Below are 72089 nucleotides of genomic sequence, written 5' to 3' on the forward strand. Positions count from 1 at the left end.
TATGTGCGTGTATGTGAGTAATAGAAAACACTTGTGAATATTAACATACAATGATTAAAATATGTTTTTTAATTTCTGAAATATTCCAATAGCTATTTAATAAAAGTAAAGGTAATGAAAGAGTGAATTTAGAAACTACAATGGATAGTGGAAGAATTTCTTACACTGTACAGTATGGCAGCAGTCAGAAAACTCAAGCGAGATATAGAATCTATCTTTATGGATTTAATCTGTTTTGTTTTTTTCTTTCACAGTAAAGAAGAGTCTCTGCTGTTGATGTTGTTCTTCTCCACACTAAATACTACTGAAGCGTTCTTTAAAATATCAAGCAAAAACTTAGGTCTGTAGTTCAGTTGTCTAGATCTATATTTTGCTTCCAAACCTTACCACAATGACTATTAAATCTATGAGAAAGCTGACAGAATCACAGAGAAGTTAAAGTTGGAATGGAGACCTCCATGGAGGAGGTCATCTTGTCCAACTTCCCTGGTCAAGCTGGGACACCCAGAGACAGTTGCCCAGGACCTTGTCCTGATGGCTTTTGAATATCTCCAAGGACAGAGACTCCACAGCCTCTCTGGGCAGCCTGTGCCAGTGCTTAGTCACCTTCACAATAAAAAAAGTGTTTCCTGCTGTTCAGGCAGAACCTCCTGTGTTTTGGTTTGTGCCCATTGCCTCTTGTCCTGTCACTGGGCACTACTGAAAAGATCTTGGCTCCATCTTCTTTACACCTTCCCTTCACATACTTATCTACATCGATGAGATCCCCCTGAGCCTTCTCTTCTCCAGGCTGAACAGTCCCAGCTCTCAGCCTTTTCTCATAAAAGAGGTGCTCCAGTCCCTGCTTTTGCTGAGAGTTGTCTTCAGCAGCAGCAAAGGTGTGCTGTTTGAGCCTTTGTGATTTGTTGCTCAAGATCCTTAATCATCTTAATAGCCCTTTGCTAGACTCTCTCCATTGTGTCCATGTCTCTTATACTGAGGAGGCCTGAACTGGACAAAGTACTCTAGGTGTGGCCTCTGCTGAATGGAGGAGAAGGATCACCTCCCTTGTCTTGCTGGCAACACACCTCCAAATGCAGCCCAGGATACCATTAGCCTTTTTTGCCACAAGGGCAGATTCGTGGCTCATGTTCTGTTTGATGTCTACCAGGACCCCCAGGTGCTTTTCTGAAAAGCTGCCTTCCAGCTGGCCAGCCTCTAGTATCTACTGGTGCCTGAGATTGTTATTCCCCAGGTGCAGGACTTTGCACTTCTCCTTGTTGAACTTCATGAGGTTCCTTCCTGTCAGCCCATTTCTCCAGCCTGTCAAGGTCCCTCTGGATGGCAGCACAACCCTCTGGTGTATCAGCTGCTCCTCCCAGGTTGGTGTCATGTGTAAACTTGCTGAGGGTACAGTGCCCCATCATCCAGCTCATTAATGAATTTGTTGACCAGTATTGGACCCAGTATCACACAGTTATAGCACAAGTTAGTGTCAACTTTACTAGTAGTATTCAATACTTATTTTACTATGACATCATGTACATGTTGTACTCCACCTGTTTTATCAAACATATTACATTTACATCTCTCTCTTTATCTGCCAAATCTGTTCTTTCAGTGCCCAAAAAACATGTTTGCTTGATAGGCCATTTTCCATAAAATCTTCTCCTATGCTGTAATTGAATATCATACTAACTCTTTCATTGTTTTGCATTGAAGTTAAGAATTTCAGTCTTCAGGGAAGCAAAATGTGATATTCCACATCCTCCATATAACTTACACATCAATAAACCAGAACAGATTTGGGATTTCAAATAGTGAATACTCAGAATAAACTATTTGTGAACAGTCTACAGCCTAGTAATTATTCATGTAAATTGAAGAATAGGAAAGATTCATTATGAATTATTCAGCCAGCTCTCTTGGATGAGTGTGTGTGTAATCATTTATTAAAATCTGTATAGTATATTGAACAAGTAAAATGCTATATTTACTTACTTGGTCTAAAAGATGATAGTATGCTAGGAGTGGAAAATGTTCAAATGAATGAAATGAGAAAATGTATGAATTTAAAATAATCAGAAAGTGCTTTGGGACACAAAGGGAATGATGGAATGATAAGAACATGTGGATATACACATTCAAATGTTATAAATGATATTTTTATGATGTGGTTCAAGAATAATGAGTTAGTTACATTTTTGCAGAGTATTGAGGTGATTAAATACAAAAATAAGACATTTGAACTGTCCTCAATTTTTATTAAGTTCAATGAATTAATATCAGAAAATAAATCATGACATTTTTATTTGACAATTGAAATGAACAAAATATGTAGCCTGGATAGTTAAACCAAAGCTTGAGAAACAAGATATTTGTCATCATTTTCCTAAATATTGTGTGGAAGTATTAAAAACAGAGTGTTTCTGGAACTTATGAAGTATAGTGTATTGCACAAGAAATAACCTAATAAATTCAAACTCTATTTGAAGAAATAAAAATGAAGATTTCCTTGCTTTTTTCTGGTGTGTATTTCCAAATTACTAAATGCATGCTGTTAGAAGGAGAAATGAATTATATTTTTATCAGGTACATTTTTTTATTCCTGTGCTGAATGAAAACAAACAAACCAACAACAACAACTCCCTCCCTCAATCCATAAACCAAATAATTGAAGCCACAAAGCTTATCAGCCATTTCTTCAGGTAAGGGAATTCCACCCCCGCCTTCGCTTCCAGTTGACAGGTTCAGAAAGTGTTGCCTTGTGCCCTGGAACGTAGATGTGTGAGATGTGAGGTACTAAGGGAGTTTGATTATTCTGAGATATTATTAAACAAGCAGATTCAATTAATTTGAAAGAAGAGACACTTTCAGAGAGAAGCTGGAACTCCATGCCAGGTGGGCTGAGCACAGAAGAGTGCAGGACTTCAGATTCTTCTCCAAAAATTATCTGTATTTAACAGACCGCCTTAATATTAAAAGTCTAAAAAAAATGTAAGTTTTCTCTGGAGAAGATTAGTAAAAAAAAAAAAAAAGTAAAACATTGTAGAACTGAGATTAAAAATCGCTTAAATTTACTAAGTGGCTACTGAGTCTTGAAAAACGATAAAATTCCTGGGCATGCCTCTGTTTTGTTGAAACTTTTCCATGTGTGCCTGGCTAGTCAACTCCAGCCAAATTCTCTCCAGCTTACAGAAATTAAGGAGACAAGCCAAAACTTACAGATAAAACCAACCCTCTCACCAGCGCAGCTGTGGAAGGTTTATTTAGAAAGAAAAAACTAAGTTGTTAATCATGTTCAGCTATTATGTGAAAGCGTATAAAAAATATCCACACCTACACCTATATAATCTATATAATTTATATATTTTTTATATTTTATATGCATCTATATGCATATGTCAGTACGTACGTACATTCTGGCTAGGCTGAAGTGTCAATAAACCTTGTTCTCGCATCCTGGAGGTACTATGTACATGTGTCCTGTTCTAGTATTTCTCCCTAATTGTCTGCTTTGGCTGCTGTAGGAGACAAGATATAAGGCTAGGTTGATTTTTGGACTAAACCAGTGTGACCACTCTTATGTTCTCATAGTCAGTGCCTGCTCCCAGCTCCATGGTAGACCATGCTTCTCTTTGAAGTTACTCACCTACCACTAGTGCTCCATACACCTCAGTTTCAAAGTGATTTTCCAAGTGACTATTTTGCAGGCAGCTACCTGGTGGGATCTGGATGCAAAGAGTTATCTCCTGAGGTGATTCAAACTGCAAGAACATACTCTGATCTCAAGTATATTAAAAAAGTGAAAGTTGTCCTGATATTTGGAGAAAGAAACATATTTTTTAAAAAAATAATGCAAAGGCATGAATAAAGAAATGCAAAAAAAAATCCATAGTTGTCATGGTTTAACCCTAGCCAGCAGCTAAGCACCACGCAGCCGCTCACTCACTTCCCCCACACCCAGCGGGATGGGGGAGAGAATCGCAGAAAAAAGAAGGTAAAACACATGGGTTGAGATAAGAACAGTTTAATAGGACAGTAGTCAAGACTTATTTTTTCCATATATTTCCTACAGTGGTTGTAGTTCAGAGTTTACACAGATGTGAAGAAGATAAAGAAAGTATAAGCAGGCAACTACTTTGAATTATTTTACATTAATCCTTCTTATTGCTTCAACAGAGTTTGCACTACTGATAAAATGGTAAATTTATTTTTGGTGTCTTTCTTCTGGGGGGCCAAGACTTTTAAAAATATGTTTTCTCCTTTTTTGTAAAATTTCTCAATCAAGTGCTTAGGTATAACTTCAGTGTTCAAGAATGAAGTATTTTGACTGAAATAAGTTATAAATCACAAACCTTATTAAGATCTGTATTTTCTCTGCCTTAGGTTATAGTTTAATTATCTTAATAATTGAGCTTTATTATCATAATTACTATAATAATTTAATATGTATATTCTCCCAACACACAGTTTGTCCTTAGGAGGATATGGGTGTGCTGTTATCTCCATGTCATGAAGGGTGAACTGAGGCACACAAAAGCTAAATGATTTGATTAATGGCACAGAAAGCATTTGTGTGAGAACAGGGAATTAAAGACAACTTTTTTTTTCTAAATCCTAGTGCTCCTTCTACTAAACTTTACCTCAATCAAAATATTTTAAATATATGAATCTGCTTTGTTGCAAATGTATTTTTATAGTTGTAAGTTTTTTGGCTTTTTCTCCAGTAGAGAAGCAGACATAAAAATTGCCAGAAGCTGTGAGAAAGACATCGGTGTACCAGCAGAAGACAAGTCTGAACTCCAGGCAGTTATACACATTTTGGCCAGTATTTAAGTGCACTTTTAATCCAGATCCTGTCAACACTTAGTAATACTGCTTAACTTGAGTCCTGCAGGCCAGAACAGTTCCAGCAGCTCTAGACATATACGTGCTTACACACACAGGGGAAATTAAAACTCACAGAAAGAGAGTGAACTCAGAGGAACAGGTATTGATTCTTCATAGAAATGTTTTATTAGTAGAGATGGTTCTAACCAAATTGTTTTATAAACCCATATTAAGATGACAGTAGTAGCTCAAAATGTTATAGTATATACCCAGAAGAGTAACTATTCCACATATAACAGCACTGGGGGAAAGGAGGGCCAGTCAAATGCCTGGCTCTTTAGAACAAATGCTACCAGTGTCAGCTGAAAGGCTGAATAGAGATCTAAAGGCAGCCAGGAGCATTTTGGTGTTTCCCACCATACCTCTCCTGACAAAAATGCAGCTCTAGCACGTATCTGCCTCTGTCTGCAGGTGTGGGAGTGGACTGCTACAGCAGTGAGTGCAGCTGGTTTTTCATGGGCAGAGTGCTTCCACTCCCTCCAGTTCTTACTTCTCCTCATCCACCAGAGGATGTAAATCTTACTCTGTAGCTATAACAAGATCTTGAACTGAGCTGTGACTCGGTTTCTTACCTGGACCAAAGCTCTGCTTAGCCCAGCTGAGAGAAAGGAGAGAGAATAAAGTGGTTTTTTAAATCTAGTTAATGCCAATATTTATTATTATTTTTCTTAGAAAATAAGAACTGGCAGTGAAGTGTTTGAAACCCCCTAGGGTAATAACTTTCTCAAACTTCAGAAATACCATGCAGTTGCTATGAATCAAAATGCTGTGTGTTTTCATTTCCTTTCCTGTAATTAAAAGTTTGCTTTGATGTTTAAAAAGCACAAGTATACCCAAGAGTAGAGTAGCTAGAAATTGTTCATATTTGATGCTTCTGTAAACCAATGCAATTTACCTCTTATTAATAACAGAAATTAAAAACCCCCTTGTGCTAAAAATTTTCCCTGTAAAAGGTCTGATATAATGAGTCCTTCCTTACAGACAACAAAAAAACATAAGAAGTGAAAACTGGGAGCAGAAAACCCTCTGGTTTACAAGACATTGAAGTTGTTGGATAGTGCATAGGTTGTAAGAGATTGACAAGCTAAGAAAAGGACACACTATTTGAATTAAACCTATAGGACTAGGAAAGAATCTGGGAGGACTTGCATAAGACTACAGTGAAACACTGCTGGGTAATTATGCTATTCTGTATGTCATGTGGTGAATTGGTTTGATTTAGTAGGGTGCTACTAAACAGCAGGATCTGAGAGTGCCTCTTGGTTCTAGACTCTGGCTGCATCCCACCTCCATGTCCACATGAGGCATAGTCCCCATCCTTCTTTCTTGATTTCCTACGGGGTGAAACCCTGACACACAGGCCACAAGGCAGCAATGATGAGCTCTGGCTGGTTCACCTACCTATGGGACTGAGGTATTAGTAATTCAGTGTACACACATCGTGATGCAAACATACAGAAAAGAGATGGTCTTGAGTTAAATAAAGACAATTTCAAATATTGCATACCTTGGAATTTGTAATATGAAGAGAGGCTGAGAGCTAGGACTGTTTAGCCTTGAGAAGGCTTGAGGGGATCTGATCAATGTGTATAAATATCTGATGAGAGGGAGTAAAGAAGACAGAACCAGACTTTTCTCAAACGTCTCCAATGAAAGGACAAACTGTAATGGGCAGAAACTGAAATAATGGAAATACCTTTTAAACATAAATAAAAATTTTTCTTTTTTGTTTTTTTTTTCCCGTGAGAACATTGGAACACTGACACAGGTTGCCCAGAGAGGTGGTAGAGTCTCCATCCTTGGAGATATTCAAAACCTGACTGGACACATCCCTAAACAATCTGCTCTAGTTGATCCTACAGTGCTGTACGAGATGATCTCCTTTCCAACCTCAACCATTCTCTGATTCTGCAGTTCTGTGATATTAATACATATAAGCATATATAATCATAAACACACTAATATATCATATATATGTCTAAATATATACATATATATAAGTATAAACTTGAATATAGATTAGTCATCTTTAATTTACACATAAAGTTGCTGTTATATACAGGAAAATTCACCCAGAAGAGACTTGCATTTGTTAGCATATTTTCTACTTCTGTCCTACTTTTCAGTAAAAGCTCTTGGTTCAAAGTGACTGGGTCAAGAGATGGTGAGTAGTGTTAGCAAGAAACTACTTCTCTGTGTGATCGTGTCTGTGAGTGAACCTCACAGATCTAATTCACAGGATGACTGGAAATAATTAAACAGTTACAGACAGAAAAGTTGGACTAAAATAAATAAGGGAATGTTGGGAGAAATCTTAAGAAATGTTGTACTTGTTCTGGCTAGGATGGAGTTAATCTTTTTCAAAGCAGCCCTTATGGTGCTATGTTTTATATTTGTGACCAAAACAGCGTTGATAACACACCAGTGTTTTAGCTATTGCTGAAAAGCACTTGAACAGTGCCAGGGCTTTCTCTGTTTCTCGCTCTGTCCCCCTCAGCAAGTAGGCTGTGGGTGGGCAAGAGGCTGGGAGGGATCACAGGCGGGACAGCTGACCCCAACTCACCAAGGAGGTATTCTATACCTCGTAACATCATGCTCAGCAATAAAACTGGGGGGAGGAGTCTTTCCAAAGTAGCTGGTGCTCAGAGACTGGCTGGGCATTGGTCTGCTGGTGAGACATGATGGGTGATTGTCTGTGCATCACTTTTTTTTATTTCCTTTCCTTATTTTTCCTTCACTTATTTAACTGTCTTTATTTTGACACAGGAGTTTTTCTTGCTCCCATTGGGAGGTTGGAGTGAGTGAGCATCTGGTGGGTGCTTAGTAGCTGGACAGGGGCAACCCTTCACAGATGTGTATGAACAACATATACTCATCACCAGCAATTTTCCTCCACATATGTACCCTTACTGATCTTTATTATCTGCTGATGTGGACGTGCCCATCATTCTCAGGCTGTGATTCCAAGTTTGAATTTAGTCTGGTTATATTATTTCTGACTGAACTTCAAAGAAAAAGTACCATGCTAAAAATACAATGAAAGTAATATTCAAAAAGGATTTTATTTAAAAAATAAAACATAAGAACTTTAGTTATCTCCAATGTGATTTTGTACAATTAGAGTCCAGAAGATCAGATGATGTCAAAGTTTAACCAAACTAATAATAGTTGCTGTTTATTTTCATTCCTCTCCCAGTTAATTGTTTTGTGGCATGACAAGAATTTGTTAATGAAATATATTGGTTTCCTCATATTCTTGTTGAACTCAAATACCACTGGAGCTGGAACTAATTGGCAGTTTCAGCAGGGATGGAAAGGGTTAAAGAGAAATGGAAAATGCCCATTTTTTCTCTCACCTCTAGAAACAGTCTCCTGAGCTTTTGAGGCCAGTAGCAGGACACTGTGAACACAATTACTTATGTGGCTCATACTACAACTGGTCTGTGGATAAGAAGTAGTTCTTTTTTTCTGTCGAGTCTATCCGTATTGGATAAATACAACTTAAGAGATGAAACAAAAAGGAAAAGCAGCTTTAGAGTTTTGATGAGCTATTAAAACACAGCATTTTGGCTCTTGCAGTTTCTAATATTCTAGTATGGATTTTATTCTTAGATCTGCTTCAGTTTGCCCCTAACAGATTCCAGTTCAGAAAGAAATTAAGTGTAGTTATAGTTTTCTAGATGTATCCTGTCTTATATCCTTTTGAAATATTTCAATTTCTTTCCTGGAATAAACATATTGTCCAAAGTCCCCATGAACAGATAGATTTCTTAATAAGCCTAACTCTAAGGTAAGATTAAACCTTTCCTAATTACTAGCTACAAAGAGAAGTGCATTGTTTGGGTGAGGTATTTGGAATGAGATTAAGTCCTTCCAATATAACCATCTGAACTGTAAGAACCCTATGCTAAACTAATTGTCTAGATGTTATCCATAACTATTGAATGGATTAAATGGATGAGCCACTGTCTGGAAGTCCTTTTCCCTTTTCATGAATCTGAGAGGACTTTGTGATAAAATAGTAGTTAGGAATAAAATTTCTACTTTGTGGGGGAATTTTATGTGTTTATATATGATGAGATACATATACAAGGCATGAGTGTCAGTAAGTATTTCAGCATTTTTTTAAATAAACGTGAGAAAATGAGAACTTTTATTATTTACAATCACAGCTGTTGCCTTAATGTGGTCAGTGTATGGTTACTAAGACTTTTGTCTGCAAATGTGACAATTTATTTATGTACTTTTTAAAAATCTTCCTTAGAAGCTTCTAGAATTGGTTTAATTGCAAGGGAGTCTGGAGTCCTGTTTGGGGGGCAGACCTTTCCATGTGTTTCTATGTACTGGAATGCTTTCACCATGCAATATATAGATATGTATTAGACACACAGATATCTATCTCGATAACAGTTGTATAGATGTATATAATATTTATATGTAATATAATATAACATAATATAATATATAAAATATGCATATATGACTTTCCTTTTGGAAGCATGCGAAATCCAGGAACAGAGTCTAAAGAAAAAAACATGGAGATGACGATTCTAAGTAATTTAAAGAAAGCTGGTGTTGGTATTTTGGACCCTCACAGGCTGCTGCTGACCATATCTATGTTGCATTCTAGTTCAGATATACGTTAGACTTTGCTATAAGTATCTGGAGAAACACAGGATTAGCCAAGGGAGATGAATCTGTGATAGAGTAGGGTAAAAAAAAATCCATATGCCTCTTGGACAGGAGGCAGAAATCAGCCATTTTTCACCAATAATATTTGCCATCTACATTAGTTTTTCATCTACCATGTTTTTATTTCTTTATCATTCGATTTTCCATAACCTTTTTCTCAATATTTGTTAGTCACGATTTGAGACTGTAACATGGAAAAGCTGGACTGAAAGCATTTCATCCAGGTTGGTAAAAACAATTTTTCTTTTTGCCAGATAAGTGATATGAAAACACAACATCAGAGATTCCTATTTTGAGTTTGGTTAGTGTTACCTGAAAGAGAAGATGCCGATTACTATTAACTGCTAGAGGTCTCAACTGAATTAGAGTCCTGTTGTATCACGCGACAGAGGTTTAAGTCCAGAAGGCTACCTAAATAACTAAAACTGTCAATCAATGCAAGGGAAGCTTCAGGTAGGTATTCCTATCCCAGGATCAAGCAGCAGTTGTCAGCCAAATTCAAAGTCTCTGGGTTTGCTAAACCTAAGCTTGTATCAAAAAACCATGTCATAGAAAATCAATTTCACTTCATCCTGATAGAGGCACATTGAAGTTCTGTGTGATCCCACTTTGGAATCTCATGGTAACCCAGCTTCCTTAACTAATCCCATGGCCCTCAGAAATAGGTGCTTACAGCAGCACTTGTGCAACCTGATAAATCAACATCGGTATGTTCCACAGCTGTGTGCTGAATATAGCCACAACAATGGCAAACAGCTCTCTATCATGATTGCATTTTTACTGCTTTAAATACACAAAGAATGGCTATATAACTGGTATTCGGAGCACCTGTGGTAGTTTGTCAGTTACCATCACTAAAAATGATATTTTTCAAGGCTGATGACCTTCTAACAAAAATTAAATTAGAATAATCCTGCCCCAAATGGGGAAAAAAATCAGAGCACTTTAAATTAAGACAAATAGCTTCTTGCTAAAACATCTAAATGCTAGCTTCAGTAATTTCTTTGCTTAAAAAACAGCTTAAGTTCCGTGCTATGCAAACAATAAATTTTAGCACAAATGTGGGGTTTGTAACATGAAATTTAGCCTTGATTTTAACTTGTAAATATTTCATTGATTAAATATTGCATAGCCAATGACATTACAGATATGACTTATAAAACTTCCTCAGTAAATCATACATAAACATTAAAGCTTAAAATTATGAACTGCATAAATCCAGCATTTGTCATTTGTATCTTAGTTTGCTTATGATTTAACTTAAACTGTGCCACATACAGAACTTCCTAGAAGTAAACTGAACACAGAAATTACAAGATGAAGGGTTATTATTTTTAGTAATTACTAACTATGCACTGATTTGTGGGGAAGAGGCTGGAAAAAAAGTGTTCATGTTCATGTGATTTAAATTTCTCAGATGTATCTGTTACTGTGGGCCACAGTAAAAATGCTGTACATATACCAAGGGTGGAGAAAATTATTCCTGAGTAGCTGTGTGAGCAGGTGCTGCAGCCACCTGGATCCAAACACATACATACAGGCTTGTAAGGTTAAACAGATTATTTTCTGGAATTCAGCCATATTTGTGAAGCGGTAGCAGAACGTATCTCAGCCAAGGATTCTTGTTACTTTGGAAGCACCTAGTGCATTTTGTAGGTCTTCCAAATCTCTTGCCTCTGAGCAGATGGGCACATTCTCCTCACCTATCCTGTTTTTTATGCAGAGCCCTGATTACTAATTGTGTGAAAAGACAGAAAAAGATTGCATTTTTATGTGGGTTAATAGGTTCTCCTACTTTCGTATAGTCTCTTAAGGACTTAGAAGGTAGTGCTGGGTGAACATTCCCTATAAGGTATGGAGTATTTCAGGCTATCTCCTGTCTCCCTTCAACATGTCCACAGTCTCACTGGATTAAACTATAGTTGTGAATGTACTGCCTACATTCACTTTATGTTGATTATGTAATTCAGACCAAAAAAGTACTCAAGTTAAGTCTTATTACCAATCTGGGCTATGCAGTTCTCCAACCTAAATGATCCCTTTTACTGATTGAAAATAAATAATGGATTTTCCTTCATGTGGTATAAAAATGCACTTCTTTTCCAACACTACTTCAGATAAAAAGCATCTTTCAGAGTGAAGGGCTTTATCATAATATACAAGTTTCACCTATGTTAAAAAAGGAATTTCCTTTTTAAGTCTGAATATGTGCACTTAAAAAGCATTTCACTCCTTGTGTGGCTGAGACATCGCAGAACTCGGAGCTAAGGCAACAACGTCTTGGAAATGTAAATAATAAGCCCTCACTGACATCAAGTTTGCAATGTCTTAACCTTTGATGTTTTTGGTACAAGGAAAAGTTAGCATTCATTGCCCATACTGTCCATAGATGGTGTAAGGAGTAGCAGGCATTTCAGAAAGGAAATCAAACTCCATTAGATGATCAGAAGATGTTCAAGTTTATTCATTAGGAAATGCTAAATCCTTTATGGTCCCAGGAACACAGTTTTATAGGGCAGAACAGCAAGTAGATAGCTCTACCCATGCTGCTCCAGAATTTCACAGTAGACAAGTGGTCTTTTAAATTTCTTTGATTTCTGTGCTAAATTGGAAGAAGAGGGTTTAGTAGCAAAAGCAGAGAAAAACAAGGCAATGGTAATGATTTTGTGGTGTCTCTCAGAAACAGGGAGGTCTTGAATGCTTGTCCTTGATACAAGAATTACTTAAGACTTCCAGGCAGTGATTACAAATGATTGGGAAAGGACTAGGTGGAATATACGTGCTTACTACTGTGAATGCATTGGGTTCAGTCCCACATAAAGAAGGAGTTTTCTGCTGCTAAGAAAGCTGAAATTCTCATTTTATTTTTCATTAGGCATGTGACTACAGCTTCTTCTTGACCAGGCTGTTGGTCCCTATCAGCGCAAGGAAGCATTGCAAGGTGGCTCCGACAGGATTTATGTTTTGCTGCTGTTCCCAGCTGTCGGTGTCCCTGTAGTTCTTGTTGCATTGAAGGAATAAGCACAGATTATTGCTCACAAGCTATAGTAGGGATAGCAAATGGCTCAGTGGAGAGGTGTCATGCATTTTGCCTCACTCATCCTCTTCAGGCCCAGAGGGATTTTTCTGCATGTATGGGGAAGTATTCTGCTGAAGCAACACTTCCCTACATTTATTTACATTTTTTCTCCCTACTCCCATCTAGCTTGGGCATATAAATATGTTATTTAACCTTTATTTATGGTAACTCTGAGGCATTATAATGCAAGGGTAATTTTTAACATAACAAGGCAGCGCAAATGCAGGACTATAATTTAGTGCATTAAGTGTCATTAGACCTCAGTACAAAATCAAACTATTGCTGCATATAAAATCATAAATGTTCATCTCTGAAGAAGGAAAAAAAAGACTTTGCAATAAGAACACTTTTCCTTTCAAACTCAATATACAACAGATCTGGATAAAACATGAGATGACTATCAGTTGAGTTTTGGAGCTTTTTTCTGTTCTACAAGTAACAGTAAGAATTCTTTACTTATATTAAGAAACTAAAGAATAAATAGTAGTACATGTAACAAACTTAATGGAAAGGGCTGAGACTCAAAGGATGCTGAAACATTCAGTTGTTATTGATTGAGAATCATTTGTAAGTAGGTTATTTTTGTCTCTGGTGGTGAGGAGTATACTCAAGGACTTCCTGTTTTATCAGAAATCTGTAGCTTTACACAACTTGGCATTTATTTTTTCTTTGAATTATGACTAGAAAAATTCAGTACTAAAGCCATTGGCTATTTATGAGTGTTTACAGTCATGAGAAGGTTTGTGGAGAGTTCACACTATACCTGTTAAAGCAGTTATATGTATTTACTTTTAGTGATGACTGGATTCTGGGCGGATTTCTGGAATTGTACAAAAATGTTTGTGTAGGTTTCTGTCTGCCATGGCTATAGAGGCTGCTTGTAATATGACTCAGCCCTTTTTCCTACTTTATGTTTATTATACTAAATCTTTGATAAAATTTCTAATGTGAAATAAAATCAAAGGAACACACATTATCAAATATTTATCAACTGGAAGTTTTAGCCAACGTTCTGCATTATTAAGACGAAGATTTAATTTATAAAATAGGAAATATAGTATGAAAGGAATAATTTTTTTTTCACTCTCTGAGCTTTGGCCTCAACAGTTGAAAAAAGTAGTTTTTACTTGTGTTATTGGATTTGTTTCTCTCCTGAAGTAACCGAACTACAAGTGTTTTTCCTTAGTATCTTTAATTTCAGATTCTGAAAAAAATGCTTAATCTGAGTTTTTTGTGGTTTTTTCTTTCTTTCTGTTCTTTCTCAAAATCTGTCTTGTTTACGGTCAGGAGTCCAGCTCCTGTCAGTTCAAGCTAGCTCTGAAGGTGGGGGTGGTTTGTTATTTGTTATTTTGTTTGGTCACTTTGTTTTTCAGCTTCTGTTTTTCTTTGGCTCCCAAGCACTGAAAATATACAAATACAACTCTATTATATTTAGTGCTACTTGTCCTTTAGAAACTTAGTCCTTCATTTTCTGACCCTTTCCTACCTTTCCTCAATCATATAAAGTTACACCTGTTGCGTCTACCTTTTCTCCCCCAAGGACTTTTATTTATCATGTGTTTATTTGCTGCTTTTCTGTTTTCTGTCTTTAGCAAGTTTTCTTGAGAAGGCACTTGCCTACTTTCATACTTCTAATTTTCTTTTGAAATTACCACTTTAGAATGATGGGGAAAAGCAGCTCCTGTGATGCTGAGCTCCATAACAGACAAGAGAAATACTAATCATCTAGCAAGATGGAGAATTTTAAATAATATGCCAATAATGCTTGGATATTAAAAAGAAATGGGATAGTCAATGCTTTCATGTGCACTGGAAAGCTGATGGTAAAAAGTGTCACCACAGCTAGGCAGAACTAATCCATAAGATAGTTCTTAAATTCCTGCTGTAACAGTGAGCTCACAGAGAAATAAAGTGTCCTCACAGTACCAGAACCTCTTTACACCACTAAAAGAAGAGTTTTGGGAAAGCCAAATAATAACTCTTAGGAAATTAGAGATTTGAATGTTGCTCTAATACCATTTCCAGATAGTAAATTTTAATAGCTAAAAAATTTCCATTGCGTACAAAAATACAATAATTTATAGCATTAATGTTTCAATTCCTTCCTCCACAATTCAATGGGAAAAAAACACACCAAAACAAGAAATATAGCAGTGCCCTTGCAGATACACATAATTTTTTATTGCATGACAGTATCAGTTAATTTAAACTGAATAAAGAATAATTTTCTTCTAGAATAGAACTACTTCAGGCCTTTTGTAAAAAACAGGTGAATTTTCTGTCAGGGTGTGTCAGCTCATTGAATCTGAATCTTTCCATGGGGTGGGATGGAAAAAGTAAACCTTTCAGAGGTGGGGGGGGAAATACAAAATGAAGAAACCAAACAAAAAGAAAGGCAGAAAGCTCTTAGCATAGAGGTGCCAATACTTCAAACTTCAGGGCATTCACCTGGAGTATTGATACTCCAGACTGACAATCCAGGTTCCTTGCTGTGCTCAGCTTAAAGCAAACAATTTCCTATGCATCAGGCAAGGGTTGTGATTAGTTGTTCATTCTGGGATGAATCTCTTCTCTCTTGCACTGTGTTTAAAATGTTTTCAAGAATACTTTACCATGTTCAGGGGAAGTTCCCCAGATATTGAATTAGTCTCTCATTTGACTTTTTGATGTAACTTTTTGAAAGGCCTTATGTAAGGGTATGTGGAAGGTGAATGTCTGCTCCTTTGAGGGTATCTGGTCAAGGAGCTTTTTCAGTGCAACAAGGGGTAACAAGATGCACTAGTTTTGGCTGGGATAGAGTTAAATTTCTTCATAGTAGCTTGTGTGGTACTATGTTTTGGATTTGTGGTGAAAAGAGTGCTGATAACAGCCTGAAGTTTTAGTTACTGCTGAGCAGTGCTTACCCAGAGCCAAGGCCTTTGCTGCTCCTCACCCCACCCCACCAGCGAGGAGGCTGGGGGGGCACAAGGAGTTGGGAGGGGACACAGCCGGGACAGCTGACCCCAACTGACCAAAGGGATATTCCAGACCATAGGACGTCATGTTCAGCAATAAAAGCTGGGGGAAGAAGAGGGAAGGGGAGGGACATTCAGAGTGATGGCATTTGTCTTCCCAAGTAACCGTTAGGCGTGCTGGAGCCCTGCTTTCCTGGAGATGGTTGAACACCTGCCTGCCCATGGGAAGTGGGGAATTAATTCATTTTGCTTTACTTGCATGTGCAGCTTTAGCTTTCTCTCTTAAACTCTCTTTATCTCAACCCACAAGTTTTCTCACTGTTTCCTTTCTGTTTCTCTCCCACATCCCACTGGGGGTAGGCAGTAAGCAAATGGCTGTGTGGGGCTGAGCTCCCTACCGGGGTTAAACCAGGACAGAGAAAAAGAAGGAAGTCATAAACAAGAACGTCCAGGGACACAAACCTGGCCAACGAAGGATGAGAACTGAATCTGGTCAGTCACACTAATTGATGAGGACATGTGAGAGTGTGAGAATGTTTATTCCAGCAAGGATATCTGAGTGGGATCTTGTCAATTGGGAAACCAAGGGAAAAGGGGGCAGCCAGAAATTAAAATATACCAAGACACAGACCTGACAAAGCAAACACGGAGACAATGACAAGAAACAAGCCACACCACTCACACTAATTGATAGGCTATCGAGAAACCACAGGTGCTATTTCCAGGAAGATCAACATAGACTTTGCAACTGATAAGATTGTAAACCAGGGAAGACCCTGGACTGGGACTGTATGGGAATCGTAGAGCTGTACAAACCCATGGGGCACCTGCAGGGGAAGGGGGAGCAGGGAGGAACAAAGGCAGAGTAGGCAGGAAAGGGTATAAAAGGGTCTCGTCCTGTGTAAAATGGGGCCAGCCAGCCAGTACACTTGTCTGGCTGAGCCCTATGCCTGATCACTGCTGTCGGTCCTATCCTCTTATATCTTCTTAATAAATCTTTTTTTAACTGTCTCTCTGCATAATCTCACTCTCTGCCCCATGTGTGTGTGTGCTGCAAGGAATAAGTGCCAGCTACTGGTAAGACCCATACTGGTGTGAGTGAAAACTGGTGCCAGCTACCGGAGTCAGACAGGAGGCGTGGGCACCCCTGGCCGGTGGTGCCAGCTACTGGAGCAAGTAGGTGTCTTTAATGCCCAGCCACTGGAGTGGGAACTGTGTGTGTCCCAAAAACCAACTACTGAGGCAGGGCTGGCATAAGTGAGGGGCTCTGCACCAGTGGCTGGAGCGGGACCACAGGTCACAGTCTGTGTGCCTGGTGCTGGCTGCTGAGGGGAGTGAGTGTCTGTATCTTCCCCAGTCCTGGCGTGTGTGGGGTGTGCATGTGTATTTGCTAGCAAACTTTAAGCTGGATTAGATGGCAAGCAGGGGGGCCTCGGGTTTGGGTTGGGGTATCAGGCGGGCAGGGGTTCTGTGACGGTACGCTCAGAGGGACTTGTGAATGTGGAGCACATGAAGAAGAATGTGTGAGTGCTGTGTGTTTGCTAGTGACCATCAAGCTGGACTAACCAGCAAGTAGGGGACCCATGAAATGGGTAAGGGGGCCTGCGATCCAGGCAGGGGTGCCAAGTAGACAGAGGGGCCATGCTGGTGCTTGAGGGATCTGCGAATGTGCATTTGTGAATCTGGAAAGTGTTTTGTGTGTGCATTCACTAGTGAACTTCTGACTCTACTAGCTGAAGAGGAGGAAGGGCACTTGGCTGTCTATATTATGTTTTATGTGAGTCCTATACATGGGTACAGTTGAAGGCACCACTTTGTCTGTGGCAATCTGTGGGGCAGGCCATATCAATGTCTTGTATGTGTCTGTGTGCATGTCTGTATAACCCTCTGTGTGTCTGTATGTGTCTCTGGGACACATGCTCAGCTTTGCTACTGGTTGAGCCTGCAAGCAGGAAAGCTCCCGCCATGTCCTTCAGCCGGGGCATAGACCACGGGTCCCTGGGGCAGTGAGCTGGGCTGCAGAAGCCAGGATGGAGAGGTCCTGGGCTGGATCAGATGGAGGAAGCGACCACACTCTCTTACACCACTTAACACTTACTTTCATCCCAATGCAGAATGAAATAAATTTTGGAGTTTCAAAACCAGTAACAGTGGAGTAGGAAAACCCCTTTTATCATCCCCTTAAATCAAGGATTTTTCATACGTGGACTGCATGCTTATTGGTCACCTAGCAAAAAGAAAACCAGTCCATAGCACTGGCTTTTGGGTGACTTCATAGTATAATATTGAAAATCCCCTCCTTTTGATGATGTGTCCTTATGATTAGGCACACTACTGAAAACAAAATACATTGAGAAATATATAAACTTCACATATAATGTTGTGCAAAGGCTTATATTAATGCAAGCATTATTTTAAGGGCAAAGGAAAAATGTTTAGAATTTACTTTGCATCGTTGTCATAAAAACTGAGGAGATTGTAAAGCTTATTGCTACAGCTCTTACAATGTTGTGTTTTACGTGAAAAAGGTTAGGAAGTTAAAAAACAGAACAAAGGCATTTCTATTTATTTCTCAAATAATACATATTGTTAATTTGTATTGTGATTACTTTTTCTATAGTTACCTTTTTCAGGTCAGAAGCATTTAACTGATAGCCATTTTTCTCCTAATTTGCACAGAAAACACTAGTTAATGAATCATCCCTGTTTTAGACCTTTGTGATAATTTTACTTCCTTCCCCAAGCCTTCTCATACAAATCTACTCTTGAAATTATATGTTTAACTGTAATAATGAGGGGGATACTTGCATATGTCTTTGACCTTTCTGTCTTGAGAGGCACAGTGATAGTACTGTTCCATGAACTAGCAAAGCCCCTCAAAGTATAGAATAGATATGGAACAGATTATGTTTGGTTTAGGCTTATTAATTTTTGGACAGATTCCATGAGACTTTATATATGGCATTTCTAATGAAATGAATGGAATCTCAGTAGGAGTTCTGTGAGTAGTTTAGCAAGAGGTGATTAAAAATGAGGAAAACATAAGGTACAGTGAAACAGAGTACTTAGATTAACAATACTATAAAATATGAAAATTTAGGCCCTTACAATGCCATATTTATTTGTGGTATATTATTCTGTCGCTAAACTACTTCTTTATAGCATTCAAGGGGGTAAGACAATATATTTCCCAATAATTGAAGGAGGCCAGGTGCGAACTCTAGTCACATGGGGTTCTCACTATTTTATACATTATAATAGTATTCCTTCAATAAACACATCTAATTTCAAGAAAAAAAAAAAAGGTTATATAATAGGAACGCTGTTCCTTTTTTCCTTACCTTTGAAGGTCTACTACTGTGCAGTCTAAAGATGATCACACTCTCTGGGAGTTTTTCTATAGAATCCTGTTTGGACAAACTTTAACTCATATTTCTTTATTGCTCAGTTCTCACGGAGAGCTTTTCCTCATAGGGCCCATAAAAATTCATTCTCATCTCTGAAGATCCTTCAAAGCTTAGTAATGTTCAGATCTGTCTTTCATTCCTGTCCTCTATTATTATTTTCTGGAGTATTGCCTGATGTAGAACATTCTCATCAGTGGAGAAATATAGTGAAATTAAATTATTTTTCTTAACAAGTCTTTTAAATACTTGCCTAAAGGTACTCCTACGCTTAGCACTGAAAGCATGTGTCTTGGTTTTACAGCATGTCTAAGTGGATTTACAAAAGAGGAACAAAACATATTCTGAGGTGGCTAGCCTGAGCCAGCTCCAGTGTGTGTGGGGTGTGCCAAAATATGGTTGTTTGCCCAACATTAGAAGTCCTAAAAAGATGCTAGGCTTCTAAACTCAAGTAGGGTGCTCCTAATGTGTATATGCAGCCATGTATAGACTCACTCTGATTCAGAGCGCCATGAGTGAAGTTTCTAGTTCTACAGCTGCCAGACTTGATACACCTGGGGTATTCCTTTTCTTGAGGATCTTTAAGAGGAACAATATAAAATCATTGTAATTTTCTCTATGTACAAGGAAGCAATCATAACTTAACAGTTGCAAATGCATCAGTAATTATATTATTTGTAATTCTGGTTCTGTATTTGATACTTTGCAACTGTGCCTTCATCTTGGTTGTATGGCAGATGTATGACATAGTGTGCCCAGGACTCTAGTTCTCTACAGCTACATCTATAGCAATAATTAAACAAAGCAGAAAATCACAGAATCACAGAATCAAAGCAGCACAAAATAGTTAATGTTGGAAGAAACTTCTGGAGATGATGTAGTCTTAGCCCCTTGCTTGAAGCACGTTCAGCTACAGCAGGTTGCTCAGGGCCATGTCCAACTGAGTTTTGAATACCTGCAAAGATAGAGACCCCACAACCTTTCTGTGTAACCTGTTCTAGTGTTTCACCACCCTCACAATAAAAAGATTTTTCTTATGTTTAAATGAAAATTCCTGTATTTCAGTTTGTGTCCTGTGCCTCTTTTGTTCTCACTGGGTGCCATTGAGAAAAGTCTGGCTCCATCTTCTTTACTCCCCTTACCAAGTATTTATACACATTGATCAGTTCCTCCTGAACCTTCTTGTCTTCAGGGAAAATGATCCCAGATGTCTATCTTTGTATGTTAGATGTTCCAGTCCCTTGATCATCTTCATGCCCCTTCACTGGACTTGCTCCAGTATGTCTGTGTCTCTTGTACTGGTGAGCCCAGAACGTGAACCAGCACTCCAGATATGTCTCACCAGGGCTGAGCAGAGGGGAAGGATCACCTTCCTCAATTTGCTGGCAATGCTCTCTGCCTAATGTCCTCCAGGATGCTATTGCCCTTCTTAGCTGCACAGGCACAGCACTGGCTCATGTTAGATTTACTGTCCACAGGGACCTTCATGTCCTTTTCTGTAAAACCACTTTGGTCCTCCAGCTGCTTGGCCCACAGCATGTACTGGTGCATGGATTTATTCCTACCCAGGTGCAGGACTTGGCATTTCCCTTTGTTTGAACTGTATGAAGTTCCTGTTGGCCCATTGCTCCAGCCCATTGAAGTCCCTCCGAACAGCAGCACAACCATCTGGTCTATCAGATCCTCCTCCCAATTTTATATCATTTGTAAACTTGCTGAGGGTGAACTCTGTCCTATCATCTTGATCACTGAAGAAGTTTGCCAGTGTGGGGTTGCAGTCATCTGCGCTGCTAGTTTGTTAGCTTTGTCTCTTACATTGCTCTGGTCCAAACCAGATGGCACTGTGTCAGTGCTAACCATTGCCTGCCAGTTGTCACTGGCCCTGAAATGGAGTCACACGGCACGGATGAGGCCGTATCACCTTAGCAGTGTCACTCAGTCACAGTCCTTCAGCAATATGGTGGAAGGCTACACGTCCGTCCCTTCCTGCTCTCCTCACTGTGCCTGAACTGCCCCAGAGCCACTCCTGCTATTGTACTACAAACACCCCCCTCTAAAGTGCTGGTTTTCAGCCCTCTCGTTAACCCACAGCTGGGGAAATAGTGAAGCGATGAAAGGTCCAAACAGGGTGGGTGACTACGAGGAAGAGGAACCAGAAGTCAAGGGGATTTCTTTGGATTTTTGTATCAGACATAACTGGCAGGTTTGGGGTGGTAGGGGGCTGCCAGGATGCCCTGTGTGGGAGGTGGCCATGACCTGCCCTGTGCTGAGCACAGCTGTCTCCAGTCGGACCTGACACCAATACAGACAGCCCATCACACCCCAAAACTGCTGCAGCTGGGGGACCTCACAGTGCCTCTGCTCGGGCAGTGCTGAGAGACTGCCAGACACTGTGGGAGAAGTAATCGGAGGAGCTGCCTAACTGAGCTGCCTACCAGGAGCTCACATTCATGATACCACTGAGAGGCTGCTAGGCCTAGTGAACCCTGCAGGTTATCATCTGCTCCTACTATTCCATGTAGGGTCTAACCATGCTGCAGCAAGGCAACTCAGAACCATCAAAACAGACTATGTGTCCCTTTGAGCAACGTTAAAAGGATCTGGCGCACAGGTGGTTTCTCCTCTGTCCTCCCAGTCAGAGGAAGGGGTTTAGGAAGGAGGAGACGAATTGAACTGGTGAATGCCTGACTGCATGGCTGGTGCCGTACTCAAGGTTCTGGCTTCTGTGATCATGGATCTACCTTTGAGAAGCCTGGTCTGTTGGGAGCTGATGGGATTCACCTGACCATGTGGGGCAAGAAGGTCTTGTCAACAAGCTGGTCAGACTTATACAGAGATCTTTAAACTGGAGTTTTGAGCACCAGAGAAGAACCAGGGGCTGCTGATGTATTAGGAACCAACAGGGAAACACCGGTGAAATGCCTCAAAGAAATTAGGGCATATTCCTCTAAAAAGGTGACAAGGTCAACAGCCCAGCTGAGGTGCCTCTATACCAATGCACGCAGCATGGGTTGCAAACAGGAGGCTAGCTGTGCAGCTAGAAAGTTATGATCTAATTGCTGTCATTGAAACTTGGGGGGATGAATTGCACGACTGGAGTGCTGCAATTGATGGCTATAAACTGTTCGGAAGGGACACGCAAGGAACAATGGGTGGAGGGTTGCCCTCTATGTAAAAACACGGATTGACTGCACTGAGCTGTCTTTGAAAACCAGTGGATAACTTATGGGTAAAAAATTCAGGGCCACAACAACAAAGGAAACCTTGTGGTTGGTGTTTACTACAGGCAGCCTGATCAAGGGAAGCCTGCTGATGAGTCATTCTTCAACTACAGGAAGCATCACACTTACAGGCTCTGATCCTGCTGGGGGAATTCAATCACGCTGACATCTGTTGTAAAAGTGGCACAGTAAGCTGTAAGCAGTCCAGGACACTTCTGGTGAGTGACAAGGATAATTTCTTAATCCAGGTGATAGACAGCTTGGCTAGAGGAGAAGTGTTACTGACCTATTGCATACCAACATGGATAAACTAATTAGAAATGTCAAGATTGGTGGCAGTGATTGGTGGCAGCTTGGACTGCAGTGATCATGCCCTGGTGGAGTTCACAATCATGAGGGATATGGGCCAGGTGAAGACTAGAGTCAAGATGCTGAATTTTAGTAGAGCAAACTTTAAGGAATTGATGGATGGGATCCCCTGGGAAACTGCACGTAGGGGCAAAGGAGCTGAACAGAGCTGGCAGCTCTTTAAGGACATTTTTCTTAGAATACAAGAGCTGTTGATTCCCATGTGTAAGAAAAAGGGCAAGCAAGGCAGGAGACCAGCATGTTTCAGTGTAAGAAGAAAATGCACAGGCAGTGGAACCAGGGGTGTGTACCCTTGGAAGAATATAGGGACGCTACCCAGATGTTTAAGGATGGGATCAGAAAACCCAAGGCACGGTTGGAGCTGAATTTGTCCAGGGATGCTAAGAATAATAGTGAGGGCTTCTACATGTACGCTGGCCAAAAAAGGAATTAAAGAGAATATATTCCCACAATAAATAAGGCAGGAGAACTGGTGACAACCAAAATAGAGAAAACTGAGGTATTCAACTATTTTTTTGCCTCATTTTTGAATGGTAATCTCTCTTCCCACATTTATCAAGCCTCTGAACCTCAAGGCAGGGACTGGGGGAGTGAAGTCCCTCACATCACCAGAGAAGATCAGCTTCAAGACTATCTGAGGAACCTGAATATACATAAGTCCATAAGACACAGTGAGATACAGCCCAAGGTCCTAAGGAAATTCACTGATGTAGTTGCAAGCCACTCTCAATCATATTTGAAAAGTTGTGGCAGTCAGGCAAAATCCCTAGTGACTGGAAAAAGGGAAATATCGTGCTGTCCTGGTTTCAGCTGGGATAGAGTTAACTGTCTTCCTAGTAGCTGGTACAGTGCTATGTTTTGAGTTCAGTATGCGAAGAATGTGGATAACACTGATGTTTTCAGTTGTTGCTCAGTAGTGTTTAGACTAAAGTCAAGGATTTTTCAGCTTCTCATGCCCAGCCAGCGAGAAAGCTGGAGGGGCACAAGAAGTTGGCACAGGACACAGCCAGGGCACCTGACCCAAACTGGCCAACGGTGTATTCCATACCATGGGACGTCCCATCTAGTATAGGAACGGGGAAGTGGGGGCAGGGAATCGCCGCTTGGGGGACTGGCTGGGTGTCGGTCGGCGGGTGGTGAGCAATTGCACTGCGCATCATTTGTACATTCCAATCCTTTCATTATTACTGTTGTCATTTTATTAGTGTTATCATTATCATTATTAGTTTCTTCTTTTCTGTTCTATTAAACCGTTCTTATCTCAACCCACGGGTTTTGCTTCTTTTCCCGATTTTCTCCCCCATCCCACTGGGTGGGGGGGAGTGAGTGAGCGGCTGCGTGGTGTTTAGTTGCTGGCTGGGGTTAAACCACGACACATGCCCATTTTTAAAATGGGTAAAAAGGAAGACCCTGGCAACTACCGACCAGTCAGCCTCACCTCCGTGCCTGGTAACATAATGGAACAGATCCTCCTGGAAGCTATGTCAAGGTGTATGGAAGACAGGGGGGTGATGCAAGACAGACAACAGGGTTTCACCAAAGGCAGGTTGTACCTGACTAATCTAGTGGCCTTCTGCAATGGAGTGACTGTCTTGGTGGACAAGGGAAGAGCAACTGATGTCATCTACCTTGGCTTCTGTAAGGGCTTTGAGCAACCTGATCTAGTGGAAGATGTCCCTGCCCATGGCAGGGGAGTTGGACTAGATGATCTTTAAAGGCCCCTTCCAACCCAAACCATTCTATGATTTTACAAGATGTGGAAGGGGTTGTTGTTGGGGACATAGGCACTCCGTGCCAGAGCGGGGACACCCCTGAGGGACTGTGGTTGTGGGTCACCCATGCTGGGGCAGTGGAAAACAAGGAAGAAACCTGGAGCAGTGGAGGAAAATGAGTAAGAAACAAGGAGTGGCAGAGAGAAACCATTATGCACCAGCCCCACCCTTCTGCACTGTCCATCACCTCACCAAAGGAACTGGGTTGACTGAGCATAATCTGCAGCAAAACCAAGGGACGTCAGGACTGAAAAGTGGAGAGGAAATATGATTTGCCTATGCTGAGCCAGGGGAAGGGAGAGGAAAGGTATTTCCTTAAATGCTTGCTTATTTGCTTATGTTTCCTTTTTCTTCTGAATACCCAAATTGGTAATCAAAAATTTGTGCTAAATGGCGATAAACTAAATTACAGAAGAAAATTCCCCTAGTCAAGTCTGCTTTGCCCGTGACAGTCTTCTGTTTGGTCGAGACTGAGGTGGCAAGATGGCCTGTGGCAGACCATGGTGCTTGGTAATGCAATGGCAAACAAAAATACCCTCCTGCATGCAGGCTGGGGACCTCGCACCACGTAGCTCCCCGTATTTTCTCCTGCTATACTCTGCAGTGAGCATTGAGATGCCAGGTCACTGCCTTTCCATACAAGGCAGGCATCTGAGGTCTGCAGCTGCAGCGCCCTCCCCTGTCCAAGGAGTAGCCCAGCATCCCACAGCAGGACTCCTTTCCTAAGTCTGTGCCAAGGGCAGACCCCTACCTACGCTGTCCTGCCACTGCTGCCATCGCTGTCAAGTCCAGGGGCAGAGGGAAGAAATGAGGAGAGATCTAGTGAGTGTAAATTGTATTTATGCTCTTGGCAGGGGAGGTAAGAAGGGCAATCTCAAGCTTAATGACACTGAGAATGGCACATACAGAGAGGAAACATGCCTGGGGTAGGGTGAACCTACCATCGCTGCAGCTTGACAGTCTCCCATGGCAACTCAGCAGAAGAGAAAGGCAAAAAATCATCAGCTGATGGATTATGTCTGCATAGCAACCAGCTATGCCTCAGAGCAGGGTGCCACCCCAAAGGATATTTGGTGTGGTAACAGCAGAAAGTGTCACACACTCTCGTGTTCTGAACAAGACAGATCCTGTCAGGACTCCACACATGGCCACACATGTGATTGTCTCTGATTGTTTGTCCTCCGCATGGGGAAAAAGAAGCCATGCTACTCACAAAAATGACACTGCACACACTGCTTGCCCCCAAAACCCCCATGCCTCCCACATTCCTGAAAGCAATAAATGAAGCTTTTATTACCAAATGTCATTTCATTTATGAAGCATTATCTGGAGGAACTTGCCACCATTGCTCTTTTCTTGCATATCCCATCTCCCATGACCGCAACTCAGCCTAGGCACATTCAAAAGAAATGCTAAGTGATATAACTTTCTCTGCCCTCCTCCTCCCCCTTCCTGACACAGGTCTATTTTATCTGCTGAATTTCTCTGAGGCCTTGTAGAAATCTGGAGCATGCCCCATTTCCAAGCCAGCACTATCAGAGTTTGGCAGAAACCATATTTAATCTGCTACGCTGTGGACACAAAATCTGTGCCTCATCTGACATTCAGGGTAAAATGAGCATCTTTTTGTTCCTTTCATAGGACAGGCTCTGGGTCCAGGGAATGTGGTTCTGACAGTGGTCCTTCTACAAAATGTCATCACAGCTCCTCTGGGACACTAGGTATCCTTTCTGTGCAACAGTTGGCGCTGCAGGTGTAAGTGTGCCAGCTGCGTAGCACACAGAAACCCTGCCTGACTACTTTCGTATCTGACAGGGCAACAGCATGGCACAAAGAACACATAGCAGACTAGCCAGCACCCCTCCCTTCTGCAGCACCACTGGTTATTTTTTTTCTTGCAGCATCACATACTTAATCCACTTCCCATAGAAAGCAGTCTACAAAGACACAGTGAGGAAGTCCAATGTGTACAGAATCCAATTCACAGCAAACATGACCCAAATCCACACCACCTCTCCTTGCCCACAGCTCCCTCCTGCTGCTATTCAGACGTTCTGGTTGTTATAGTTGAGTCCAGGAAACTGCCATCCCACCACTTTGAACATAGTCACTAGATTATTAAGGCCACCTTTTTGAGAACTCTTCCCTGTTTTTTTCCCAGCTTCTGCAAAGGCTCCAGCTCTGACCTTTTCAAACATGGCTGTGGATCTGGTCTTCTGATCATTGTGGTTATAGGAAAGATCCAGCTGCTAGGAAGGACGTCATAGAGACATCCGGTGATAAGGTCTGGAAAGCATCTAGGGAAGCACAGAGGCTGCCCCACACGAGGGCATCCATCAATACAGGTTTGAAGTCCTTTTATTTAGAACCATAGGCTGAGCTAATGCAACCCTCAGCTGGTCTTCTTGCAGAGGGCTATTGACCTCACCCACATGCAGGAGTGGCTCAGGTTAAAGAGGAACAGGGAGGACCTTCGGGTCTTCTTGACTGTTTAATCTACTTGAATCTAACCCTATCTTAGGGTGGGACTGTCTCCTGGGGCTCCATGAGCTACATCATTGCATCTACAATGCTGTGGTGGCAAGGACTTGTGAAGCAACACAGCACCTTTTAATTTATTTATTTATTTATTTTCCCTGCCCTGTTACTTTCCCTCTGCTTTTGTAACTACTTTTCTTTCCTTTTAAATACATCTTCTGAACACCAAAGTTTCATACAGTAACCTTTGTAATAGGTTTATGTTGTCTGCTAATGTTGTTGCTTGGTGACTAAAGGATATTTAAGTGCCTGGGTAAACCACATGAGTACAGAAAACAATACAATATTGGGAAAGAATAACCAATAAGACTAGAGGTAACAAAACCCTAAGTGTGATCTGACTATGACAGGGGAATGAAAAACATTTTATGAGAATTTCTGCCTGTGTAGAGCATGGAGAAGAAAAGAACAAAGACATATCTGAAAAAGAGCAAGGCAAAGAAAGAGCAAAGAAATAGAGGATAGCTGAAAACAAGACCTGAAGCCGCAGCTCCCAAGAAGAGAGAGGGGTTGTGGCTGTCACTGCACTGTGCAGCAAGACAGAGCTAACAGACCCAGGGATGGAGAGAAGAGGTTGGGGGTGAGTGCGGTTGATCAGCAAAGGAGAAGGAGGGAGGAAAACCAGATCTATTTTTAGCTGCTCTTATGGTAAAAGAAAGTGAGCCATAGTGTTTGTTGCTCTAACGCAGCTGGCCTCAAGGCAGACAGGCACAGATGGTCTCACACACTTCTCTGTCAGGAGGTCCTATGGGGTGAGGAAGGCCAGGCTGGGCACCAAGGCGCTGGAGGACTTGATCTGGCTCTGGCTGCTCCTGCTGGAGCGGATCACTGCTCTTTGTTCAAGCTGTATGAGGCATATAGGGCAGACGTGGCACTGAGGCTCTGGTGTCAAGCCTGCCTGTGCATGTTCACTGCCGAGCAGCCAGCTGGCTGAATATCTTCTGTGAGATCCTGCAGGAGGACGGCAGGGCCCAGCTGAAGGGAACATATGGCCCATAGCTGTTACCAAATGTCCACATCATCCAAGATAGCATCAAGTCAAATGTTATCTGCCAAGATGTAGCACTTCAATCTCCTCCAGGAGGCCTTTATTTGTAGACGGTATCTTTAAACTACATGAATGTCACAAGTCCTACCAAGGGTTTTACACAACGTAGTGCCCAGTTCTCCTTTGGAGATTTGTGCTAGAAAATACTTTAGCACTCTAGGTTTGTTTAGATCAGATCTGATGTCTCCTTTTTCAAAGAACTGACTGAAGCAATTAATTCTTTCAAACCTGACTGGCACTTTGCTGAGCTCTGGTTTCAGGTTGTACACTCTAAATTTCTCTATCCTTCTTACATATTTTCCATTGTGTTCCTCTTTGGTGCAACTGCATATTAAAAAAAAAAAATCACACTGACAAGACTTCAGCCCCAATCAGGTCTTTCAGTATATAGTACATCTTTTTCCTAGAACATTTCTTATGAAAAGTATTTACTAGAGTGATTTTTCCTCTAGAAAGAACCATGAAGCATGATTCTTTTATACTGCACTTAAAGTAATTAGCTTGCTGATTGTTTTGATCTATCTAATCTGTCTGTAGTCAGAGAGAGAATCTAATAAATTGAATAAATTTGCCAAGGAGATTTTTAGGTGATGCATCTTCTGTGAAAAGATTGAACTGTTTTTCCATCACTACTGTATTTTATGCTTTCTATTTAGTCATCTGCATATCCAAATCAATTATCTTCTCCTGCAATCATCAAATTAATTTATTTTGAAGGTTCTTCCATCTTTTCAATTTCAGCTATTTATGTCACATGCCGGAATTCTATCTTCATTTTTGAACTTACTTAATAGCACTTCTGTAGGAAACTTGTTTCACATCAATATCTTGCAAGAAATCTTTAATAGGATTCATCTTACCAAGTATTACAATTCAGAAGCTGATTGACTAAGATGAAGATACTTAGAATAACTATTGAAGATGATAGTTTATTTTTCCAATATTAGACACCCACTTTAGGTTGAAGTGAATCACCTTTATCCTTTCATTGACTTTAAAAAGACTTTAGAGTGGTCAGCTGAGATTTATGTAATTGATGTTCAGACACCCAAATTAGGTAAATTGAATACCAGTATCTTTTGCACTGAGATTTCCATAAATGAAAATCTTGTCCAGGATTTTTACTGAGTACACTGATTATATTTTTTTTTCAGTCCTGGAATTTTTGCTCCTAGAATATGTGACAATATAGACCAATCTTACAGCTAACCTTGCCCATACAATCAATTTTTGTATCATGGTATGGCCTAGATTTGTTACTATATTTGTTCTCAAAGATGCTTTTTACTTATATTCCAGTGTCAGTTCTGAATTTTATGGGATATCTGCTCAGGAGCTAATGAGATAATTAGATTTACCTCATTGCTTTCCTTTGCCTTATTCTGTGTTGTAGGAAAAAAAACCAACAATGCAACAAACAAAATAACCCAACTAAACCAAACAAAATCTCCAACTTTCTATGTGGGTTTCTATGGGAAAAGATGAAGTTGGCAGGTATTGCCTCCTATAAATCCAGAAGCCTATTTGAAATAGGACAGAAGTGCTCAAAACATGTCCTTACACCGTAGAACTATCCTTCATGTTCTTTCCTTTGCCTTGTGTGGGTTATTCTTAATAACTTTTGTTTTTTGGCACTTCATGTTTTCAGAATAGATATCCACTTCATATATTGAGATTCTCCTTATCCAGAATGTTGCTCTGTTTTGTATTACATGTTACAGTTTGTGTGTAGTAGAACTCCCTGTTCTACTTCTTTGCTACCCACTTATCTTTTGCAGGCTGCTTAAATGGCATAAATCCATGGCCTATAAAGAAGGCCAAGATAATTCAAAATAAATTACCATAAATATCAGAAACACATATAACTCAGTAGCATGGCAGTCTGTTCCAGGTTTGCCTGACTTTAGGTTTGCTTTATTACCTTTGTACTTCATTGCACTGGAGTAAATAGGCACCTTCTTAATGTTTTTTTGTAGCTAATGCCACAATTTTGTCTTTGTATAAAACTGCCTTTGGAAAACCATCAGTTTCAAATAAGTTAACAGCCCTTTGGTATCCTTTCCCACTGGCTTTGCCCAACTTGTCATTAGAGAATATGCTTTCAGATAACCCTGTCTTTTTTGCCAGCATCTATTAGACAAAGAGACAGATCAGTCATATCCACCAGGCCCTGCACAGATTTGATCCATTTATTTTTTTCTAAACCATGCAGATCTTTTAGAAATATTTCTGATTTCAAATTTCAGTGGCTGAATACTTCTGGCATTATTCTGTAGGAAAGCCATTCCTGAAAATTATTTTCCTTCTAATAACATGATTCAGCTGGTTTACCAAAGTTTTTCAGACACATTCTGTCATATATTCAGCTCAGCACATCTGAGTTGGCCTGACCAAGATGTTGCAGTGGAAAATTATTTAACTGTATCTGAGAATAAAACATGTTTTTCCATTACGTATTACAAATTGTGATAATAAACTGTAATTCTGGACTAGAGAATCTAATTAATTAGAGAACTCAGTAATAATTTCTGATATATAAAAGACATAAACCTGCTAATGTGCTTTAGGAGTCTTCCATGGGCTTTCATAAGTTCAGTGTCAGGTAAAATCTTCAGAGACCAATTTAGAGAAAAAAGGAGGTACCAAATTGTAAAGAACTTTCTCCATGGATACCATATAGTCACTGGAGCACCATGTGCCCTGAATAGTAGCGCTAGCAGCATGGAAAAGAGCTGTCCCCACAGAGCCTCTGGGCACCTCCAGGGTCTGTAGCAAGAACGGTTGAGGATCTCAAGCTAGGTGCTCTGGAAGGGGTTTTATCAGGCTACTTTCACTGTGTCTGTTAAGGGTTTACATATTCCTAGTGGAAGACGATTTGGGATTGTCAGAGCATGAGCCCTCTCACCAGACTGCCCAATGGTTAGACTACAGATCCTTATACTAGAGTTAAGAAACCTGAAATGTTGATTTATGTCTTATGCTTATTACAGTTGGTGCAGTATGAATTCTTTTTTTAGAATCTGCAGTGACTCTGCAGAATACACAGTTCCCTCAAATGATGATTCCCTTCTTAGTCATTATATTTTGTTTGCAGTTCTCAGTTATAATTTTATGTAAAGTCTCTACTCTCTTTTTATTATATCTCAATCCTCAGCCTGGGGATTGTATACACTTTATTAGGTAATATGATTTTGAAGACAATCTTTGCCTTACTCTAATAAAATCACTGTAACATTACTTCTCCCTGCTGTATGTTTTTAAAAAAGAGGGGAGAAAGGGGTTGAGAAAACTGCATCACACCATCCTTTTATTTGTTCTTTCTCATTCAAATACTTAAATAGAGTGACACGTCTTAAAAAACCCCACAAATCCCAAACCCCAACCAAAACCCAAGTGAACCATAGCAAAACACTGTCTTATACATATATGTATTATATCCCTAGAGTCAGCTTTCCCCTCCCCCAGAAGAAAAATCAGCACTTTACCATTTGCAGCAACCTGCAGTGACCTGCATTACATGATCAAAGGAATGGACCAAGACAATGATCTTTACTTTGGCATTCCAGGTGGCCATAAAAAATGCAAGATCGCATTTCTCAAGGTCACAGAAGTAGAGAAGTGGAGTCTATTAGACTAATAATGCCTTTATAGAAGTTGTTCTTTAATGGGTAAAGGGAGAAGAAAAAAAGGCATTTTGTATCTTCCCTGTTCCTAAAAGATAAAGTTAGGAAGGAATTTTTAGTGAGGGATGTGAACTTTGGATCTTAACCTCAAGTATATCCTGCCTTTTTTTCATATTAAACTGACAGGATTTTGAAAAAAGGCTTGGTCAGTATTTGCTTTCATTCCTGAAACAGCAAAAGGGAAATAGAGTCAAATTACACTGGTAGCATCCACAGTTCAGCAAAATGTGACTTCTTTCAACATCTTACCTTCCTCAGGAGCCTTTATGCTACCTCTGGAAAGACCTTTATGCTTCATCCTGCTCCAGACTTCGCCTCATCATATGATCACTTCAGCAGTGTCATGTGGTGGGTTGACCCTGGCTGGATGCCAGGTGCCCACCAAAGCTGCTCTATCACTGCCCTCCTCAGATGGACAGGGGAGAAAGAATATAATGAAAGGCTTGTGGGTTGAGATAAGGACAGGGAGATCACTCAGCAATTACCCTCATGGGAAAAACAGACTCGACTTAAGGAAATTAGTCTAATTTATTACCAATCAAATCAGAGTTGGTGTCATGGTTTAACCCCATCTGGCAACTAAGCACCACACAGCCGCTCATTCACTCCCCCCACAGTGGGATGGGGGAGAGAATCAGAAGAGTAAAAGTGATAAAACTTGTGGGATGAGATAAAGACAGGTTTATAGGTGAAGCAAAAGCCGTGGACGCAAGCAAAGCAAAACAAAGAATCCATTCACCACTTCCCATGGGCAGGCAGGTGTTCAACCATCTCCAGGAAAGCAGGGCTCCAGCACGCCTAACGGTTACTTGGGAAGACAAATGCCATCACTCCAAACATCCCCCCTTCCCTCTTCTTCCCCTAGCTTTTATTGCTGAACATGATGCCATATGGTCTGGAATATCCCTTTGGTCAGTTGGGGTCAGCTGTCCCAGCTGTGTCCCCTCCCAACTCCTTGTGCCCCCCCAGCCTGCTCGCTGGTGGGGTGGGGTGAGAAGCAACAAAGGCCTTGGCTCTGTGTAAGCACTGTTCAGCAGTAACAAAAACTGCCCTGTATTATCAACACTGTTTTCAGCACAAATCCAAAACATAGCCCCATACTAGCTACTATGAGGAAAATTAACTCTATCCCAGCCAAAACAAGGTCAGTAGGATAATGAGAAATAAAACTAAACCTTAAAAACACCTTCCCCCCACCCCTCCCTTCTTCCTGGGCTTAACTTTACTCCCGATATTCTCTGCCTCCTCCTCCTGCATGGCACTGGGGGACGGGAATGGGGATTGCAGTCAGTTCATCACATACTGTTTCTGCTGCTCCTTCCTCCTCCGGAAGGTTCTACCACCTTTGCTGATGGGCTCGGCCTTGGCTACTAGCAAGTCTGTCTTGGAGCTGGCTGGCATTGGCTTTACTGGATATAGGGGAAGCTTCTAGCAGCTTCTCACAGAAGCCACCCCTGTAGCCCCTCTGCTACCAAAACCTTGCCACGTGAACCCAATACAGGTCATTATAAGTGTTTCTGTTTGATTAAAAACTTTATCCGTCCACATTTTATCAGGTCTTTAAAAGGTCAGGTCTGTGCTTTAGAAACAGCTTGGTGAGTTCTTTTCATATTATCTGAACAGGAATGAGAGGACAACTAACTACCAATATTTTAAGAGCATTCTTTTCCTAGTTCATGTCTTTCATGAGAAAACTAGAAGCAAAACTTGAGATAGCCCTAGCCATGACTTCATGCTTTAGTGGTGGACTTTGCAGTGTTAGGTTAATGGTTGGACTTGATGATCTTAAAGGTCTTTTCCAACCTAAATGATTAGGAGCGACTAGAATTTTTTATCATGTGATCAGTGCCAAGCCTGTCTCTTCTTTTCCTTGATCAGTGCAGATTTCCATATTTCACTTGTGCCTTGTTTCCCCATTAAGAACCCTCACAAGAAAATGTCAGCTGAGTTGCTAGATTTCTCCTGAGCAAGTATGTATCACATGGGAGAAAGACTATATGGAAACAGCCAATGCATAGGTGGGCCAATTCATAGCAGAGATAGAACCTGCTATGTCACTAGGGCACAGCAGTAGGAAAGGACAAGGAGATGAGTACTAAATTGTCTGTACCCCTGGGGTAAGCATACCTCCTAGGAATAACCCAGAGGGCTCCGATGACAGTTTTTATCTTGTGTGGACATAGGTTAGGCTGGCCAATATCATGCCTAGCAGTGGAACGTCTCATATGTAAACAAGGAATGATGGGCTGTCTGGGAAAGATGAATGCTGGGAGCTTGTGGTGGTGCTGTGGCTGCCATTCCATGACCTCATTTATTTTTTGGTCCCCACAGAGCTAAGGCATTTTCTGTTTCTAGTGCTGGCAACTTATCTAATATCTTTTCATGAAAGATATAACAGGGCATTAATTTCTGTCTTGTACAAAGAAGGTGCCTTCTGTCAGGCACAGTATTGCTGAAACAACCATGCAGTTGGCACAGTCAGTGGAGGGGTAGGTGTTCCTGTTGTCTGTATTAGTAAATGAAATAGTGAGTGGAAATGGTCCTGAGTACTGTAACTGCATTCTCTCTACTGTTAAACATGGGACCCTATCACCCTCCCAACCATTCCTTTGTGTGGCTCAGGCTAGGGACCATTCCCAATAAGCAGGATCCATCACTGTATTGCACAGAGTAAGAACATAAGAAGGGTTTGGTAGTCAGCCTTTCAGGACTGAGCGTTGTTGGTAGTCACCACTGTTCTAAGAACAGCTGCTGCTGGCTTCTGATTTTCTAGACTGCCTGGGAGAAAATACTAGAAGCTAGGCTGGAAGTTTCCTGTTTCATGATGTCCTCAAGCATCTGCCAAATATTGCTAAAGGTGCAATGGCTTGTAATTGGACAGTGTAATACAGCCAGAGATTTACTACAAGCACATTATTATATTTAAATTTGCCAAATCCCAACCAGTTTCTAGACCATAGTTTTAACTACAATACAGCTTAAGCTACAACATTCTTAAAACACTAATTAGAAGATTGGGAAAAAAAAAACCAAACCAGAGATGCTGACTATAAAGGCACAAATGCAATTTCCAAGTTTTCTGACTGATTGTCTTTACAGAGGTCTGGAACCAGTGTCTCAATGTGCAGACACTAAGCCATGTCATGACAGGTAAGGAATGGGAAATTTTGAGGGCTGGGGAACACCAGAAATTTTCCCAGTGGCTCAGAACAAAGCTGTTTTTGTACAGTTCCTTTCCGAAATTAGGGAACTTTGGAAGAATTCACATAATTTGGTGGCTGTTAATCTCTAATTTTCTTCAGTAGCAAAGTGTTTCAGGTTAGAGATAGTTTGATGTGCTGAGATATGTCACAAATAAAATCACTCTTTAGATTTCACAGAGAATCTTTATAATTTGCCTGTACTTTAAAAGTTGTTTATGATAATTTTATTATTAGGTAACTAAAAAAGAGGGAAAGCTAGCTTTCATATAAACAAATAAAACCCTACTAAAATAAAAGTAGAATCATAGAATCATAGAATCATAGAATCATAGAATGGTTTGGGTTGGAAGGAACCTTAAAGATCATCTAGTTCAAATCCTCCTGCCATGGGCAGGGATATCTTCCAGTAGACCAGGTTGCTCAAAGCCCCATCCAACCTGGCCTTGAACACTTCCAGGGAGAGGGCATCCACAACTTCTCTGGGTGACCTGTTCCAGTGCCTCACCACCCTCACAGTGAAGAACTTCTTCCTTACATCTGATCTAAATCTACCCTCTTTCAGTTTAAAGCCATTACCCCTTGTCCTATCACCACTACACTCCCTGATAAAGAGTCCCTCCCCATCTTTCTTGTACGCCCCCTTTAGGTACTGAAAGGCTGCTCTAAGGTCTTCCCACAGACTTGTCTTCTCCAGGCTGAACAACCACAACTCTCAGGCTGTCCTCATAGGGGAGGTGCTCCAACACTCTAATCATCTTCATGGCCCTCATCTGGATACACTCCAACAGGTCCATGTCTTTCTTATGTTGGGGGCCCCAAAGCTGAACACAGTACTCCAGGTGAGGTCTCATGAGAGTGGAGTAGAGGGGAAGAATCATATCCCTCGATCTGCTGGTCACACTTCTTTTCATGCAGCCCAGGATACGGTTGGCTTTCTGGGCTGCAAACACACTTGCCGGATAAAGTTGAGCTTCTCATCAACCAACACCCCCAAGTCCTTCTCTGCGGAGCTTCTTTCATTCCACTCATCGCCCACCCTGTATTTGTGTTTGGGATTGCCCTGACCCAGGTGCAGGACCTTGCACTTGGCCTTGTTGGACTTCATGAGGCTCCCACGGGCCTACCTCTCCAGCCTGTCAAGGTCCCTCAGGATGGCATCCCTTCCCTCCAGCATGTCGACCACACCACACAGCTTGGCATTGTCAGTAAACTTGCTGAGGGTGCACTCAATCCCACTGTCCATGTCACCAACCAAGATGTTAAACAGTGCCGGTCCCAGTACCGAACCCTGAGGAATGCTGCTTGTCATTGGTCTCCACTTGGACATCGAGCCGTTGACTGCAACTCTTTGAGTGTGACCATCCAGCCAATTCCTTATCCACCGAGTGGTCCATCCATCACATCCACGTCTCTCCAATTTAGAGACAATGTTGTGTGGGACAGTGTCAAATGCTTTGCACAAGTCCAGGTACATAACACCTGTTGCTCTTCCATTATCCAGCAACACTGTAACCCCGTCATAGAAGGCCACCAAATTTGCCAGGAACAATTTGCCCTTAGTGAAGCCACTTTGGCTGTCACTAGTCATCTCCTTATTTTCCATGTGCCCTAGCATAGTTTCCAGGAGGATCCACTCCATGATCCTGCTGGGCACAAAGGTGAGACTGACTGCCCTGTAGCTCTCCGGGTCTTCCTTTATTTTCTTTTAAAAATGAGGAATATTTTTCCCCTTTTCCAGTCAGTGGGAACTTCCCCAGACTGCCACAGCTTCTCAAATATGATGGACAGTGGCTTAGCCCCTTCATCCACCAGTTTCCTTAGGACCTGCAGATGCATCTCATCAGGTCCCATGGACTTGTGCACCTTCAGGTGCCTTAGATGGTCTCAAACCTGATCTTCTCCTACAGTGGGCAGTTCATTCTCCTAGTCTCTGCCTTTGCCTTCTGCAAATTGGGTGGTGGGGCTGGAACACTTGCCGGTGAAGACTGAAGCAAAAAAGTCATTGAGTACTTCAGCTTCCTCCATATCCCAGATAACCAGGTCTCCCATTTTCTTCTGGAGAGGGCCCACATTTTCCCTAGTCTCCCTTTTATCGCTGATGTACCTACAGAAGCTTTTCTTGTTGCCCTTGATGTCCCTGGCCAGATTTTAATTCTATCAAGGCTTTGGCTTTCCTAACCTGATCTCTGGCTGCTCGGACAAGTTCTCTGTATACCTCCCAGGCTACCTGTCCTTGTTTCCACCCTCTGTAGGCTTCCTTTCTGTGTTTGAGTTTGTCCAGGAGCTCCTTGTTCATCCCTGCAGGCCTCCTGGCATTTTTGCCTGACTTCCTCTTTGCTGGGATGCATCAGTCCTGAGCTTGGAGGAGGTGATCCTTGAATATTAACCAGCTTTCCTGGGCCCCTCTTCCCTCCAGGGCTGTATCCCAATGGTACTCTGCCAAGCAGACCGCTGAAGAGGCCAAAGCCTGCTCTCCTGAAGTCCAGGGTCGCAAGCTTGCTGTGCAGTTGATAATATTTAGTGGACTGTATGAGGCTTGGTAGTCTCTCGGTGACACCCCTGATATTAGCCCCCCGATAAGCAGCACACCTCTATAGAGTGCATCAGGTCAGCAGATGGGTGCCTCTGTACCTCTCAGAAGAGAGTCGCCTACTACTATCACCCACCGCCTTTTCTTAGTTGTGCTGGTTGTTATATGGGGAGCAGATCAGTCTGCCTTACTCAGCTCCAGCACTTCTCCTGATGTGACGGGTCTTTCCTCTTCAGTCTGCGGGGCACGAAGCAGTTCTGCAAGGGCGCCTCAGGCTGCGGGGGAAGTCCCTTCCTCCTGCAGGTCCCTGCTGTTGCAAGCTTCCATTCTGCTGCATTATTGGCCCCCGTCCTCTCCGTGTGTGCCAGTGGAGGAGTTTTTGGCTGTTTGGCTGTGGGTCCGCTGCAGCCTGCGCTTGGAACCAGGTGTCTAACTCCTTCTCAGCCTCCCTGATGTTACGCAGCCTTCTCATGGCCTCCTGCAGCTCAGCCACGCGCTGCAGGAGGTCCTCCACCTGGGCACACCTTCTGCAGGCAGCTCTGCTGCCCGTCCCTGCCCCGGGAGAAAGGCCCCGGCCCTTCCTGCAGCCTGAGGCCTGCGCCGCAGCCTCTCCCCTCAGCAGCTCCGTCTGGGCGGAGGCATCGGCCACCGCTGGGGTAGATGGTGCGGCCCCCCCAGCCGGAGCCGCAGCCTTTGCTCTCGGGCGAGTGCCCGCCATTCTGCCTCGAGGCTCAGGTAGGATGAGTGCCCTTGGCCTGCGCGGGTGGTCACAGAACGGTGCCCGGTTGCTGGGTTAGGTGGACTTCCAGCCTCCCCATGCGGCCCGTGGAATGCCCTCCCTCAAAGAGGCGGCCTGTCTGCGTGCCCTCCCGCGCGAACTGCCTCGCCGGGCCTTGGCTGCCGTGCAGCGCCCTGTTTGCCCGCTCTGGTCGTGGCGATCGTGGTCGCTGGCGCTCCCGTGGGCTGCCCTTGGTGGGAGTGGGGGGCGGCCGCCATTACTCCTGGCCCTGCCCACGCCTCGTCAGCTGATCTCTCTCTGGCTGCCGGCTCCTGGCGGGTCTCCGCGCTCTCCTGGGCTTTCCCCGGCTCAGGAAACCCCCACTGCATGCCCCGATCCCCTGCTCCGCTGCGGAATGTGCCTGCACTGGAGCTGATCGCCTCGGCGAGATCTCTTAAACTAACTCATATATCGGAATAAAGAAGTACTATATAATCAAATTTTATTATAAGAACTTTTTTCTGGTGTAAAAACATGCAAAGCTAATTTTCCCTGAATATATGCTCTGTTACTCTACATCCAGAGAAACTGAAATACACACAATAAAGTACATCTATGGTGTAATTCTTTCTTTGATACATTTCTGTGAAAGTATGCCATTATTAACAATTTTGCAAGGATGGAATTTTTAAAGATTATGGGGACTGAAATAAAAATTGTTGTATTTGCTCATATAGTCAGTGTGATAGTTCAATAAAGTAAGTGTTAGCCATTCTTAAAATACATGTAGCTCTGAACACACCTATTTCAAATATATTGAACAAACACTCTGAAGATGCAGGAGTTGAGAAAGCAAATGCTTCCAAGACAAGCTGGGTTCTGAAGATGTGTTGCTTCCCTTTATCTCACTGAATATTATCTTTACCTGCTAGTGGTCATATTAAAGTGAGAATATTATTTCTTGTGACTAAGGGTCAGGGTGTAGCCCTAACAGTACATCTTCTATGCAAGTTCCATCAAAGAATGAGGTAAAAAAGAAAAAAAAATCGTCACTGTTCTTCATTCAAATCAAGCTGATAACTATGGTCTTATTTCAATGCGGCTAGAGGAAAACTGTTCTATGAAGTGCTTGTTTGGATTGCACTCTAAAAGGTAACTTCATGTCAAAGGGTAACAAAGTTTGGGGTACAACAACTAATAGTTAAAAATACAGAAGTTAATAACATGACATGAAGTGTATAAAACATAACTATTCCCATAAACTACTACTTTAATTTGCACATATTCTGACATTACATTACATTATTATATATTTTTTTTCCTCAGTTTTCAATAGCAATTGCTTTTCCCAAATCTTTTGAGTCCCTAAGTCTTAAGGCAGGGACTGGGGGAATGAAGTCCCTTCCATTCACCAGAGAAGATCAGGTTCAAGACCATCTGAGGAACCTGAACATACATAAGCCCATGCGACACAATGAGATTCATCCCAGGATACTGAGGGAATTTGCTGATGTAGTTGCAAGCCACTTTCAATCATATCTAAAAAATTGTGGCAGTCAGGCAAAATCCCTAATGACTGGAAAAAGGGAAACATCACACCTACTTTTAAAAAAGGTATAAAGGAAGACCCTGGCAACTACCAGTCCTTCAGCCTCTCACTTCTGTGCTTGGTAACATCATGGAACAGATCCCCCTAGAAGCTATATCAAGGCATGTGGAAGACAGGGAGGTGATGTGAGACAGCCAACAGGGCTTCACCAAAGGCAAGTTGTACCTGACTAATCTAGTGGCCTTCTACAACGGAGTGACTGTGTTGGTGTACAAAGGAAGACCAACTGATGTCATCTACCTTGGCTTCTATAAGGACTTTGACACCATTCCACAGAACATCCTTGTTGCTAAATTGAAGAGATATGGGTTGGATGGATAAGGAGCTGGTTGGATGGCCCCATCTACAGAGTTACAGTCAATAGCTCAATGTCCAAGTGGAAACCAGTTACAAGCGGTGTCCCTCAAAGACTCGTACTGAGACCAGTACTACTTACTATCTTCATCATCGACATAGTGGGATTGAGTGCACCCTCGACAAGTTTGTGGGTGGCACCTAGCTGAGTGGTACAATTGATTTGCTCAAGGAAAGGGATGCCATCCAGAGGGACCTTGACAGGCTTAAGGAGTGGGCCTCTGCAAACCTCATGAAGTTGAAAAAGGCCAAGTGCAAGGTCCTGCACCTTGGTCAGGGCAATCACCAGTATCAGTACAGGCTGTGGGATGAATAGTTTGAGAGCAGCCCTGTGCAGAAGGCCTTGGGGACACTGGTTGATGAAAATTTGACGTGAGCCAGCAACGTGTGCCTGCAGCCCAGAAAGCCAGTTGTATCCTGGGCTGCATAAGAAGCAGCATGGCTAGCCCATCAAGGGAGGTGATTCTCCCCCTCTAACTCCTCTCTTCGGAGACCCCACCTGGAATACTGTGTCCAGCTCTAGGGTCCCCAGTGCAAGAAAGATGTGGACCTGTTGGAGCAGGTCCAGAGGAAGTCCATGAAAAAGAGCAGGGGGCTGGAACACCTCTCCTATGAAGAAAGGCTGGGAGTTGGGGTTGTTCAGGCTCAAGAAGAGAAGGCTCCTGTGAGACCTTATCATGGCCTTTCGGTATATAAAGGAGGCTTACAAGAAACACAGAGAGAGACAATTTACCAGGGCCTGTAGCGACAGGACAAGCGGCAACGGTTTTAAACTGAAAGAGGGTAGGTTTATATTGGCCATAAGGAAGAAATTTTTGACACTGAGGGTGGTGAGACATTGGAACAGGTTGCCCGGAAGGGTTGTGGATGCCCCCTCCCTGGAAGCGTTTAAGGCCAGGTTGGATGGGGCTTTGAGCAACCTGGTCTAGTGAAAGATGTCCCTGCCCATGGCAGGGGGGTTGGATGAGATGACCTTCAAAGGTCCTTTCCAACCCAAACCATTTGAGGATTGTAGGATTCTATGATAATCAGGAGATGAGTAAATAACATGCAAACTCTTCATATTATTTTTCCAGCACAGACATTTTATCCTTAGTGTCTATCCACTTCATCTGACTCTACTCCATTCACAAACAGATTATTTGGAGATAAAAATGTCTTTTTTCAACAGAAATATAGTTATTGCTAATGAAACCAAGGAAGAATTTTGTATTGGCATCCATGAAACAGCCATATTAATGTGTAGAAAATCATATGTTTTCTCTTTCGACCTTATCTTTTAAAATACAGAGAACTAACTAAAATTTAGGGTTCTAATATTTTAATGAAATTCTTTGAAAACTTTTAAATCTCTAGTATTAGCATTTAAAAGCAAACTAACAGTTCCTTATTAATAATATTATTAGGTCTCAAAACATTAATTAGCTGCTGAGCTCCAAATAATGATCAAATTAAAGATTTAGCTGTGAGCTAAAATTAATGTAATAACTGCACTATAGCGTTCAGAAATGTAAATAACCATGTGCTATGCTATTCATAAGAGAATTATTTTGGCTTCTTCTGAACCCAGTGCTCTCTTCTGATACCAGCACTGTGCTTGTGAACAAGAATCAGTAAATCTGAGAATCCTGAAATCTCCACAGAAGAACAACCTATGGCACTATGTTTAGGTCTTCTCTAAGTATCACCTGCTTTATGTATCTCTATTTTACAGGGAACCTTTCACACACATCTAGCAACATAGAGATTTTTTTCAAGACTAAAAATTGTGCTTAATCACTGTGAAGAAAAATGTATGAGGATTATTTGTAACATCTGGTGATTTGCCACACAAGTACAATACTGACAGTTCCTAGAGTACTCTTTTTCATCTTGTCCCATAGGTATGAACTCTCAGCAGACAGTGCAATACATGCATCCTTAGCTGCTTGAACTCATGTTGAATTTCACCCAGTTTGAGTTTCACTCACATTTCAGCATTCATTCCCGGAGTATTGAAGATTCAGCACTGCAAGCTAAAGAAGAAATGTCAAGAGGTACAATCAGTAGGAAGAGAGTTCATTTTAGTGTTGTAGCTAAAACCACTCAATAAAATTTTCTTCTCTTAATTAATTTATTTAGGAAACCTATTTGAATTTGAATAAATATTCTAGTACTTAAAACACTTAATGTTTTGAAGACACTGTCGGAATGTTAATGCACTCTCCCAGCAACTGTTGTGGTAGTCTCCATGATAAAATATTTCCTAACACAGACAAAGAAGCAAGTATAAGAAATGGGATTTTCAAATATACTGACTTGATCAAGGAATATAGGGCCTGTCAAACATCAGTAGCAGCTATGTTCCTTAGTCAGTTAGCACTAGTCAGAGATTCCCTAACGACTCTCTGCAGATGTGGTATAAAATGATACTACTTAGGTGTTGTACTTCCTTTCACAAGATCCAAGTTTTGCCTGCTGGAAGGGTAAATGTCATGGTGTAGTTGTTTGCAGTGTTGAAGTAAAAGCTTTGAAACTTGTGGTGTAATCACCCCACTTCATACAGTCGCCTGTCTGTAAAAGGTGGAGGTTAACCTGTAGAAGGTGTAAGGTTAAGGTTAGAAAAGCACATGGGAGGCATATCTGGCTAGTAGTTAGCATTTTATTTAGTCTGGAGCTCTCTGCGCATAAGCATGAAAGTTATTCAAAGCTCCCAGTAGCTTTGGCTTGTTGCAGAAACTCTATAGATGCCTTGTTTTTAGTTATTGCATCGTGCTTTATATTATGTATCCCTTTTTTTTCTTTCAGATTTTGTCTTCCATTGGGAGATTTCACTTTCAATTGTGTTTTCACTTGAAAGATCTCAGTGGAAACAAGTTATTGCCCATAAAATGCTATCCACAAAAAACCTCCGTTGTTCACAACCCTGTAAAACTTGCACCAGTTAAGTGGGTTATTATGTCTCATTCTTGTTAATTTACTGTCTCAGAATTTGTACAAAACTTCTTCTGGTCCCTGGAGAGCTAGACTAAAGGATTCATACTCCTTACACAAAAGGTTTAATGCTCCTTAGATTTAACTGAAAATGGATGAGAATGTACTCTATTTCAAGCATTCTGGTGGGAACTAAACTAGCTAGCTTCTTCACTCTTGGTCTTGGAGTATTTGATCACTGCTTAATCTGTGTGCTTTAGCCCTTGGAGGGATTATGCTGCCCTTTCTAGCTGATATGGAAGATGGTGCTTGCAGGCCCCAGAAAGAGTCACTTGCAGGCTTCATCTCCCAGGAAGACGGATTGCTGTGATCAACCATCTTTGTAAAAGTGAAGCTGCTGAGTACCCAAGGGGCTATCAGTCTGTAAAGTTTTAAAACATTTTAAGTAAAATTCTGCTGTTCATTTTTCCTAGTATAATCCACCTTATAATTGATCCTGGAGATTAAAAGCATCACAAAAACATGGCTTGATGTTGCAAATAAAATGTGTCATCTCTTCTTTCATACTGGCTGTATCACATACACCAAGATGCAAGTGTTCTGCTTGATAGTTTTAGGATGCTGGGGGAAAACAAATAAAGAGATAGATACACCCTACATTAAAAAAAAAAAAAAAAAAGAAAGAAATTCTGATATTCACCTTTATAGCTTGTTTTATTTAATGAAATTGAAATAACTTCTGACAAGCATAATGTAGCTTTTGTCCTTAAAACCAAACAATATTAAGCTGCAGAAAAGGACAGATTACAGACCTGCATTATTAAAATGCAAGATGGGAGTTAGTACTAAGGTATTTCTGTTAATTATAATTGCATACATTCTTTAATGTTTTAATGTGATTGGTTACTATTAATAGAGTTGCTATTGGAACAAGCATACAAATAACAAATGACACGCCAAAGAGTAATATATGGTTGTAGCATTTATGTCCAATGGGATCTAAGTTCAAAGCAGTGTTGCATTACAGTATTATAGAACTACAACAGTACTTGCTGTATTGAGAGCAGCCCTGTGCAGAAGGCCTTGGGGACACTGGTTGATGAAAATTTGACATGAGCCAGCAACGTGTGCCTGCAGCCCAGAAAGCCAGTTGTATCCTGGGCTGCATAAGAAGCAGCATGGCTAGCCCATCAAGGGAGGTGATTCTCCCCCTCTAACTCCTCTCTTCGGAGACCCCACCTGGAATACTGTGTCCAGCTCTAGGGTCCCCAGTGCAAGAAAGATGTGGACCTGTTGGAGCAGGTCCAGAGGAAGTCCATGAAAAAGAGCAGGGGGCTGGAACACCTCTCCTATGAAGAAAGGCTGGGAGTTGGGGTTGTTCAGGCTCAAGAAGAGAAGGCTCCTGTGAGACCTTATCATGGCCTTTCGGTATATAAAGGAGGCTTACAAGAAACACAGAGAGAGACAATTTACCAGGGCCTGTAGCGACAGGACAAGCGGCAACGGTTTTAAACTGAAAGAGGGTAGGTTTATATTGGCCATAAGGAAGAAATTTTTGACACTGAGGGTGGTGAGACATTGGAACAGGTTGCCCGGAAGGGTTGTGGATGCCCCCTCCCTGGAAGCGTTTAAGGCCAGGTTGGATGGGGCTTTGAGCAACCTGGTCTAGTGAAAGATGTCCCTGCCCATGGCAGGGGGGTTGGATGAGATGACCTTCAAAGGTCCTTTCCAACCCAAACAATTGTATGATTATGTGATTATATGAGATTTTTTTAAGTAATTACTATTATTATTATTATTATAGTTGTTATCATTAGAAATTTTGAAAAATATTCTATATAAAGTGTATAGTGTTTGCACCCCCATATGCCTGAGGTGGTGTTGCTAATGAAATCAGTTAGCAGATAAGTTTTAAACCAACACATTGCAGAGAATAAATTTTTGAAATTATTTACAGTATAAAAATAGTAATCTCTATATTAACACCTAAAAGAAATTTTCAGCAGGAGAAAGCATATCAGCTTGGAGAAGAACATTTTTTCATTCACTGTCTTATAAAGATGTCTCCCTCACTCCCTTTTCCCCGTTTTCCTTCCTTCCTTCCTTGCTCATGTCAGTATAGACTTTGGGTGTGAGAGATACCCCTAATCTAAGAAACTGGAATACAGTGTCAAGCTTAACATTTAAGTCTCATCCATACTGTGCCTGAAGAAGTGGAAAGGTAGAACATGAAATACAGTGTGTATTAAAAACAAAAAGACAATTGCTGCAAGTTCAATAGAAATGCAGAATGGTAATCAATCTGACTTTTTGAAATATAATTTAACAAATTAGTATGGTTAATGACCCACTGTAGCTTTAATTTTTTATATCTTTCCCATAAAGTGACAATTTAGAATAACAGCAGTGCTTTGAAATATTTTTTTTGCTAGAGATCTTGCATGCCAAGTTCCAGCTCATTGTAAATTAGATTCTTAAGCCATGACATTTCTTAGGAAAACACTTTCACTAAATATCAGCAGCAAGAACTCATACTGCTGAAATTATACCAAGTTCTTGCAGACAACTGCATACCCATTAATCAGCAAAATGTACTGTAATGTCTTCTTTCTAAACTGTAAGCAAAAATTATGTGTACACCCAAGGGAGTAGAGAAATAACATTTGTTTAAACTTCCTTTAGTGATTTTCTTAGAGATACCTAGCAAGAAAAGAAGAGAGGCTACTCTTTCTGCCTGTCTGTGTATCTGAAACAGACTTCTGAAAACTGCTAAAACCTAGGTTTCACTGCAGATATGTATCCATACAATCTTTAAAAATAAGGATCTTTACTCTTGTAAATCTCCTGACTCTATAATTAAAGTATGCCAAAATATGGAAAGAATGTGTAGTACAAAGGCTAGGCAGCCAGAGCAATTAAGAACATAATTAATACTATACTATACTATACTATACTATACTATACTATAGTAATCAAGCTTGAACACTCTGGAGATTAACTATAGGCTCAAATGCTTTCCTGCACCATAGTGAGCATCGGGGAATGATGAGACTTCTAAAGTTCTTGTGATGCATTCGAGCCTAGGATCTATTCTTCCTGACATGCGTTGGTAATGCTTTTGTGAAGCATTGAAGTTAGTGTACTGGAGTGCAATGTGAATGGTTTAAGTTTTTAGTTCAGGTTCTGCAACATAGCTGCTTCATGAGCTCAGAGAAATCACTCTACCTCTCTTACACTTAAAAGTTCTCATCTGTAAAAGAAGTATAAAGAGATCTGTTTCTTTCATTTATCACTTTGAGAACAAATTTTTCTTCATAATTTTTGAAAACTGGTATAAAATAGGTGGTACCCCTTTTGCTTTCACTAAATCCTTTCAAATTACTGATGCCAAAAGAAGGAAGGGAAGCAGGCCTAGGAGAAAGCTACACCATTTTGCATTTATTAGGAATACTTATGTATCGTTTTCAGGTTGCCAGTTAGGGCCAGATTCCCAGCATGGCTGCCCACACTGATAAGAAAAGTGAAAGCTGTGGTGTTCATGACTTTAGAGCTAATTTTGGTAAATATGCTGCCAAAATACTACTTCAGCAAAACTTTATGAACTCAGTATTTTTGCATAAAGTTCTGTAGGCCATGTTATGAAAGATGTCAAACACAATTTCTCTATTAAATCTTTTAATATTACATTGTCCTGGTTTCAGCTGGGATAGAGTTAACTGTCTTCCTAGTAGCTGGTGCAGTGCTGTGTTTTGAGTTCAGTATGCGAAGAATGTGGGTAACACTGATGTTTTCAGTTGTTGCTCAGTAGTGTTTGGTCTAAAGTCAAGGATTTTTCAGCTTCTCATGCCCAGCCAGCGAGAAAGCTGGAGGGGCCCAAGAAGTTGGCACAGGACACAGCCAGGGCACCTGACCCAAACTGGCCAACGGGGTATTCCATACCATGGGACGTCCCATCTAGTATAGGAATGGGGAAGTGGGGGCGGGGGAATCGCTGCTCGGGGACTAGCTGGGTGTCGGTCGGCGGGTGGTGAGCAATTGCACTGCGCATCATTTGTACATTCCAATCCTTTCATTATTACTGTTGTCATTTTATTAGTGTTATCATTATCATTATTAGTTTCTTCTTTTCTGTTCTATTAAACCGTTCTTATCTCAACCCACGGGTTTTGCTTCTTTTCCCGATTTTCTCCCCCATCCCCCTGGGTAGGGGGTGAGTGAGTGAGCAGCTGCATGGTGTTTTATTGCTGGCTGGGGTTAAACCACGACATACATATATGAATTTTGATTTGTATCTAGTATGCATAAATATTACACTAAACAAGTAAACAGTATAATGTCATTAATTATGCTTCTCTTTTGTCAGTTCTTTGGTTAGGTAACTGAGACTTAACTTCAGTAACTTTATATGCACTTTCAGACTTTTTCAAACTCAGGATAAATTACCATAACTTAAATCTTTTTTTATCAAGCGCATATATTTTATGTCATGCTTACTCTAGGTTAAGAATGTGCGTGATCTGTTCCCATATTCCCACAGCTTAGTGGACTTTTAGGACTTTCAGGACTTTCAAAAGTAACAATACTTCACTTCATGTTTGATTTCTTAGTAAAGCTTATGTTAATAATCAAGCTAGAAAGATTTCAGTTTGCAGCCAGTTCTTTCATCTGATTTCCTTCTGTTTGAAGCAATTAAGTATCATTGAATTTTGAGAGGAAACACAAAATTAGGACAAAGATACAGAAATAACACAATAAAGTTACTTTAGAATTTTTCATTCTATTACTTTTATTTTAATTTGTTATCTTTTGGAATCATACACAATTGTGGAAAACTGTTAAAACTCTACTGGGTTTCTCAGCTGGTACATGCCTATTCTGCTTTTCTTCTGCAGAGATGCAAATAACATTGTTAAAAACAAAAGAAAATAGGCCCAAAGATTTTTCAACTTACGGTTATTAACTTCATTTTGAACCATTCTGCAGTCCTTATTTTCTTTACTTTCCCATCATTAGTATTGTTTCTAGCCTGGCATATTAATGCAAGCATCACTAACTAGAGTCCGTTAGCTTGGTTATCCTCTTTAATGACATTTTGTTCATTGAAAATATTTTCCTTGAATTGAAGCAGAATTTGATTGAATCAGAAATCAGCTGAAAGTTAGGCAATTGGATTTCTGAAAGGTTAGTCTTGACAGTAAGGTATGCCTTTTCTGGATTAGAAGCAGCTACCAGAGCAATTACTTTACTTTCACTCTTAAAACTGAAAACCTGCCTGTAAGCTAATTTTGACATTGCTTAATTAATTTATTACTACATTAAAAAAAAAAAAAAACAACAAAACAACTTATCTAGGTCTGCTTCTTTTGTTACCTTCTGGAAAGTTCTTTAGGGGAAACTTGTTTCTCTTTTAATAGGACAGAAGTCATGAACTTGACTGAACTTGACCTTCTGCTTCCATGATGTTGCAGGGAAAGGAAGGGACCTTTGTTTATTGTTATAGAAATATGAAGCCTTTTTTTTTTTTCAGAATCACAAAATATAATATCCCATTCCAAAATTACTTTTTTATTTTTGAGTCTTATATCTCAGCATGTTAAGTAAGCTGTAGTGAAATTAAATACAATGCACAGACTGTGCAAAGCTTAAGTATTTTGCTATAATTTTTATCCATTAACATTTGCTGTCTTTTCTCATCTCCTTCCCTTCCTAAAAGAATTAAATGCTTCTAAATAGAAAGATGCTCAAGATACATTACTTTCATAATATGGAACTCTTAGAAATGTCAAGAGAAGAAAGGTTTTGAATCAGTCTCATATTCAATATTCATTACAAGGACTGAGTTTACATTTGTCCCATTTAGGAGCACTAAAGCATAAAAAGGTAGCTAGAAGGAGGCAAAGAGCATACTTAAATCCCCCAACAAACACAAACATGGTCATGAATTACACCTTATGAATGAATAAATGGTAAAGAGCCTTGGAACAGATTACAATTTTCCATAGCCTTTTCAGAAAAACTCCATTCCTTAAGCTGTTAATGAAAACTTTCTGTAACACAGTATGGAAGATGATAATCGTATTGTTATTGGATGCACCATCTGATATAAATATTTACTTAAAATGCCAGTACACTGAAATAAGCTATTTCTTCTTTATCCTCCAGAAACATTACATGACATTTTAATTAGGTAGATATACAGATGGATGCAAGCAAAAATTGATATTTGATTTTATTAAAATTAATTTAACACCATATAATTACCCTCCACATCAAACAAGAATGGGCTATTAATTTGGATAAGAAGACATTTACATAATAGAATTCCTTCCCAGGAAAATAAAACACCATGAAAATGCTCAAGTGAGCTATATAAACTACATAGATATTAATGTAAAACTGTAATTAAAATGAAATTATCGTAAATCTGTTACATAATACAAGCATTATTGTTATAGTATAAATAATTAAACTAATTAACAAAAGTGGTTGGGCTACCAAGTATATATGAATTTACATACCTTACAACAAAGTCTTAGGGCATCCGATGGAGAGAGAGGCAGCTGCCTAAATTAGATGTACTAGATCTTCTCTGTTGACATAGATTCTACTTCTTTTCACTAACTGGATAGAAATTACAAATGCTTGATTTATGAAGACAAAACTGATAACCCATGTTAATCAAATGAAATTTAGATGAAACAAATACCTAAATTATGCACCCTACCTCTCAGCAGGAGATAAGTACCTTGCTATATTAAGATCTACAAGACAAAATCAGAAAACATTTCCACTTAAACACATACTTTCCTATAAGCTGAAAAAAGCCCCCCCCCAAACAAATAAAAAATAAAACCCAAACCCCAAACTGAAAATCAATCACACAAAGAAAAAAAAAAGAAAAAGAAAAAGAAAACTACAGAAAAAGTTTTCACCTATAGGTGATGAAGACAAAGGTCAGTTGCAGCCCAGTTATGCTAATTCAAGTAGTTTCACTTAACATTGTTAGGGAGATGACGAGATTCCTTAGGACAGTTATGGCAACACTACTAACAGTTTATCTCACTAGCCCTCCAAAAGGTGCATCATTTACCCTACCTACACATGTAGTTTTACATGTGCCTTAGTAACTCATTACATCATAAAAGGTATGCCTGTAAGAGTCAGAAAACTTACTGTCAGGAGATATTAATTATTTTTTTTTCCATGTATTTTATTACATGAAATTTATTTTTTATTCCATGACATTTCAAGAGAGGTAAGGCTCTGAATTTGTTAACTGAAGTGTAAAGTGTGAATTGATTTTTCTGTCTTCTTTTGAAGCTGAATTTCACAATAGTGTCATGTAAACGCTGTCTCGATAGAGAGGGTTCTTGACAAGGATGAATCTTTCATTTCAAAGGCTCTTGTAAGAAAGGCTATAATAGCCAACAACATTGCCAGCTTGTAAAATTGTGCAGTATAACTCACATTTTTGTTGCATTCAGTAATTTTTTTGGCAGTTTATATCAGACACAGAAGAAATGGAAAATTAATTTTTGAAAATTAGCTGATACTAAGTAATGCATAAAAATTCAGTCAAAATATAGGAAGTTTATAGCACACTAATATGTAATCTTTAAGGAATTCAATGACTAAAAAGATAACTCAGGAAATATTATCACATTATTTCTACTATGAGGTAATTTTGCAAGCTGGTGTCAGAAAACATCTTTCAGTCTCTTGTTCTCAAAAAGCTCAATTACAAACATATCTGGGATTGTGTATGAAGGATTTGTTTTCTTGGTTTGTTTTGAATTGACTGTGAAATTGCATAGAGAGAAAGATTTGTAAGAGAGAGCCCTGCCCTCACCAAGTCCTCCTGTGTGGAATTATCTTATTCTGACTTCGGTTCCACCAAACTAATTGCAGGTTGCACCAGATAAATTGCAGGTGACAGAACTGCCAGTGATTCAGTTCTGGATTCTTTCAACATCCAGATATCCTGATGTGAATGAAAACCTAGCTGAGAAAACAGGCAAACAATATTTAAGAATTCCCTAGTTAACTTTCCTCTCACTTTCATGAGGGATCCTAAAATATCCTTTAGTTCCAGGAGAACCTATGGCATTTAAACAATGCAAGCATCTGGAAGGTACCTTCCTTTTTCAAGAAAATCTCCAAAACAATATTTACTGGCATAAGAGGAGGCAATCCACTTCCCAGCTTCCTAAGCATTGTCAGGTTGTTTGCATTACTGCAGTAAAGGGGATGCCTACCAAATCACTTCTGATAATTCTCCTTGTCACATATGAAGAATCCCAAAGCTGAATCCTGATGAATGCAAACTTTTAATTCCTATTCAAGATGCTCATGCAAAGCTGCATTGGGGAGGAAGTACTTTTCTTCAGAACATCTCTGAAGTCTTTCTCTTTGGGATTCTTAGTTCACAGGACAGCTAAAAATTTACTTCAAATACAATGGTAGGGAAGTAGAATGATGCCTTCTAGTCATATTGATTTGGTCAACATGCACCAATGAATTGCATGCAGAATTTATCATCCAGTTGACATGTCAGTGAAAGGGGATGGAGAGTTATGAACATAAAGTGGTTTTTGTCCATACACATGGTTTTCATCATCAAATCTGTCCAAGAGCATGTATCAGAACATGCACTATATGAGGTATTTGGGTACTGGAGGCACTTGCCGCCTCAGGTATCTGAGGCAGTATCTGAGTTTTGGTCAGTTTTATTGAATTGTTAATGAACTTATCTTGGTCAATTGGAGTGGCTAGTAATTATCAAAATAAAATTCCCCACTCATTTGCTCTATGATTTATTTCTATTACTCACTTTGGTATTACACCTCATAAATAGCCTGTGTTATTTACACATCTTCTTCACTTAAAAAAAAAAAAAGAAAGAAAGAAAGATAAAATAGCTTCTGAAAAACAAAATTATAAATATGGCTTTTAAATCCTGCACATTTTTCTTCAGTGGACTGTCTCAGAACTGTGTACTGTACTTTTTGTTCATTTATTCCCCCAAATGACTGGACTTTTGTAAGAAATGGTTGTCTATGTTAGCAACTTTAATATTAAATGTTTACACAATGTTGGTTTCTCACCAACTTTAGATGCTGATACAAAAGTAAGGAAGAAGTTTAGTCTATAGTTTTAATCTTATTTGTTTGTCAGTATATATGTAAAGTTTGAATCACATCTCCCCATACCCTGAAAAATGAACATGTTATATCTAAGGCCATAACCTTCTTAATCCAGCTACAGTGAGTTAAATTTCTGACACTGACTTGCTTTATACTGACAGAAATAAGCTAATGCTCCTTACTGTTTGCTCTGCTTCTTCAAGGGTCCTGAACAGAGCTCTTTTATAAAACATCCTCAAACTAAGCCTTATTCCAGCTGGATGGGAAATACTTGGATGGGTTTTCAAACTCCTGACTGATGGCAGGATTTAAAGAGATAGAGGAGTTCTGCTGTGGTGAAAATAGTATAACATGCTTCTCTCCCCCAAGAATGAGCAATTTTCCACATTTCAGTTCCCCCATTTCTGCTTCAACTGTGGCTCAGATTATTGCAGGAAACTTTCAAAGTAAATCAAAATATTTTTTAAGGAAAAAAAAAAAGTTGTTACAGATGGTTTACTAATTGAGGATGGATTGAGTCTCCTTGATTTGATGTGAACAATAGCTCATAAATTAAAAGAGTCTCTGTTTATTCATGTAATTAACAGTAATCCAAATTGACTTTGATTTAGAAGGTTGAAATTAATTAACAATCTGAACTTTATTTGTTGGGATAGCTAAAAATTCAAATTTGCCCCTAGAAAGAATATGATGTATTCAGTTCTGAGAGACAATTGAAAATATTAGGATAATTCAAGCAAAATACTGAATCACAATTGACAAGAATAATTATATCTGGCCCTGTAAAGACTGGAGTTGAAAACAATACCTTTACTGCCTTTGCACTGGGCCAGTTAGTAAATTTATTTAAATTTGCTTAAATGCAGAAGTGTTTTTCTGAGCTATTTCTAAGCTAACCTGCTTCCAAATTTCTGGGGAAAACCTGACAATCATGTAAAAAAGTGTATGTAGTAATGTACTAATAGTTATATCTTTCAGTGCTCTTTTACATCCACTTTCAGTCTTATCTGGGAATGATAACATTTTTTTTTCTTTTCCATTTCCTGGCATCTTGTTCCTCTTTTTTTTTGAAGTAAGTCATAAAAACATCTTTCCAAAAGTACTATGTTTCTTGCATTGAATCTTTTATGTGACATAAAATTGCAATTGAAGAATCATCTCTAAATAACTAATGTGAAATCCCACGGAACATAACCATACAATATAAGTAAAATTTTGGTTTATAACAAAGGTATCACAGTGAAGATTGGACTTCTGATAATGAGATATAAAAATGCAACTGTACATGTCTGGTAGCAAAGTTTTAAATTACATATTGTAGTCATTAAAAAGCTTCTTTATTTCATATCACATAAATGGCTACGTTAACCTCAGGTAGATCTATATATACATACTCAGTTCATATCCAGCTAAGTCTTCCTCAAAGAGCATTCTAAAGTACATACAGGGAAATAAATTTTTTAAAATTCCACATTTTGTCTATTTTGGCTCTTGCAAGAGAAAAGAAGAAGGGTAAGGGACTGAGTGTTAAATTTTTGTACCAACTCTGATCCAAATAGTCTATGAAACAGCTGAAAAATTAGTAGCCGAAAAACATGGTTTATAATGGAAATGCTAAATGGACCTTAGCTCAATCATCATGGTTCTAGTGAGTGCTGCTGCAACATAGGATATATTTCTGTAAGTTGAATTGCTATGTATGGCAGGCTCCTATAACCATAACAGAAAGTACACTAATGGGCTAACTTCAACAGCTTGTTATGTAATGAATTACTAACCCATTATTTATAAAACTTATATCACTTCTAAAAAAAGGACAGATAATCATTAACTTTCATCAAGTAATTTGCCATTGCCTAGCTCAGGATGAAACTATAGTCAAGATAAAAGACAAAATTATTCTCACCTTCCATCATTAAAACAACCTTTCATATGAGAACAAATGACTAAAACATAATAGTCCAGATTCTGACAGTGGGTAGCTCACGGCACAAGAAAGTCTAGGCATTTCATTTTGGCAATATTTATGGAAGACTGTTCACCTAGCATTGAAACAACAGAACCAATGCAGAAATTCTACACACTAAAGCTTATAAACTCCCATACACAGATACATGCTTATAGACATGCTTACATTTGTAGAAATATAATTAAATAAGAAAAAAAATTCTTTAATCCCTTTAAATTGCGTTGGAAAATGAGATTTAGCTAAATGGAAAACATATACAGGAAATTATATAAATAGCTCATTTAGAATGTTAAAATCTGTTACTGTTTAGCATTAAACAGTTGTTTTCTTTCTTGGTAGATAGCTATATGCCTATGTATTTTTATATAAAGTGATAGGTACAGACATGGTGTCCTGCCTCTCACTGTAAATACATATCAGTGAACTAGGTTGTGATTCTTTTCAGCACTGTTTAGAAGATATGGCATTGATAGATGAACAGAAAAATCGCCATTTTGAGTTGACCTCATTCTTCTAAAACAAGTCTGCTTTAAGGACAGCTAGATGACTGTCCAAATTAGTCACTGTCAGAATACAACAAGCTCTGAGAAATTTGACTTTAAGCTCCAAGATGCACATAAGTTATCTTTTTTAAAGCTGAAGAATTTCAAAATTAATATTTGCATTTTTTTTTTAAGTCTCAGAAAGCAGTATAGTAGGTCTGTAAGCTGTGGGTAGCTACATCCTAAGGTTTTATTTGTCTTTTAGAAGGAATGTTTTTGGTTTAAAGAAAATAGGAAAACAATTTTCAAATAGGTAGAGGCCTGACTAAATAGACCTTTGTGAGCAAACATGAAAGAGTTTTTAATAGAATATCTGGAACTTTCCTTGAATCTCGAAAACTAAACATTTAATATGATAGAGAGCCAAATTCTACATTGATTATAAATTGTTATTTTCCATGGAGAGCGCCATTTACAAATGAATTTGAGATTTTTTGATTTAGACATAGAGAAGAGACTGAAGATTGAATCATCTACATCCCACATGAATTACTTTAGAAGGCAAATATAACAACATTTTCATGTCTAACCTAATGAGTATTAAAATATTTTTAGCAAACTAAAAATGGCTAAATGAAGGAACTCATAGACTATTTCAACTCTTTAGATTCTTGAAAGTAAGAAATCTATGTTCATATCTATCCAGAGATATGAAAAACAAGTCTGAATCTGACTTTTTCAAGAAGTGGCCTAGCCACTGTATATAAGACAGACACAACTGTATGCACTAATCACACATTTTCAAACTGCATACATACTGAGGCATAACTGTAATATGTGTTAACCAGTTTGTCATTCCTCAGCCACCAGAAATGTCCTCATGGTGTGTGCTACTATCCTTAACCTGCTTCTCCATAGGTCAGTCTCAGAACCTCACTGAAGTAATAGCTTCTCTGCCTTGCACAGATGTTAGCTTCTGGATCTTTCCCAATCTTCCTCTTCATGTACAGACAAACACTTTGGCAGTTCTGCTCATCCCTCAAGGCAGAAAGTAGACAGATAAGGACTAAGTACTTCCAAGTTTATAATGAATTTTGACATTTAAAGCTTGGATGTGGTACATGGAAGTTTTCTTCTGAAACCTGTTTCCTAGGATGGCATTAGACACCTGTGTTTCAGCTACTGAATCCCACTCTGTTCCTTTGTGAAAATTTAGTCTTCAATTGGATATGTATTCTAAGAACATATTTTTTTCATTCTTGTGCAAAAAGAACATGTAAAGTAATTTTATTTACATAATGCATTTTAAAATATGTTCTTCATTTTAATTGAATTTCTATTTTTTATTTAAACCATAAGTAGAATATTTATCTTCTAATATGTAAGAAAAATCATTTGTAAAAAAAAAAGGCCTCAAAATAGAAATAAATTATTAAAATAGTTTATACAGATGTGTATAGCCCTTTCTTGGTTAAAAAAAGAATTTTCTGGATAGATGGTGTGTATTTCATATGTATTGTTTAATGGAGATGTTTTTGGCATAGCACAGAGATGTGTAGCAGAAATATTGAAATTGGTCCATAGGAAAGATGAATGGAAATGCGTGTGTGAAAATACAAGAAAAAACAGCAGCACAAGGATTAAAAGAACGGCCTATATTGATAATGATGGACACCATTCCCAGTGCCTTTCCTAAGATATTATTCCCAGCAGTAAAACTGAAGAACATATTGTTTATGTGAAGTCCAGGAAGGCCTGCGTTCTCATAAGACTGCAGCATAAAGGACCCATTGGCAGAAGACCCAGTGCTGACAATAAGAGGATGGCAACAGTGTTGCAACGTATCATCTATACCGTTCCTTTCCCAGTTTCCAGGAGGACTTCAAATGCAAGGACATTTCAAACAAGGTAAAACAGGCAACTTGGCTAGGACTTGTGGAAGATGAAGTAAGCAAGATTCTGAGGCAAAGGACCACTCCATGCCAAATAATGACACTTTAAGGACATAAATAACACATTTGTCATCACCTAAGAAGAAGAATCCCAGAGACATGATGAGGGCTCAATACTGGTGTCACGTGACCTCTCTGTCACATGCAATTGATCCCGGTCAGACCATGCAAACTTGAGTGTTGGTGCTTGTGAGTATGTGAATAAGAGAATGTGAGAATGAAATCTATGACAAAGAATATGAGTGGGTAAAATTGACTTCGAGATTTGTAAATAAATACCACTTTCCCCATCCAACATCTTCTAATGGGCTCTTTCAGGCTATGACTCATCCCGTCCTGAACAGATGTCTAAAATAGGTCAGATAAAGTGTGCCCTGAAACCATTTTTTTTTCTCATCTTTGATTACACAGAAAGTCTATGCTGACTAGCTCAGATATAAATGTACCTAAAATCAGGCAACATGAATCCCACTGTGTCTCATTCAAGGTAAAGCACAGTGACTGCCTGGGAGCATGAAATACAGTTTGGGCTCCCTTCATCTTTGCATGTCTACTGAGATCCTGCTCCGTGAGGCCTGTTCCAGGATTGCCTCCTCTCAGATAAACAACCCACCTCTAATTAATTTCTTCCCATCAGTCCCAGAATTTGCTATCTCTGCACATAAATTTGGTACTTCCAATACTGCTACCTAGGTCTTATACCACACCAGCCTCAAATAATATCACTGATATGGTCATCAAGGCACTGCTGGCCTTGCAAGACCCTGCTCCTGAAAAGGCCCCGATACTCCCCTGCACTATCAGGGGAATATCTGGCTGTCTCTCACATGACTGTCTCTCCCCTTTAACCATTAGTGAAATCCAGCCACCCTCATAGTACTAGCCGTATCCATCTTCCTCCTAGTGGTCTTGCATGGTTTAGGGTGAGGTGGTCCAGATGCTTGGCTTAAAAGTACATCTGACTCCTCTTCAACTTTGACTGAATTGAACCAGCTTCACAGTTGTAAGCCTGTAGGTGAAGCAGGAGACCTCTTGATGCCAGAAGTCAGCGGCTTCCATTCCTCACTTTCCCCACAGGTTGCATTACTGTTACACCAGGGATGGACAGTCCCTGTGTCTCCACTGAAGCTGGGGACCAGGGCTCTTCAAATTGTTGTGTCTCTGAGAAGATCCTGTCTATTCCTCTGATGATGCTGTGCAGCCTGCCCACTTCCTCCTGTAACTCCTCCACTTAACAACACAGCTCTTCAAAGAGCACACCTCCTGCAGGGTGGAGGGACATCTCTCCTGGCACTCAAGAGAGGCCCCAGGCACTCCCTGCAGCCTGGGAATTGCAGGGCTGCATCCACCATCTGACCTTCCATCTGGGCTGAAGCCTCTGGCCTGTCAGGGACAGTTGTTCCAACACCTGCTGGTTATTTTTTATGTTCAGCAGTTTTTCCTGTTGCACTCAGTAGTTTCTCATGGTCTGTTCAGTTAGCTAAACCTCAGGCCAGGGCCTGGTCATGTGCCTGCTTACCTTCGTAATAATAAGCTGAAAGTATGACAGATTCATGCACTTCTCAATGAAATATTAATTAATGGCCTCAGCAATTTAAATTCATCTGCTATTTATTCCAGTAAAATTGTTCATCTGATATTAATGTGAATATCACCTCATGGGCCCTGTTATGGGGTTTTCTTTCACTGCAGATTAATTTTAACTCAACTTTTAATTTACCTTCAATGGCTTTCACATTATTTAAATCATCAGCCTGTACACATACAATAAAGAAAAGAAAATCTATTTAAAACCTGAAATGATCTGAGAAGTCAGTTCCTGAAAAATTGTATTCAGGGGAGCTGCAGATGATGATAAAAGCAATAACTTTGTAGTCTCTAAACTATTGTAGTTAATTTAGTGAACTTTTGGTTAATCACAGAGACTGGAACAGATAATTGGAATACATAAAGTTAATTTTATTTAAACAGGAATTACTTTTCTTGGTCTTTAAATTGTAATTGCTTTTGCTCTTAGCCAATAAACATGATAAATACCTATATTGTACTCTTGGGCAATGACATCATATACATATATATATATATACACACATGTGTATATCATATTTATAAATCGATGAGAATACTTCATGCTGATTATTCCTGATACCTGAATGCTGGAGGCTGACATCTGAAGACGGAAAAGCATAAGAATAAAAGAATTTTATTCATGATCAAAAAACCTGTAATGACACAGTAAAAAATTAATGCATTTCTGAAGAGACAACTATATTACAGCACTGAGCCAACTAACTGGCTAGCCTTAAATCTAATATCGTTACCAAATTCATCTTGGATACAGTAAATCAATTCAATATCCTGCTTCTATTATGTTACATTTTACTGTTGGTTGGTATATATTTTTTACAAAATCCTCATGCAAAAATCTTCACTAACTTTGATTTAAGCTTGCTAAAGTACATGAGTCACTGACACAGACTACCACAAATAGTGAAATAACAAGTTTATTAATTATTTATTGTTCCTTTTCACAATCACATCTATCTGTCCTTTGTCTTAAACCATGGAGGTACTTTCACTTCTGTTCTAAAGAAAAAATGTTCATCTGGAGTTTTTGGCTTTTGCTAGACAATATAGTATCAGATTTTTATAATCATCAGGCCTCATTATTCTGAATAAATTACAGAAACCTGGTTGGTGAATACATCAGAGTTATATTAGCAGAGATGGCTCCAGGTGTGCCTTGGATTAAGAGCAGCAGAGAAGATGACAGGAGGAGTAGCATGGCTCTGGTATTGATCCAAACTGAATAAATCTTTCACGCAAACTTGGACTGCTTATCAAGTTTATCTGGATCATTTCTTTTTCCTCTGTACTAATGCTTTGGTGCAAAGGGAATACTATGTCTGCACATTTCCCTGAGCTGGGAATTACTGTTCCATGAACTATAAAGCTTTTAAAAGCATATTTCTGCCTCTTTCAATGTCTTCTAATGTAAAGGTATCATGGCAGATGTGGGTAAGGATTTGGAGAAGAAACATAGGTTGAGAAATACAAGTCCCTAAAAATCACTGACGACATGGAAAAGTTCGGCTGTTTTAACATGTAATTTGTATCTCTTCTATAAGCCCTGTGCATCAAAAGATTACTACCTCATTCCTACAGTACATTAATGCATATTCTACAAACTGAATCAATTTTTACCTATTGGTGCGGTGGGTTGACACTGGCTGGAGGCCAGGTGCCCACCAAAGCTGCTCTATCACTCCCCTCCTCAACTGGACAGGCGAGAGAGAATATAACAAAATGCTCATGGATCAAGATAAGGACAGGGAGATCACTCAGCAATTACCATCATGGGCAAAACAGACTTGACTTGGGGAAAAATTAGTTTAATTTATTACCAATCAAATCAGAGTAGGATAATGAGAAAATAGAAACTAAATCTTAAAACACCTTCTCCCCACCCCTCCCTTCTTTCCTGGCACAATTCCACTCCCAAATTCTCTACCTCCTCCCCCCAGCAGCACAGGGGGATGGGGAATGGGGGGTGGTCAGTTCATCACACATTGTCTCTGCAGCTCCTTCCTCCTCAGGGGCAGGACTCCTCACACTCTTCCCCTGTTCCAGCATGGGATACTTCCCATGGGAAACAGTTCTTCATGAAATTGTCCAATGTAAGTCCTTCCCATGGGCTGCAGTTCTTCACGAACTGCTCCAGCATGGGTCCCTTCCATGGGCTGCAGTCCTTCAGGCACAGACTGCTCCAGCGTGGGTCCCCCGTGGGGTCACAAGTCCTGCCAGCAAACCTGTTCCAGCGTGGGCTCCTCTCTCCACGGGACCACAGGTCCTGCCAGCAGCCTGCTCCCCCATGGGCTTCCCACAGGGTCACAGCCTCCTTCAGGCATCCACCTGCTCTAGTGTGGAGTCCTCCATATCTGCTCTACTGTGGACCTTCCTGGGCTGCAGGGGGACAGCCTGCCTCACCATGGTCTTCCCCACAGGCTGCAGGGGAATCTCTGCTCCGGTACCTGGAGCACCTCCTCCCCCTCCTTCTTCACTGACCTGGGGGTCTGCAGGGTTCTTTCTCTCATATATTCTCACTCCTCTCCCAGGCTGCAGTTACTGTTGCGCAGGGTTTATTTTCCCCTTCTTAAATATATGATCACAGAGGCACTACCAGCATTCCATGATTCTATGATACAATGGTTTGGGTTGGAAGGCACCTTAAAGATCATCCAGTTCCAACCCCCCTGCCATGGGCAGGGACACCTTCCACTAGACCAGGTTGCTCGAAGCCCCATCCAATCTGGCCTTGAACACTTCCAGGGAAGAGGCATCCAGTGCCTCACCATCCTCACAGTGAAGAACTTCTTCCTTACATCTAATCTAAATCTACCTTCTTTCAGTCTAAAGCCATTAATCCTCGTCCTATCACTACACTCCCTAATAAAGAGTCCCCATCTTTCCTGTAGGCCCCCTTTAAATTATGGAAGGTGCTATAAGGTCTCCCCAGAGCCTTCTCTTCTCCAGGCTAGACAACCTTAACTGTCTCAGCCTGTCCTCATAGGGGAGGTGCTCCAACCCTGTAATCATCTTCACGGCCCTCATCTGGACCTGCTCCAACAGGTCCATGTCCTTCTTACGTTGGGGGTCCCAGAGCTGAACACAGTACTCCAGGTGAGGTCTTATGAGAGTGGAGTAGAGGTATACAATCACCTCCCTCGATCTGCTGGTAACACTTCTTTTCATGCAGCCCAGGGTAGGGTTGGCTTTCTGGGCTGCAAATGCACTTGCTGAATCCTGCTGAGCTTCTCGTCAACCAAAACGCCCAAGCCCGTCTTTGCAGGGCTGCTCTCAATCCACTCATCGCCCACCCTGTATTTGTGTTTGGGATTGCCCTGACCCAGGTGCAGGACCTTGCACTTGGCCTTGTTGGACTTCATGAGGCTCCCACGGGCCTACCTCTCCAGCCTGTCAAGGTCCCTCAGGATGGCATCCCTTCCCTCCAGCGTGTTGACCGCACCACGCAGCTTGGCATTGTCAGTAAACTTGCTGAGGGTGCACTCAATCCCACTGTCCATGTCACCAACCAAGATGTTAAACAGTGCCGGTCCCAGTACCGAACCCTGAGGAATGCTGCTTGTCATTGGTCTCCACTTGGACATCGAGCCGTTGACTGCAACTCTTTGAGTGTGACCATCCAGCCAATTCCTTATCCACCGAGTGGTCCATCCATCACATCCACGTCTCTCCAATTTAGAGACAATGTTGTGTGGGACAGTGTCAAATGCTTTGCACAAGTCCAGGTACATAACACCTGTTGCTCTTCCATTATCCAGCAACACTGTAACCCCGTCATAGAAGGCCACCAAATTTGCCAGGAACAATTTGCCCTTAGTGAAGCCACTTTGGCTGTCACTAGTCATCTCCTTATTTTCCATGTGCCCTAGCATAGTTTCCAGGAGGATCCACTCCATGATCCTGCTGGGCACAAAGGTGAGACTGACTGCCCTGTAGCTCTCCGGGTCTTCCTTTATTTTCTTTTAAAAATGAGGAATATTTTTCCCCTTTTCCAGTCAGTGGGAACTTCCCCAGACTGCCACAGCTTCTCAAATATGATGGACAGTGGCTTAGCCCCTTCATCCACCAGTTCCCTCAGGTCCTGCAGATGCATCTCATCAGGTCCCGCAGATGCATCTCATCAGGTCCCATGGACTTGTGTACCTTCAGGTGCCTTAGATGGTCTCAAACCTGATCTTCTCCTACAGTGGGCAGTTCATTCTCCTAGTCTCTGCCTTTGCCTTCTGCAAATTGGGTGGTGGGGCTGGAACACTTGCCGGTGAAGACTGAAGCAAAAAAGTCGTTGAGTACTTCAGCCTTCTCCATATCCCGGGTAACCAGGTCTCCCATTTCCTTCTGGAGAGGGCCCACATTTTCCCTAGTCTCCCTTTTATCGCTGATGTACCTACAGAAGCTTTTCTTGTTGCCCTTGATGTCCCTGGCCAGATTTTAATTCTATCAGGGCTTTGGCTTTCCTAACCTGATCTCTGGCTGCTCGGACAATTTCTCTGTATACCTCCCAGGCTACCTGTCCTTGTTTCCACCCTCTGTAGGCTTCCTTTCTGTGTTTGAGTTTGTCCAGGAGCTCCTTGTTCATCCCTGCAGGCCTCCTGGCATTTTTGCCTGACTTCCTCTTTGCTGGGATGCATCAGTCCTGAGCTTGGAGGAGGTGATCCTTGAATATTAACCAGTTTTCCTGGGCCCCTCTTCCCTCCAGGGCTGTATCCCAATGGTACTGTGCCAAGCAGACTGCTGAAGAGGCCAAAGCCTGCTCTCCTGAAGTCCAGGGTAGCAAGCTTGCTGTGCACCCTCCTTGCTGCCCTAGGGATCTTGAACTCCACCATTTCATGGTCACTACAGCCAAGGCTGCCCTTGAGCTTCACATTCCCCACCAGCCCCTCCTTGTCAGTGGGAACAAGGTCCAGCATAGCACCTCTCCTTATTGGTTCTTCTATCACTTGGAGAAGGAAGTTATCATCAACGCATTCCAGGGACCTCCTGGATTGCTTATGCCCTGCCGTGTTGTCCCTCCAACAGATATTGGGGTGGTTGAAGTCCCCCATGAGGACCAGGGCTTGTCAACGTGAGGCTGCTCCTGTCTGTCTATAGAGGGCCTCATCTGCTTGATGTTCCTGGTCAGGTGGCCTGCAGCAGACCCCCACTATAATGTCACCTGTCCCTGCCTTCCCTTTAATCCTGACCCATAAGCTCTTGGTCAGCTCCTCATCCATCCCCAGGCAGAGCTCCACACACTCCAGCTGGTCATTGACATACGAGGGCAACAGCCCCTCCTTGTCTCCCCTGCCTGTCCTCCCTAAAGAGCCTGTATGCTTCCGTTCCAACACTCCAATCATACGAACCATCTCACCACATCTCCATGATGCCAAAAAGACCATAGCCCTGCAAGCGTGCGCACACCTCTAACTCCTCTTGTTTATTCCCCATGCTATGTGCATTTGCATAGAGGCATTTAGGTTGGGCTCCCGATGAAGCTGACTTACTGGCTGGAATTCCTTTGTGCTGCTCTTCAGGTGCTCTCCTGCTGACCTGTGATTCTTTCCATATCTGATGACAAGAATTTCCAGAGAATATAGAACTTCTTGGAAAAATCATCTTACCAAGTTGATCAGAAATATCTTTTGCATCCGTTCCCTCTCCTTCCACACATTGCTTCTCCAGTAGTACTGGACTACCAGATTTCCATGCTTTCTAATGTGAAACCAGTAACTAAATTTATAGCAGTTGGAAAATCCTCACACAATCACAGCTTGTGACCTCTGAAATGAGAGACAATGGCCAGAAACTGAAACAGGAGACATCACATACCAGAACATAAGCAGAACTTCACATAAGGAGAACAAAATCTGCATCCAAAATGGAAATTAATAGCAGAATTGCATTACTGTAATTTTGTTCAGCTTATTTTTTCTATACAACATTTCACTGAAATTGATAAATAACAGGAGGTATTGAAACTAAGTTATTAAAAGTTTCTTTAAATTCCTTTAAACTAAGGAAATAACTTAAAGGACACAATATTTCATGGTGATAGCAATTCTGCTATTCATAATTGGTAATACTGTGGACACAGAAAGTAAAAGACCTTTCTTTCTGGGAGGAAGAAACTTGTCCTCCTTTAGTGTTGCTTTATTTTAAATACTATTGGATTCATCCATGAAAACAGATAAACTTCTGTAGTGATGTTAATCATGTAATTAATCATTACATTCTATGTAATGATTAATTTTGGAGATGTTGAGAATATTGAGAGAAGGGTTTGGTATTCAAACAGTAGGACAGCTATTTGTCATCCTAATGTGAAGTCAGTTGTGGAAGACAGGGAATACAGAAAGAGTATGCCACTGGCTCTTAGATCAAGGCTGGCGCAACTTGCAGTTGTCTTAAAGGAGAACTTTGCCTATGAGGCACAATGAGGGAATTTGGGTAACACTTCTCTACCCACTTAGTCATTTTAAACAACTGTTGAACAATGTTAAATTCATGTGATAACTATAGACCAAAAATAGAATAAGTGTAGAGTGATTGAGGATTCTGTTGATTTTAACTTTGTAAACCTGACAATAAGATCCCTCAGGAAAATAGCCATGAGTTGCTGAGATTGCTTTAAATGTTATCTTTCCATGGCTACTGAGTTTGCCAGGACATCTGTAGAGGGGGAAAAAACCCTTCTGGGGTAAACAGATATGCATTATCAGTAAATATATATATATATATATATTTTTTTTTAATACAAAATTGGAGGGGAGAAAAGAAAGGGTAAAAAGTATGTGCCTTTCAAGGTAAGAATATACCAAGTGGAAACCTTCCACAGGAAAATGAGTACAAATACCTTGTCTTGGACTGATCAATATTTCACAAGCTACAGGTTGAATCTTACCAGGCCCAATGAGATTATTCTGTCTCCACTACTATAACCTGAAAACTTTCTGCTTACTCAAGAGCTCAGTGGATTTTTTTTTTTTTTAGATAGTGTTCGTTTATATTGTATACTGTGCTCCTGGCTGTTGTACTGACCTTTGAATTTGTGTTTTCTGATAGAAAGTAAGATCTGAAATCAGTTGAAATTGTCATATTCTTGTCATTATCCTGGTTCTCAAGAGCTTGGATCTTACCTGAATTTTAACGTGTCTGACTGGGGGGAAGTAAGTACATGCTTTCTGGGTTTGCTTATGCTTCAGTTCATGGTGTCTACAGACAGTGAACCCCGCTCATAAATAATGCGGGTGCCTTGCCTGTGGGCAACTCTAGTCCCATTGGAGGGTGCAGTATTGGCTTCTGCAAAAGATAAATGAGCTGCCAGGAATCTTAACTTTTGGGAACTGTAGTATATTATTGTTCCATTAGAATCTGGGAATAGCATCATCACAGATATGTGATGATGTAACTTTTGTTACTGTATATTTCAAAATATTTTGAATATGTAAATGAAAGGTTACACATGCTATGACAAAACTCGTTGGCTTTGTACTTTCAGTGTTATTATATTTAACATATCTTCAAATATCCAAGTTCAGGGGATATCCAAGAGATAAATCTTTGAAAATCTGAGAAAATCTTTACATTGATTTAAAACCAAAATTACTAGACTACAATAGACTATATGAGGAAAAAATGGTAAATACAATGGAATGTTCCTGAAAATTCACAAAATGTCTAAGTAAAATAAAAGAACAGCTCATGATTTTTCAAATGAGATTCTATTTTTTTTTTTTGAATGCTTGAGGTTTTCAATACTTGCCACAATCATTTTCTTAGTAACATACTTTTTGCCATTCAAGATTATTTTTTGCAAAACAAAATGTTGTTTTTAAGGAAACTTGTGAAACAAACAAACTGATGTGTTTGCAAGCCATCATTTTTTATTATCAACTGCAAAAAGTTTCTCATATTCCTATAATGGGCATGTCCTTATTCCAGGAGTCCTCAAAGTCTACACATAATTTTGTTTGCAAAGTCTTCCACTTGGTTTGGCCAACTTCTTGTCTTTCTCAGAAACATATTTTAGTCCTCATTCTTACAGCTACTTCTGACAAATGCAAACTGGCAACAGTATTACGTTGCACTAGTCAATTTAGTTAGATGCCAGGCTGCATGTCTTCAGTTCTGCTGTCATCTGTCTCTCCAAGCTCTCCAGAAAGAGATGTTTACATGAGGGGGAGAAAAAAAAAGAAAAGAAAGAAAGGAAGCTTAGCTGCTATTGTAATAAAAGCTAGACAGTTTGTTTCTAGAAATATTATCTACATTACAGTAAAGTTTCAGATGTGTTTTTTTAAAGAGATCTAGTGTCAAAATCTGAAACATAGTAGCAAAGAAATAAATTACTGCAAGAAGCAGCATGAAAAATATGGCAAATCTTGTAGGTTCTTTTCAGCTTTCTGGTACCCTTTTTTATAATGAATCTCTCTTTTCTCTTCCATTTCTATTCATCATAGCTCCATTTGTGAAGGACTGCTTATGTGTTTAATTCATTTTAGTAATCCATAGAACATCTACTGTGTCAGTTAGTCTCTGACTTTCTTTTAGATGTTGGGCTTTTTTTCCCCCCATTGTGTGATAATGATTTTGTGTAGTGTTTAATCCAACAATCCAGTTTCACTCAGTTTATCAGTGAATACCATCACTCTAATACAATTTTCAACTAATTTACCTCTAAATTTCATCATATGAAACTGATATGATCATAAAAAGTAAAGCATAAAAAGCAGGATAAATCCTGCTTTTAGTAATCTTTCTAAGACAACAGTTGCTGTGGAATGTGGTCTTCAAGAAGCTGGCTATAGTTCTTCAAGGATGTATGTTAACATTTGCAAGAAGCCAGCTATGAAACTATATGTGTATTAGTAATAAAAAGGCAACAGAAGGTATTTTACCCAAATGTGGTAATGGCTGAGAGATGAAAGCCATGGCTCACACTTAACTTACCCAAATAAAGCTCTTTTTGAGAGAATTACCTGCAATAAATTGTCACTGAGTAAAGGCATATTATTCAGTGTCAACATGTACGTGAGCTGTATTAGTGATCATTTGTTTACATATCTTCTTAGAGTTTACTACAATGCTCCTGTTATTCCTATTTAACCTTCATGTTTATAGACATTCTTTCTTGCTAAATCTTCCCTGCTGGTCCAGTCAACACCCATGCATTGCAGAAATGCTAAGTCCTATCCAGTCATTGTCTTGCTGTTGCTTCCCCTCCATCCCTAATTTTGAGAGGCAGTTGACTATCCCCTTAATCCATAAATTATATTCCATCGTGTTTTTGCACCCACTTTGCTCATTTAAACCAATACCTTTCTTCTTATTTTCATTTTAGAGAACATACATGCTGCTCTGAACATTGAAATGAATCTTGCAACTTGCTTTGAAACTATTCTGCATACCCAAACTCTAGGAAAAATTTGATCAATTTAACTTATTCATCTTAAAAGGGCTATATACATCTGCATTATGTGGATAAACTGTAATTAGCAGCTCATTTAATTTTTCTTAATTTCTTGTCTTCTATCCAGGGATGGCATAGTATTCTCTGAGGAGTGGAACAAAGATACACAGTTTGGTCTCAATCTTCATTCTGTTATTTACTGGGAGAAATAAACTATAGCATCAACTTAATGATTACTTTCTTTATATGTCTCAGTAGGGCTCACAGCTATATCAAAAGAAAGAAAAGCTGTTAAAAAAATCTAACTTCTGATTCCTTTAACTTTTTTTAATTAGCTAATTTATTTAAGACATAAATAATCATGGTATATAAATTACTTTAAAGACACTATTAAAAAAACCCAACCAACCAACCAAAAAAACTTGGGTTGTGCCATATTGCAATAATCATTCCACTGTTAAAACCACAGAAAAACAGTAAATGTTCACTAAATTAATACTATGGAAATTAAAAATTCAGACCAATTGAAAATCAGTAATTAGTTACTATTATATGCTGTTTCTAATGTGACCAATCAGCAGATGGAAAGAATAGAGAGAGGAAAAAAAAAAAAAAAAGACAAAACACTAGATGATATTCTGGGAAGCAAGTATGGTCTGCTTGTAATCTAGCTGAGTAATTGTCTTTAATAGTCTTTTCCATTGTGAGTTGTTTCTAATTTTGAGCAATGATTTTGAACAATGATATGTTCCATTTGTTCTGTTCCTCTGTTCCTCAATCAGTCTTCAGAAGCTTTTGGGAAGTCTTCCTATTTTAATCATTATATTTTCAAATAAATTCTTGAGTAAGCAAAACATGGATTTGGTAGAGACAACTATGCCATACAGAAGGATGAATTCTGCCAGATCAGTTCCTAGTGAGACTGCTTTATCAAGTTTGTGAATATTAATTTATCTAGAACTCTTGGTGACCGCCACTTTGAGAGTTTTTCAGTCATTTAGAGGATGAATGGGAAAAGAGAAAGTATTGTCTATTAAAAAATTAGGAGAACTTCCAACAGTTACAATATATGCCTAGTAATAATTCTTGAAGCAATTCTAATGAAGAGTGAGCATGATTATATTTGTTGCTCAAAAAAGAGTTATAATGAAGGAAAAGTTGCACTGCAATTTTATTTTGTTGGGCCAAAATAAGTTAATATGCTATCAAAACTGAACAAACAAGCTTCAACAAATGCCTTGGTGTTTACTTACCAATTGCTGCTTTAATTGAGGAAATAGACTCTATGAAACTGTGATGACAGCTTAAAATAGACTGATAATCTGTGATACTTATGTGGAAGCTGTAAACATTTCTCAAATATTCTTCCATTTCTCTCTTATGTTAAACCAGAATTCATATATATTTTGAGAAAATTATCTGTTCCAGATTTGGTGAAAAATAAACAAAATTAGCATGTGTTTCTCAGGATAGTGAAGAGGGGATTGTTAGTATTAAGCACATATCTTTAGACAATCAATTCATCTTTAAGAAGAATAAGTTTGTAAATTTTGTTGGTGTCTGTATCTTGCATAAATCAGTAGCTTACATGAGCACTGAGGAATTTATTCAGATGCCCACCCATAGAATTTAGTACTATTGATGAAGTCCTAGGACATTCTCCTGGGTCTCCAGCTGCCACTTCAAAAAGGCATGAGTTTTCTGTATGTCCTTTATTATGCATTACTTTGGGGCATTCAAACTGGTACCTGTGCTCTAGCTGTCCACCTTCACCTCCATTGTGGCTTCAAATTCAGCTGCCTATAAGGCATATGAAATTTTCTGAGACCTTCCCATGTGGCTAGCAGATCTGACATGAGACCTACAGGACACCCACAACATTCTAGAGTGGCAGCTAGAAGCTTGGTGAGATACTGTAGGGCACCTAAAATGACCCCACAAAACTTTTTTTAGGAAACTGAATCAAGTCACACATCCCTTATTGCATGGACATCCACAGGACCTAAATATATCACTGTGAAGACATCTCCATCTAGATGTCATAATCTCAAATGTTATTCTATTCCAAGTACTGAAGCTTGAAGCCAAATTAGGTATATATCACATTATGTGCCAGACTGTGCAAGATACAAACTGACATTTCTTTGTTCTAGCAAAGCTCCAGTCCTTCCAGCAGAGAGGAAAGGGCTCACCTTATTGCATTGCCTTGTATTAATGACTGTCCTCATGCCCTGTCAAGAGCTCTCCCACAACAGTTTTAGTTCTTAATAACAAAAGCTGACTCTATAAAGTTATAGCTCCTAGATGGAAAAAATATCCTTTCTATAGGTATTTTGAATAATCTTTGCACATATTAAGAAATAATTATAACTTTCTATTAAGTTCTTTATAATGGCTAAAATTCATGCACTTGCTTTCCAAATTTGTGCTCCAAGATTTTCTTGTTAGGGAATAACCTTAGTTCTATCCTTTTCCATCCATGCTATGATGGGCTGTTGTCAAAGGTGTCACTAAAACCACTTTTCTCTTACACAGAGTTCTAAATGAGTTTTGCAACAAGTGATCAGGAAATTGAATTTTTATGTGTTTGTATGTTTGTTTTCTAGAAAAATAATAATCTTACTCAGAATGAAATGGTAAACTCAAGAATTCAATACTGAAAATCCTCAGTATTTAATTATGAAATGTTTATTTATAAACAAAATTGCACTTGTAGGACGTGTGCTATGTAATAGCAGTTAAAAGTAATCCAACAATTCAGTTGAATTTGTTGCTAGTAGTGGTGGGATGAAACAACATTGCAGGGCTAAAAATTGTATCAGCAGTATTGCACCAGACCCAGAGATTTTTCTGTCTTTTTCTGGCTTTGGAGACAATTTCCTAGGCAGTGTGAGTCACACTGCCCAAGTGTCTAGAATGCCATGGATAACGTGCAAATGACATGAATGTCATGGAAATGTGCTTTTCAAGCCAGAGCTCCTGTGGCTTTCAGAGCAGTCCAGTTTCAGCTAAACTTCCAGTCTTTTGTGCTTTTCAGGCTCCCTCCTTCCTTAGCAATCTCTGTAAGAACAGAAAGGGCAGCTACAGACTGCAGAAACTGCAGCTCTATGCTCTGCACCCACAAAAGCTGAGAAAAGGCAGAAGGTTCCAACTACTACATAATTTTTTGTTTGTTTTGTTTGCTTGTTTGCTTTTTTTCCAGGAAATTTCAAGGAGTCATAACTGACAAGAGAGAAAAGTTGCTTTATGCTATTGAAAATGATGCTGACTAACTTTAGAGGTGACTAAAAAGGTTCAAGAAAGGTTAGAAGTTCTTGCTTATCCTCCCTATTTTAAGACAGAATTTGTCTTTGAACTTGTGCATTGTAGAACTTGATAGGCTGTCTTTTTCAGGAAAGTTTCCCAACAAGGCTTTTGGGAGTCATTCCAGCTAAAGGAACGACATTCAAAAATTGGCAAATTCTCTCTGGCCCTATATACATATTACTTTAAAAAGAGCTAATTCTTAGTGAAATTATTGCATGCCAAAGGATTTTGCACGTCAGAAGTTTAAGGCTTTTCTTGACTTGGAGGGTGTATAGTTTGTCCTAGAAGGAAGAGCTTTAATCCATACTGTTAAGCATGCCACGCTTTTAACTGTTTAAAACTACACTAAAACTATAGAAAGGCATAGCATAATGAATTTAAAATCCCAAATTTGGACATAATTCATGTCTGAGACTGGGATGCAAACTAACTAGATAAGTCAGACCTCTGCTTCCTCCACAGTGCCCAAATTTTAAACGGTATAAAGGACGTCTTGTGTACAATTTTCAATGCAAATCCTCATGTGCCTGCTGGTATCCTACACTTTCACTGATGTATTGTTCTAGTTTTGCCATTAAAATCTCTAAAAAGAGGTGGTGTTTGTGCTTTCTTGATAAAATGTCAAGCATACTAGGTGCACTTACACGTTGAGGTAAAGATTTCTATCCAGCTTCCTTCTTCAGCAACCATTATTTTCTCTTCATTTCTAGCACTGCATCCAATCAAAAGGCAGACACCTGTTTTCAGCTTCTCTTCATCTAGCTTATAACTACCCTGAAATAATTTGCAATCTATGGCATATCATCTTAAACTGTGAGGTAACTAATTAGCAATTCTAAATGGAAAAGGAACTGGAAGCAGAAAGCTACCCTCCCACAATAAATATGCCTGACAATTTATGAAATCCAGGTCATATAGCACTTACAGATAAATGTGGTGAAAAGGCAGAATATGTACATCTGACATTTGGAACAAAAACCATCTCAAGGCAGACAACAACCCATAATTCTGATACTCGGACCATCACATACTGAGTGAGGTAATTTACTGAGTTCATTAAGACATCAGAAATCCTGCAGATAGAAAACTTCTCTTAGAAATACTTTTTAACTCAGTAAGTTAATAGTAACATTCCTTTAACCTTGCTATGAAAACGAGAATAAATAAAATAGCTGCAGGCCAGATCATAGGAGGAGGTATGCCTCAGTGTCAGACTCTCAATGATTTTTATTTCTATTACTTTTTAATTCAGTTAAAAATCTTAGTTGCTTTTAGTTTCTACTGAACAGATGTTTTCAGTGAATGGCTACAA

The sequence above is a fragment of the Harpia harpyja genome, chromosome 3, assembly GCF_026419915.1.
Source record: "Harpia harpyja isolate bHarHar1 chromosome 3, bHarHar1 primary haplotype, whole genome shotgun sequence".
NCBI classification, from domain to species: domain Eukaryota; kingdom Metazoa; phylum Chordata; class Aves; order Accipitriformes; family Accipitridae; genus Harpia; species Harpia harpyja.